The 52,077-nt window shown below is 35.6% G+C and overlaps 1 protein-coding gene across 1 annotated transcript; it reads left to right on the top strand.

The window, feature by feature from the left end:
- Positions 1-8,155: 8,155 nt before the first annotated feature.
- LOC129848847 (F-box/LRR-repeat protein 16-like) lies at positions 8,156-45,177 on the top strand. Its single transcript, XM_055915936.1, has 5 exons — positions 8,156-8,490; positions 9,825-10,554; positions 41,299-41,541; positions 43,507-43,772; positions 44,437-45,177. The coding sequence occupies exons 2-5, from the start codon at positions 9,832-9,834 to the stop codon at positions 44,597-44,599; spliced, it is 1,395 nt and encodes a 464-aa protein (XP_055771911.1). The 5' UTR covers positions 8,156-8,490; positions 9,825-9,831; the 3' UTR covers positions 44,600-45,177.
- The last annotated feature ends 6,900 nt before the right edge of the window (positions 45,178-52,077 follow it).

The following is a 52,077-nucleotide window of genomic DNA, read 5'->3' as shown; positions in this document are numbered from 1 at the left end:
TGTGTGTCCAGGGAACTTGATGACAGTAGCACTAGCCGTAGCTTTGACTATAACTGCTGTAAAGCTGTGCTGCTCTCCTTGGTGCTGAAGTTACCCTGAGAAAGGCCCTCTTTCTCTCTCTCATCCTCCCACTCTCTTTCTCCTTCTCTCTCTTCTTCCCCCTCTTCCACTCTCCCTCATTCTCTCTACCCCATTCTCTCAGTCCATCTCTACATCTATTAATCAATCACTCTCTCTCTCTCTCTCTCTCTCTCTCTCTCTCTCTCTTCCTCCCCCTCTTCCACTCTCCCTCCTTCTCTCTACCCCATTCTCTCAGTCCATCTCTCCATCTATCAATCAATCTCTCTCTCCTGATCAAAAACATATGAACACAACATGTAAAGTGTCATGTTTCATGAGCTGAAATAAAATAACCCAGAAATGTTCCATACGCATGAAAAGCTTATTTCTCTCAATTTTTGTGCACCCATGTGTTTACATCCCTGTTAGTGAGGATTTCTTCTTGCCAAGATAATCCATCCACCTGACAGGTGTGGCATATCAAGAAGCTGATTAAACAGCATGATCATTACACAGGTGCACTTTGTGCTGGGATAATAAAAGGACACTCTAGAATGTTCAGTTTTGTCACACAACACAATGCCACATAAGTTTTGAGGGAGTGTGTAATTGTCATGAGGACTGCAGTAATGACCACCAGAGTTGATGCCAGAGAATTCAATGTTCATTTCTCTACCATAAGCCACCTCCAACTTTGGTTTTAGAGAATTTGGCAGTACGTCCAACCCGGCCTCATAACCGCAGACCACGTGTACCATGTCAGCCCAGGACCTCCACATCTGTCTTCTTCTCCTGCGGGATTGTCTGAAGGGAGGTGAGGCGGGGTGATGAGGAGTATTTCTGTCTGTAATAAAGCCCTTTTTGTGGGGAAAAACTCATTCTGATTGGCTGGTCCTGGCTCCCCATTGTGTTTGTCTGGCTCCCAAGTGGGGAGGGCCTTTGCCCTCCCAGGCCCACCCATGGCTGCACCCCTTCCAAAGTCATGTAAAATCTATAGATTAGGCCCTAAGGAATTTATTTCAATTGACTGATTTCCTTATGTGACTGTAACTCAGTAAAATCTTTAATTGTTGCATGTTGCGTTTATATTTTTGTTCAGTTTATCTATCTATCGATCGTTTCGATCTCTCGATCGTTCAGTCGGTTGAATAATCAGTGATCTGTAGGAGGGACTGAGACCACCCAGATCAGACCAGGAATAATCACTGATCTGTAGGAGGGACTGAGACCATCCAGATCAGACCAGGAATAATCACTGACCTGTAGGAGGGACTGAGACCATCCAGATCAGACCAGGAATAATCACTGACCTGTAGGAGGGACTGAGACCATCCAGATCAGACCAGGAATAATCACTGACCTGTAGGAGGGACTGAGACCATCCAGATCAGACCAGGAATAATCACTGATCTGTAGGAGGGACTGAGACCACCCAGATCAGACCAGGAATAATCACTGATCTGTAGGAGGGACTGAGACTACCCAGATCAGACCAGGAATAATCACTGATCTGTAGGAGGGACTGAGACCACCCAGATCAGACCAGGAATAATCACTGAACTGTAGGAGGGACTGAGACCATCCAGATCAGACCAGGAATAATCACTGATCTGTAGGAGGGACTGAGACTACCCAGATCAGACCAGGAATAATCACTGATCTGTAGGAGGGACTGAGACCACCCAGATCAGACCAGGAATAATCACTGATCTGTAGGAGGGACTGAGACTACCCAGATCAGACCAGGAATAATCACTGATCTGTAGGAGGGACTGAGACCACCCAGATCAGACCAGGAATAATCACTGAACTGTAGGAGGGACTGAGACCATCCAGATCAGACCAGGAATAATCACTGACCTGTAGGAGGGACTGAGACCACCCAGATCAGACCAGGAATAATCACTGACCTGTAGGAGGGAATATGACCCATAGGGCTCTGGTCTAAAGTAGTGCACTATATAGGGAATATGACCCATAGGGCTCTGGTCTAAAGTAGTGCACTATATAGGGAATAGGATCCATAGGGCTCTGGTATAAAGTAGTGCACTATATAGGGAATGGGACCCATAGGGCTCTGGTCTAAAGTAGTGCACTATATAGGGAATAGGGTGCAGCAAATGACATCATGACTGGAACTAGCATGTCTTGTGCAGTGAGATGGTCTGATAGGGCCTAGATATCACATCAACACTCCTTTTTCTTCTTCCTCCTCCCTCAGCCTTCCTGTGTCCCCCTTCCTCCCTCTGTCTCTATGTCTCCCTTTCTGTCTCTCTCTCTGTCTCCCCTCTCTCTCTCTCTCTCTCTCTCTCTCTCTCTCTCTCTCTCTCTCTCGCTCTCTCTCTCCAGCCTTTGGGTTCTCTGGCTGTGTGTGTGTGTGTGTGTGTGTGTGTGTGTGTGTGTGTGTGTGTGTGTGTGTGTGTGTGTGTGTGTGTGTGTGTGTGTGTGTGTGTGTGTGTGTGTGTGTGTGTGTGTGTGTGTGTGTGTGTGTGTGTGTGGGTGGGTGGTGGTAAGGACCATGTGGGCTGTTAGTCTCACGTCAAGCTCTGCAGTCAGAGAGCAGAAGGAGCTATTTTAACATCCTGGTAGCCACAAGCAGCTGAACAGGAGGAGGGGGTTAGTGCAGAGTGTGTGTGTGTGTGTGACAGATAGATCTATTTTACAGCTGAGTTGTATGTACAGTGCTACACCAGCTCAGCAGCCTTGTGGTTAGAGTGTCCACCCTGAGATTGGAAGGTTGGGAGTTAGATTCCCAGCTAAGTCATAACAAAGTCTGTACAAATGGGACCTCTCTGCTTGGCCCTCAGCATTAAGGAGATAGACTGTATTTGGGGCTTTGTGACAGACTAGCGTCCCGGTGGCTTTTACATCACGCTGCATCACGCTACAGAAACAGGAGAGGCTCCTATGAGCGCTTCTGGCTGAGACAAGGCTCCTTACTTAGACCAGTTCAAACTCCTCTCCTGTCAGGATGGAATCACCATGGACCAACAGACAGGCAGAGTGCAGACAGTTAACACAGTCTGTTGTTTAGTTCTAGACACACACACAGACACACGCACACACACGCACACACACGCACACACACACACACACAGTTTGTGTTCAGATGTTAAATCCCTGTTTCAAAGACAGGGGAAGAGAGAGAGACAGAGAGAGAGAGAAACGGACAGAGAGAGAGAGAGACAGAGAGAGACAGAGAGAGACAGAGAGAGACAGAGAGAGAGACAGAGAGAAAGGGACAGAGAGAGACTGAGAGAGAGAGAGAGAGAGAGAGAGACAGAGAGAGAGACAGAGAGAGAGACAGAGAGAGAGACAGAGAGAAAGGGACAGAGAGACACTGAGAGAAAGGGACAGAGAGACACAGAGAGAGAGACAGAGAGAGACAGAGAGAAAGGGACAGAGAGACACAGAGAGACACAGAGAGAGAGAGAGAGAGAGAGAGAGAGAGCGAGAGAGAGAGAGAGAGAGAGAGAGAGAGAGAGAGAGAGAGAGAGAGAGGGAGAGAGAGAGAGAGAGAGAGAGAGAGAGAGAGAGAGAGAGAGAGAGAGAGAGAGAGAGAGAGGCTATGTGCACACTGCCCACAAAACGAGGTGGAAACCGAGCTGCACTTCCTAACCTCCTGCCCAATGTATGACCATATTAGAGACACATATTTCCCTCAGATCACACAGATCCACAAAGAATTCGAAAACAAATCCAATTTTGATAAACTCCCATATCTACTGGGTGAAATTCCACAGTGTGCCATCACAGCAGCAAGATTTGTGACCTGTTGCCACAAGAAAAGGGCAACCAGTGAAAAACAAACACCATTGTAAATACAACCCATATTTATGCTTACTTATTTTAACTTGTGTGCTTTAGCCATTTGTACATTGTTACAACACTGTATATATTTAATATGACACTCGTAATGTCTTTATTGTTTTGAAACTTCTGTATGTGTAATGTTTACTGTTAATTCGTTTTGTTTGTTTCACTTTTGTGTATTGTCTACCTCATTTGCTTTGGCAATGTTAACACATGTTTCCCATGCCAATAAAGCCCCTTGAATTGAATTGAATTGAATTGAGAGAGAGAGAGAGAGAGAGACCCCCCTCTATTGAAAGCTGAACTGAATGTTTTGTGTGTCCATGCTTTTAGGCAACACTAATATGAAAGTAGAAGGCTTTGCTACAGGTATGTGCTTTGTTTGAGATGTGTTATGAGTTATTGATACTCAGTAATAGATCTGCTCTGTGTTTGAGATGTGTTAATAGTTTATACTCAGTAATATATCTGCTCTGTGTTTGAGATGTGTTATGAGTTGATACTCAGTAATAGATCTACTCTGTGTTTGAGATGTGTTAATAGTTGATACTCAGTAATATATCTACTCTGTGTTTGAGATGTGTTATGAGTTTTATACTCAGTAATATATCTGCTCTGTGTTTGAGATGTGTTATGAGTTTTATACTCAGTAATATATCTACTCTGTGTTTGAGATGTGTTATGAGTTTTATACTCAGTAATATATCTACTCTGTGTTTGAGATGTGTTATGAGTTGATACTCAGTAATAGATCTGCTCTGTGTTTGAGATGTGTTATGAGTTGATACTCAGTAATAGATCTACTCTGTGTTTGAGATGTGTTATGAGTTTTATACTCAGTAATATATCTACTCTGTGGTTCCAAATCGTTCACTTCCCTTGCTGGTAAACATGTAGCTGGTTGTTGCGGTGTGATACATGTTGCAGGCTATTCCGTAGCAATGCCAATGAAAATAATATTGTGTTATGCTGTATGCCTACATGTACAGGCCAGACAGGCAGCTAGACTGGCAGGCAGTCTTTTAACAGTCTGGAAAATATTCTTATTTTTGCCAGTCAAATAGGGGCAATGGCAGTCATTATTAGTGGGCTTTAGGCCTATGTGTACGTGTGTCTTTCAGAGGGAATGCTAGGCTAAAGGAAAGTCACATTTCTGTCGGACCTTGTGTGCAGTTGGACGGATGTATCTCCGTGTTAGACCATAGTGCAGTATAGGTTCGGGTTATGAGTCAGTCAGGGGGTGAATGAATGACCTTATTAACCCTTTGTTGTTGGGGTGTTTGGTGCGCCCCAGGCTCCTTAGAGAGAGAGAGAGAGAGAGAGAGAGTAACTATCACTATGGTGATTCACTAAAACAATACAGAAATACACTACGGAAAAAGAAGGAACAGCATGTCAGAAATCAGCTCAATGTAATTGAAGAATCCATAGACTCTAACCAATTCTGGGAAAATTGGAAAACACTAAACAAACAACAACACGAAGAATTATCTATCCAAAATGGAGATGTATGGGTAAACCACTTCTCCAATCTTTCTGGCTCTATAACAAAGAATAAAGAGCAAAAACATATACATGATCAAATACAAATCCTAGAATCAACTATTAAAGACTACCAGAACCCACTGGATTCTCCAATTACCTTGAATGAGTTACAGGACAAAATAAAAATAAAAACCCTCCAACCCAAAAAGGCCTGTGGTGTTGATGGTATCCTTAATGAAATGATCAAATATACAGACAACAAATTCCAATTGGCTATACTAAAACTCTTTAACATCGTCCTTAGCTCTGGCATCTTCCCCAATATTTGGAACCAAGGACTGATCACCCCAATCCACAAAAGTGGAGACAAATTTGACCCCAATAACTACCGTGGAATATGCGTCAACAGTAACCTTGGGAAAATACTCTGCATTATCATTAACAGCAGACTCGTACATTTCCTCAATGAAAACAATGTACTGAGCAAATGTCAAATTGGCTTTTTACCAAATTACCGTACAACAGACCATGTATTCACCCTACACACCCTAATTGACAACCAAACAAACCAAAACAAAGGCAAAGTCTTCTCATGCTTTGTTGATTTCAAAAAAGCCTTCGACTCAATTTGGCATGAGGGTCTGCTATACAAATTGATGGAAAGTGGTGTTGGGGGTAAAACATACGACATCATAAAATCCATGTACACAAACAACAAGTGTGCGGTTAAAATTGGCAAAAAACACACACATTTCTTCACACAGGGTCGTGGGGTGAGACAGGGATGCAGCTTAAGCCCCACCCTCTTCAACATATATATCAACGAATTGGCGCGGGCACTAGAACAGTCTGCAGCACCCGGTCTCACCCTACTAGAATCCGAAGTCAAATGTCTACTGTTTGCTGATGATCTGGTGCTTCTGTCACCAACCAAGGAGGGCCTACAGCAGCACCTAGATCTTCTGCACAGATTCTGTCAGACCTGGGCCCTGACAGTAAATCTCAGTAAGACCAAAATAATGGTGTTCCAAAAAAGGTCCAGTCGCCAGGACCACAAATTCCATCTAGACACCGTTGCCCTAGAGCACACAAAAAACTATACATACCTCGGCCTAAACATCAGCACCACAGGTAGCTTCCACAGAGCTGTGAACGATCTGAGAGACAAGGCAAGAAGGGCATTCTATGCCATCAAAAGGAACATAAATCTCAACATACCAATTAGGATCTGGCTAAAAATACTTGAATCAGTCATAGAGCCCATTGCCCTTTATGGTTGTGAGGTCTGGGGTCCGCTCACCAACCAAGATTTCACAAAATGGGACAAACACCAAATTGAGACTCTGCATGCAGAATTCTGCAAAAATATCCTCCGTGTACAACGTAGAACACCAAATAATGCATGCAGAGCAGAATTAGGCCGATACCCACTAATTATCAAAATCCAGAAAAGAGCCGTTAAATTCTACAACCACCTAAAAGGAAGCGATTCCCAAACCTTCCATAACAAAGCCATCACCTACAGAGAGATGAACCTGGAGAAGAGTCCCCTAAGCAAGCTGGTCCTAGGGCTCTGTTCACAAACACAAACACACCCCACAGAGCCCCAGGACAACAGCACAGTTAGACCCAACCAAATCATGAGAAAACAAAAAGATCATTACTTGACACATTGGAAAGAATTAACAAAAAAACAGAGCAAACTAGAATGCTATTTGGCCCTAAACAGAGAGTATACAGTGGCAGAATACCTAACCACTGTGACTGACCCAAACTTAAGGAAAGCTTTGACTATGTACAGACTCAGTGAGCATAGCCTTGCTATTGAGAAAGGCCGCCGTAGGCAGACATGGCTCTCAAGAGAAGACAGGCTATGTGCTCACTGCCCACAAAATGAGGTGGAAACTGAGCTGCACTTCCTAACCTCCTGCCCAATGTATGACCATATTAGAGAGACATATTTCCCTCAGATTACACAGATCCACAAAGAATTCGAAAACAAATCCAATTTTGATAAACTCCCATATCTACTGGGTGAAATTCCACAGTGTGCATCACAGCAGCAAGATTTGTGACTTGTTGCCACCAGAAACGGGCAACCAGTGAAGAACAAACACCATTGTAAATACAACCCATATTTATGTTTATTTACTTTAACTTGTGTGCCTTAACCATTTGTACATTGTTACAACACTGCATATATATATATAATATGACATTTGTAATGTCTTTATTGTTTTGAAACTTCTGTATGTGTAATGTTTACTGTTCATTTTTTATTGTTTATTTGACTTTTGTATATTATCTACCTCACTTGCTTTGGCAATGTTAACACATGTTTCCCATGCCAATAAAGCCCTTTGAATTGAATTGAATTGAGAGAGAGAGAAAATACCACCAATATGTATCAGTTTATTTATCTTCCTCTAGTATTTATACTACAACTATTTGCACATTGTTAAAACTTAGCTGATAATATATAACACTTGAAATGTCTTAATCTTTTTCGAACATTTGTGAGTGCAATGTTTACCGTTAATTTCTAATCAGTTTTTGTTGATATATTTTTGTGTGTTGTCATTTTTGTTCAATTAAATTGCTCTGGTAATGTAAACATGCTTTATTGGCATGGGAAACATGTTGAACTGAAATTTAATTGAGGGAGAACGAAAGAGAGAGAGAGAGTACCGCCTCAGCCTCCGCTGTTGAGTTCCGCTGATGTCAGTGAGCCAGGCGATGTCATGTTGGTTTCTATTTACAGGGTTCTCGTTCTCTCTCTCTCTCTCTCTCTCTGTCTCTCTCCGACACTGATTCTAACGCACCACACATTTATATCCGCTGACACGGTGGAATGATGCGCCGATGAAACAAACAACACAGGACAATCGTCCCGATTTCACGCATATTCCCTCATTTTCTGTCCTCGTCGCTTCCGATGCCAAATGATGCACCTTTCAAGCGATTCGCATCGCGTCGTAGCTACAACAATTCAATAACATCCCCCGCTCTCCGCCATTCCCTGTGGATGCTGCTGGTAGTATGGTGATGCTGGCGATAAAATACAGCTCCGTTTGGTGAAAGACTTGGGAGGCTTCGGGTCAATCGGGGGAAGTGACGGGGTTCAGTCTAAAGGTAAGACCAGTGCGATGCAGATTCATGCTGGCCGGAGCACTGCAATGCTATTTTTTTGTTTAGCGGTGCGAGAGAGCGGGAGGGAGGGAGGGAGGACGAGAAGGGACGGGAGAATAGCCATCCCTTCCTTCGGTTAGCTTTTCTGCTGCAGCATCGCTTATAGCCGTTTCAGCTCTATTACACCGATATGTGTTACGTGCAGCACAAACCGAGTATTGGACCGATCACAAGCAGAGTGAACTGGGTTTAATATTCGATCCGTTTGTAATAGCCCAAGGCTAACGTCTGATGGTGTAGCCTATAGCCTAGGTTACTGTCGGCAGTCATAGACACGATTTGATGACGGGCATGCTATTCATTGTATAGTCGTCGATATCCTATGAATAATGATACCGACTGCATGTGAAGGTTTTGACACTGAAGGATGTATAGAGTTTATTTTATCTGCGATGATTGTTGATCAGGCGCTAACGTTACACCTCTCAGCATCAGCCATCGATTTCAACTGGTTATGTTTGGCCTTGGTATCTTTATTCAAAGTAAACACGTCCTATTGTAACTCACTGCTGTGCTACTGTGCCATCGGCATGACGTAATACTGTAGGCTAGCCTAGTAGGGATGCTTGCTTAGATATAGGCCCTGCCACTATAAACAACCGCTCTGTTCTATTTCTAATGCAAGCCTGCCAAGGGAGTGTCGCCAAGTGTTCTGTGAATTATTCAAACGAAAAAAAGGCTTTGTTTGCCCAGAAATCGTGTCTGTTTCTGTGCAGGCTATATTGTACATAACAGTGAGGCTCTCCAACATCAAGCACACGGGTTTTGGGAAACACAGCAGTCTGCAGCTCAGCTATCTACATAAGAAGTGCCTAGTGATGTTTATCTACTCAGGCCCTTGAGTGACAGACAGGCAGGTCCATAGACAATGTTTTACATGTATTTTTATTTAACCAGGTAAGTTGACTGAGAACACATTCCCATTCACAGCAACAACCTGGTGAATAGTGGAAGGGGTGATGAATGAGATGAATGAGCCAATTGGAAGCTGGGTATGATTAGGTAGCCATGATGGTATGAGGGTCAGATCACTACCTCGCTCTCGCTCTCTCTCTCTCTCTCTCTCTCTCTCTCTCTCTCTCTCTACATTTCTCCCTCTCGCTCTCTCTCTCTCTCTCTCTCTACATTTCTCTCTCTCTCTCTCTCTCTCTCTCTCTCTCTCTCTCTCTCTCTCTCTCTCTCTCTCTCTCTCTCTCTCTCTCTCTCTCTCTACCTTTCTCTCTCTCTCTCTCTGATCCAATGTTTACCATGTATTAATTCTCTCTCCCTCCTCCTAGGTTCCCAATGTTGAACATGTCGACCCCCAGCGAGCTCAAGTCTCCGTGTGTCCCGAGGAACGGCATGGTCAAGCTCCCCCCTCAGCCCAACGGTCTGGGCAGCGCCAGCATCACCAAGGGCACGCCCGCCGCCAAGAACCGTCTGTGCCAGTCCTCCTCCGTGCCCGGCATCCTACCCCCGCTTTCCCTGCCCTACCACCTGGATCCCCTCAACCCCCTGGGCTCTTTACCCACCGCAGCTTCTCTCCTGGGTCCAGACCTGGACCACAGCCCCCTGACGGCCCTCAAACCCCCGCTGCGCCAGGTCCCCCTCACCTTACCCAAGCCTCACCTTCCCCTCACCCTGCCTCTGGCCCTTCTGCTGCCCCTGGAGCGCCAGCTGGCCCTGGATGAGAAGCTGCTCAACAGGCTGCTGTGGTACTTCACCACGGCTGAGAAGTGTGTCCTGGCCCAGGTGTGTAGGACCTGGAGGAAGGTGCTGTACCAGCCTAAGTTCTGGGAGGGTGTCACGCCCATCCTCCATGCCAAGGAGCTGTACGCCCTGCTCCCCAGCGGAGAGAAGGAGTTTGTCAGCCTGCAGGCCTTCGCTCTCAGGGGGTTCCAGGCGTTCTGTCTGGTGGGAGTTTCGGACCTGGACATTTGTGAGTTCATTGATAACTACCCCCTGTCCAAGAAGGGGGTGAAGTCGGTCAGTCTGAAGAGGTCCACCATCACAGACGCAGGCCTGGAGGTGAGTCATTGTCATATATATATATAAATATATATATAAATATATATATATATATATATATATATATAAATATATATATATATATATATATATATATATAGTTACAGTCATGTGAGCACAAACATGTCATTTAGCACAGCCTTTCTCCATCCTCTCCTTGGGGACCAGCCTGTCCATGGATATGATCTATTCCCCAGCTAGGCATCTGATTCAACTGGTCAACTAATCATCAACTAATCATTATTAATCATCAACTAATCATTATTAATCATCAACTAATCATTATTAATCATCATTAATCATCAACTAATCATCATTAATCATCAACTAATCATCAAGCCCTTGACTACTTGAATCAGGTGAGCTGGTTAATTAATCATCAACTAATCATCATTAATCATCAACTAATCATCAAGCCCTTGACTACTTGAATCAGGTGAGCTGGTTAATTAATCATCAACTAATCATCAAGCCCTTGACTACTTGAATCAGGTGAGCTGGTTAATTAATCATCAACTAATCATCATTAATCATCAACTAATTATCAAGCCCTTGACTACTTGAATCAGGTGAGCTGGTTAATTAATCATCAAATAATCATCATTAATCATCAACTTATCATCAAGCCCTTGACTACTTGAATCAGGTGAGCTGGTTAATTAATCATCAACTAATCATTATTAATCATCAACTAATCATCAAGCCCTTGACTACTTGAATCAGGTGAGCTGGTTAATTAATCATCAACTAATCATCATTAATCATCAACTAATCATCAAGCCCTTGACTACTTGAATCAGGTGAGCTGGTTAATTAATCATCAACTAATCATCATTAATCATCAACTAATCATCAGTTCAGGGCTACAGTAAAACTGTGAAACGTCCGAGACTCCCTGAGGAAAAAAAGCATGTAGTGTGTGCATGCAATGGGAATCAACAATGTGTCCTACAGTACATGTAGCTTCCATTAGTCCTACAGTACATGTAGCTTCCATTAGTCCTACAGTACATGTAGCTTCCATTAGTCCTACAGTACATGTAGCTTCCATTAGTCCTACAGTACATGTAGCTTCCATTAGTCCAGTATATGTATCTTCCATTAGTCCTACAGTACATGTAACTTCCATTAGTCCTACAGTACATGTAACTTCCATTAGTCCTACAGTAGATGTAACTTCCATTAGTCCTACAGTATATGTATCTTCCATTAGTCCTACAGTAGATGTAACTTCCATTAGTCCTACAGTAGATGTAACTTCCATTAGTCCTACAGTAGATGTAGCTTCCATTAGTCCTACAGTACATGTAGCTTCCATTAGTCCAGTAGATGTAGCTTCCATTAGTCCTACAGTAGATGTAACTTCCATTAGTCCTACAGTACATGTAACTTCCATTAGTCCTACAGTACATGTAACTTCCATTAGTCCAGTAGATGTAGCTTCCATTAGTCCAGTAGATGTAACTTCCATTAGTCCAGTAGATGTAGCTTCCATTAGTCCTACAGTAGATGTAGCTTCCATTAGTCCTACAGTAGATGTAGCTTCCATTAGTCCTACAGTAGATGTAACTTCCATTAGTCCTACAGTAGATGTAACTTCCATTAGTCCTTCAGTAGATGTAGCTTCCATTAGTCCTACAGTAGATGTAACTTCCATTAGTCCTACAGTAGATGTAACTTCCATTAGTCCTACAGTACATGTAACTTCCATTAGTCCAGTAGATGTAACTTCCATTAGTCCAGTAGATGTAGCTTCCATTAGTCCTACAGTAGATGTAGCTTCCATTAGTCCTACAGTAGATGTAGTTTCCATTAGTCCTACAGTAGATGTAGCTTCCATTAGTCCTACAGTAGATGTAACTTCCATTAGTCCTTCAGTAGATGTAGCTTCCATTAGTCCTACAGTAGATGTAACTTCCATTAGTCCAGTAGATGTAGCTTCCATTAGTCCTACAGTAGATGTAACTTCCATTAGTCCTACAGTACATGTAGCTTCCATTAGTCCTACAGTACATGTAGCTTCCATTACTCCTACAGTAGATGTAGCTTACATTAGTCCTACAGTACATGTAGCTTCCATTACTCCTACAGTACATGTAGCTTCCATTAGTCCTACAGTACATGTAACTTCCATTAGTCCAGTAGATGTAGCTTCCATTAGTCCTACAGTAGATGTAGCTTCCATTAGTCCTTCAGTACATGTAGCTTCCATTAGTCCTACAGTACATGTAGCTTCCATTAGTCCTACAGTAGATGTAGCTTCCATTAGTCCTACAGTAGATGTAGCTTCCATTAGTCCTACAGTAGATGTAGCTTCCATTAGTCCTACAGTACATGTAGCTTCCATTAGTCCTACAGTACATGTAGCTTCCATTACTCCTACAGTAGATGTAGCTTCCATTAGTCCTACAGTACATGTAGCTTCCATTACTCCTACAGTACATGTAGCTTCCATTAGTCCTACAGTAGATGTAGCTTCCATTAGTTCTACAGTAGATGTAGCTTCCATTAGTCCTACAGTAGATGTAGCTTCCATTAGTCCTACAGTACATGTAGCTTCCATTAGTCCTACAGTACATGTAGCTTCCATTACTCCTACAGTAGATGTAGCTTCCATTAGTCCTACAGTACATGTAGCTTCCATTACTCCTACAGTACATGTAGCTTCCATTAGTCCTACAGTACATGTAACTTCCATTAGTCCAGTAGATGTAGCTTCCATTAGTCCTACAGTAGATGTAGCTTCCATTAGTCCTTCAGTACATGTAGCTTCCATTAGTCTTACAGTACATGTAGCTTCCATTAGTCCTACAGTACATGTAGCTTCCATTAGTCCTACAGTACATGTAGCTTCCATTAGTCCTACAGTAGATGTAACTGCCATTAGTCCTACAGTACATGTAGTTTCCATTAGTCCAGTAGATGTAGCTTCCATTACTCCTACAGTAGATGTAGCTTCCATTAGTCCTACAGTAGATGTAACTTCCATTAGTCCTACAGTACATGTAGCTTCCATTAGTCCTACAGTAGATGTAGCTTCCATTAGTCCTTCAGTACATGTAGCTTCCATTAGTCCTACAGTACATGTAGCTTCCATTAGTCCAGTAGATGTAGCTTCCATTACTCCTACAGTAGATGTAGCTTCCATTAGTCCTACAGTAGATGTAGCTTCCATTAATCCTACAGTCAAGGGTGTAAACAGGCTTACTGTACAGATGGGATCAATCCTCATTGCTGTCCTACAGTGATGCTGTGAAGCTCTACGGGCCCTGGACAGAAGTAGTGTCGTATAGGAATATGGTGTCTTTATAGTAATATAACACCTTACTTTATAGTAATATAATGCAATACACTTTATAGTAATATAATGCAGTACTTTATAGTAATATAACACAATACTTTATAGTAATATAACACAATACTTTATAGTAATATAACACACTACTTCATAGTAATATAACACCTTACTGTATAGCAATATAATGCAATACTTCATAGTAATATAACACAATATTTTAAAGTAATATAACACCTTACTTTATAGTAATGTAATGCAATACTTTATAGTAATTTAACACCTTACCTTATAGTAATATAATGCAATACTTTTTAGTAATATAACGCAAATCTTTATAGTAATATAACGTGTTACCTTATAGTAATTTAATGCAATACACTTTATAGTAATATAATGCAATACTTTATAGTAATATAACACACTACTTCATAGTAATGTAACACAGTACTGTATAGTAATATAACACAATACTTTATAGTAATATAACACAATGCTTCATAGTAATATAACACCTTACTGTATAGTAATATAGTGCAATACTTCATAGTAATATAACACAATATTTTATAGTAATATAACACCTTACTTTATAGTAATGTAATGCAATACTTTATAGTAATATAACGCAATACTTTATAGTAATATAACGTGTTACCTTATAGTAATTTAATGCAATACACTTTATAGTAATATAATGCAATACTTTATAGTAATATAACACCTTACTTTATAGTAATATAACATGTTACTTTATAGTAATATAATGCAATACTTTATAGTAATATAACACACTACTTCATAGTAATATAACACAATACTTTATAGTAATATAACACCTTACTTTATAGTAATGTAATGCAATACTTTATAGTAATATAACACAATACTTTATAGTAATATAACGTGTTACTTTATAGTAATATAATGCAATACACTTTATAGTAATATAATGCAATACTTTATAATAATATAACACCTTACTTTATAGTAATATAACGTGTTACTTTATAGTAATATAATGCAATACTTTATAGTAATATAACACCTTACTTTATAGTAATATAACACAATACTTTATAGTAATGTAACACAGTACTGTATAGTAATATAACACAATACTTTATAGTAATATAACACAATACTTCATAGTAATATAACGCAATACTTTATAGTAAAATCTCGCATTACTTTATAGTAATATAACGGGTTACTTTATAGTAATATAACACAATACTTTATAGTAATATAATGCAATACTTTATAGTAATATAACGGGTTACTTTAAAGTAATATAACGTGTTACTTTTGTTAATCCTCGGCATCAATATCAACACAATGCACTCCCTGAACTCGGAAAGCCTGCCACCCCACCGCTGCGTAACCTAGTAACAGTCACTGGGCGAGCTGGATTCCGCTGTAGCTGGGCACCATGTCAACTAGGTCACCAGGGATCACATGGAATGTGGAATGTCACATCACATGACCTTGCTCACTGGTCACATGATCATGGGACAGAGAGAGGAGAGATGTTTTATTAGAATGGTTAATGGTTAAGGTTAGTGTTTGAGGCTGGTGAGCTGGTCCTAGATCTGTGGAACGTTTATCCCCAGCAGGTAAACAATCGATAGAGTGAGTAGAATGAACATGAGTCTCTATGAAACGTGAGATGTCACAGGTGTGACTGTAAATGCAACCATTGTCTATTATAATAACAATAGCATAGCTGAGTTTCTGATTGTCTATGTAAACACAGCATCACCGAAGGAGAAAATGTTTGGTAAAGTGACTTGGCATTCCATTCCAAAACACCCCTCATACATGGAATCAGAATAGTCAACGATCCACACTGCTTGTCTGTGGTGGTGGTGGTGGTGTGAGTATGGACTACTGTGGTGGTGTTGTGAGTGTGGACTACTGTGGTGGTGTTAATATGGACTACTGTGGTGGTGTTAGTATGGACTACTGTGGTGGTGTTGTGAGTATGGACTACTGTGGTGGTGTTAGTATGGACTACTGTGGTGTTGTGAGTATGGACTACTGGGGTGGTGTTAGTATGGACTACTGTGGTGGTGTTAGTATGGACTACTGTGGTGGTGTTAGTATGGACTACTGTGGTGGTGTTAGTATGGACTACTGTGGTGGTGTTAGTATGGACTACTGTGATGTTGTGAGTATGGACTACTGTGGTGGTGTTGTTATTATGGACTACTGTGGTGGTGTTGTGTGTATGGACTACTGTGGTGTTGTTAGTATGGACTACTGTGGTAGCGTTGTGTGTATGGACTACTGTGGTGGTGTTGTGAGTATGGACTACTGTGGTGGTGTTAGTGTGGACTACTGTGGTGGTGTTGTGAGTATGGACTACTGTGGTGGTGTTAGTATGGACTACTGTGGTGGTGTTAGTATGGACTACTGTGGTGGTGTTAGTATGGACTACTGTGGTGGTGTTGTGTGTATGGACTACTGTGGTGGTGTGAGTATGGACTACTGTGGTGTTGTTAGTATGGACTACTGTGGTGGCGTTGTGTGTATGGACTACTGTGGTGTTGTTAGTATGGACTACTGTGGTGGTGTTGTGTGTATGGACTACTGTGGTGGTGTTAGTATGGACTACTGTGGTGGTGTTGTGAGTATGGACTACTGTGGTGGTGTTAGTGTGGACTACTGTGGTGTTGTGAGTATGGACTACTGTGGTGGTGTTAGTATGGACTACTGTGGTGGTGTTAGTATGGACCACTGTGGTGGTGTTAGTATGGACTACTGTGGTGGTGTTAGTATGGACTACTGTGGTGGTGTTAGTATGGACTACTGTGGTGGTGTTAGTATGGACTACTGTGGTGGTGTTAGTATGGACTACTGTGGTGGTGTTAGTATGGACTACTGTGGTGGTGTTAGTATGGACTACTGTGGTGGTGTTAGTATGGACTACTGTGGTGGTGTTAGTATGGACTACTGTGGTGGTGTTAGTATGGACCACTGTGGTGGTGTTGTGATTGTGGACTACTGTGGTGGTGTTGTGAGTATGGACTACTGTGGTGGTGTTAGTATGGACTACTGTGGTGGTGTTAGTATGGACTACTGTGGTGGTGTTGTGATTGTGGACTACTGTGGTGGTGTTGTTAGTATGGACTACTGTGGTGGTGTTAGTATGGACTACTGTGGTGGTGTTAGTATGGACTACTGTGGTGGTGTTGTTAGTATGGACTTCTGTGGTGGTGTTGTGAATATGGACTACTGTGGTGGTGTTGTTAGTATGGACTACTGTGGTGGTGTTGTGAGTATGGACTACTGTGGTGTTGTTAGTATGGACTACTGTGGTGGTGTTGTGAGTGTGGACTACTGTGGTGTTGTTAGTATGGACTACTGTGGTGTTGTTAGTATGGACTACTGTGGTACAACTCTGATATAACTATAACTCTGATATAACTATAACTCTGATATAACTCTGAAATAACTCTGATATAACTCTGATATAACTCTGATATAACTCTGATATAACTATAAGTCTGATATAACTATAACTCTGATACAACTCTGATATAACTCTGATATAACTATAACTCTGATATAACTCTGATATAACTATAACTCTGATACAACTCTGATATAACTATAACTCTGATATAACTCTGATATAACTCTGATATAACTCTGATATAACTCTGATATAACTCTGATATAACTATAACTCTGATATAGCTCTGATATAACTATAACTCTGATACAACTCTGATATAACTCTGATACAACTCTGATATAACTCTGATATAACTCTGATATAACTATAACTCTGATATAACTCTGATATAACTACAACTCTGATATAACTATAACTCTGATATAACTATAACTCTGATATAACTATAACTCTGATATAACTATAACTCTGATATAACTATAACTCTGATATAACTATAACTCTGATATAACTCTGATATAACTATAACTCTGATATAACTCTGATATAACTATAACTCTGATATAACTATAACTCTGATATAACTCTGATAGAACTCTGATATAACTCTGATATAACTCTGATATAACTCTGATATAACTATAACTCTGATATAACTCTGATATAACTATAACTCTGATATAACTATAACTCTGATATAACTCTGATATAACTCTGATATAACTCTGATATAACTATAACTCTGATATAACTCTGATATAACTATAACTCTGATATTACTCTGATATAACTATAACTCTGATACAACTCTGATATAACTCTGATATAACTCTGATATAACTCTGATATAACTCTGATATAACTCTGATATAACTCTGATATAACTATAACTCTGATACATTCTGATATAACTCTGATATAACTATAACTCTGATACAACTCTGATATAACTCTGATATAACTATAACTCTGATATAACTATAACTCTGATACAACTCTGATAACTCTGATATAACTCTGATAAAACTCTGATACAACTCTGATATAACTCTGATATAACTATTACTCTGATATAACTATAACTCTGATATAACTATAACTCTGATATAACTCTGATAACTCTGATATAACTCTGATAAAACTCTGATACAACTCTGATATAACTCTGATATAACTCTAACTCTGATACAACTCTGATACAACTCTGATATAACTCTGATACAACTCTGATATAACTCTGATATAACTCTGATATAACTCTGATATAACTATAACTCTGATACAACTCTGATACAACTCTGATATAACTCTGATATAACTATAACTCTGATACAACTCTGATACAACTCTGATATAACTCTGATATAACTATAACTCTGATATAACTCTGATATAACTCTGATATAACTATAACTCTGATATAACTATAACTCTGATATAACTCTGATATAACTCTGATATAACTATAACTCTGATATTACTATAACTCTGATATAACTCTGATATAACTATAACTCTGATATAACTATAACTCTGATACAACTCTGATATAATTCTGATACAACTCTGATATAACTATAACTCTGATATAACTCTGATATAACTATAACTCTGATATAACTCTGATACAACTCTGATATAACTATAACTCTGATATAACTCTGATATAACTCTGATATAACTCTGAAATAACTCTGATATAACTCTGATATAACTATAACTCTGATACAACTCTGATACAACTCTGATATAACTCTGATATAACTATAACTCTGATATAACTCTGATATAACTATAACTCTGATACAACTCTGATATAACTATAACTCTGATACAACTCTGATATAACTATAACTCTGATATAACTCTGATATAACTATAACTCTGATACAACTCTGATATAACTCTGATATAACTATAACTCTGATATAACTCTAACTCTGATACAACTATAACTCTGATATAACTATAACTCTGATATAACTATAACTCTGATATAACTATAACTCTGATATAACTCTGATATAACTATAACTCTGATATAACTCTAACTCTGATACAACTATAACTCTGATATAACTATAACTCTGATATAACTATAACTCTGATATAACTATAACTCTGATATAACTCTGATATAACTATAACTCTGATATAACTCTGATATAACTATAACTCTGATATAACTATAACTCTGATATAACTATAACTCTGATATAACTATAACTCTGATACAACTCTGAAATAACTATAACTCTGATACAACTCTGATATAACTCTGATATAACTATAACTCTGATATAACTCTGATATACCTATAACTCTGATATAACTATAACTCTGAAATAACTATAACTCTGATACAACTCTGATATAACTATAACTCTGATATAACTCTGATATAACTAGAACTCTGTTACAACTCTGATATAACTATAACTCTGATATAACTCTGATATAACTATAACTCTGATATAACTATAACTCTGATATTACTATAACTCTGATATAACTCTGATATAACTATAACTCTGATATAACTCTGATACAACTCTGATATAACTATAACTCTGATACAACTCTGATATCACTATAACTCTGATATAACTATAACTCTGATATTACTATAACTCTGATATAACTCTGATATAACTATAACTCTGATATTACTATAACTCTGAGATAACTCTGATATAACTATAACTCTGATATAACTATAACTCTGATACAACTCTGATATAACTCTGATATAACTATAACTCTGATATAACTCTGATATAACTATAACTCTGATATAACTCTGATACAACTCTGATATAACTCTGATATAACTCTGATACAACTCTGATATAACTCTGATATAACTCTGATACATTCTGATATAACTCTGATATAACTCTGATATAACTATAACTCTGATACAACTCTGATATAACTCTGATACAACTCTGATATAACTCTGATATAACTATAACTCTGATATAACTCTGATATAACTATAACTCTGATATAACTCTGATACAACTCTGATATAACTCTGATATAACTCTGATACATTCTGATATAACTCTGATATAACTCTGATATAACTATAACTCTGATATAACTCTGATATAACTATAACTCTGATATAACTCTGATATTACTCTGATATAACTATAACTCTGATATAACTCTGATATTACTCTGATATAACTCTGATATTACTCTGATACAACTCTGTTACAACTCTGATATAACTCTGATACAACTCTGATATAACTCTGATATAACTCTGATACATTCTGATATAACTCTGATATAACTATAACTCTGATATAACTATAACTCTGATACAACTCTGATATAACTCTGATATAACTATAACTCTGATACAACTCTGATATAACTCTGATATAACTATAACTCTGATACAACTCTGATATAACTCTGATACATTCTGATATAACTCTGATATAACTATAACTCTGATATAACTATATATTCTGATATAACTATAACTCTGATACAACTCTGATATAACTCTGATATAACTATAACTCTGATACAACTCTGATATAACTATAACTCTGTTACAACTCTGATATAACTCTGATACAACTCTGATATAACTCTGATATAACTCTGATACATTCTGATATAACTCTGATATAACTATAACTCTGATATAACTCTGATATAACTCTGATATAACTATAACTCTGATACATTCTGATATAACTCTGATATAACTATAACTCTGATACAACTCTGATATAACTATAACTCTGATACAACTCTGATACAACTCTGATATAACTATAACTCTGATACAACTCTGATATAACTATAACTCTGATACAACTCTGATATAACTCTGATATAACTATAACTCTGATATAACTATAACTCTGATATAACTATAACTCCGATATTACTATAACTCTGATATAACTATAACTCTGATACAACTCTGATATAACTCTGATATAACTATAACTCTGATATAACTATAACTCTGATACAACTCTGATATAACTCTGATATAACTATAACTCTGATACAACTCTGATATAACTCTGATACAACTCTGATATAACTCTGATATGACTATAACTCTGATATAACTCTGATATAACTATAACTCTGATATAACTCTGATACAACTCTGATATAACTATAACTCTGATATAACTCTGATATAACTCTGATATAACTCTGATATAACTCTGATACAACTCTGATATAACTATAACTCTGAAATAACTATAACTCTGATATAACTCTGATATAACTCTGATATAACTATAACTCTGATACAACTCTGATATAACTCTGATATAACTCTGATATAACTATAACTCTGATATAACTCTGATACAACTCTGATATAACTATAACTCTGATATAACTCTGATATAACTCTGATATAACTCTGATATAACTATAACTCTGATATAACTCTGATACAACTCTGATATAACTATAACTCTGAAATAACTATAACTCTGATATAACTCTGATATAACTCTGATATAACTATAACTCTGATACAACTCTGATATAACTCTGATATAACTATAACTCTGATATAACTCTGATACAACTCTGATATAACTATAACTCTGATATAACTCTGATATAACTATAACTCTGATACAACTCTGATATAACTCTGATATAACTCTGATATAACTATAACTCTGTTACAACTCTGATATAACTATAACTCTGATATAACTCTGATATAACTATAACTCTGATATAACTCTGATATTACTCTGATATAACTATAACTCTGATATTACTCTGATATAACTATAACTCTGATATTACTCTGATATAACTCTGATATAACTATAACTCTGTTACAACTCTGATATAACTATAACTCTGATATAACTATAACTCTGATATAACTATAACTCTGATATAACTATAACTCTGATACAACTATAACTCTGATATAACTCTGATATAACTCTGATATAACTATAACTCTGATATAACTATAACTCTGATATAACTCTGATATTACTCTGATATTGTCACGATCGTCAAAGGGAGAGAGAGAGGACCAAGGTGCAGCGCGTGAAAAATACATCTTCTTTTTATTATAAGAAGGAAAAAACAACTCTGATACAACTCTGATATAACTCTGATATAACTCTAACTCTGATACAACTCTGATATAACTCTGATATAACTCTGATATAACTATAACTCTGATATAACTCTGATATAACTATAACTCTGATATAACTCTGATATAACTCTGATATAACTATAACTCTGATACAACTCTGATACAACTCTGATATAACTCTGATATAACTATAACTCTGATATAACTCTGATATAACTCTGATATAACTATAACTCTGATACAACTCTGATATAACTCTGATATAACTCTGATATAACTATAACTCTGATACAACTCTGATACAACTCTGATATAACTATAACTCTGATATAACTCTGATACAACTCTGATATTACTCTGATATAACTCTGATATAACTATAACTCTGATATAACTCTGATATAACTATAACTCTGATACAACTCTGATACAACTCTGATATAACTATAACTCTGATACAACTCTGATACAACTCTGATATAACTCTGATATAACTATAACTCTGATATAACTCTGATATAACTCTGATATAACTATAACTCTGATATAACTATAACTCTGATACAACTCTGATATAACTCTTATACAACTCTGATATAACTCTGATATAACTATAACTGATATAACTATAACTCTGATATAACTCTGAAATAACTATAACTCTGATACAACTCTGATATAACTCTGATATAACTCTGATATAACTATAACTCTGATATAACTATAACTCTGATACAACTCTGATATAACTATAACTCTGATACAACTCTGATATAACTAGAACTCTGATATAACTCTGATATAACTCTGATATAACTATAACTCTGATATAACTCTGATATAACTATAACTCTGATATAACTCTGATATAACTATAACTCTGATATTACTCTGATATAACTATAACTCTGATATAACTATAACTCTGATATAACTCTGATATAACTCTGATATAACTATAACTCTGATATAACTCTGATATAACTATAACTCTGATATAACTCTGATATAACTATAACTCTGATATAACTCTGATATAACTATAACTCTGATATTACTCTGATATAACTATAACTCTGATATAACTATAACTCTGATATAACTATAACTCTGATATAACTCTGATATAACTCTGATATAACTATAACTCTGATATAACTCTGATATAACTCTGATATTACTCTGATATAACTATAACTCTGATATTACTCTGATATAACTGATATAACTATAACTCTGATATAACTCTGATATTACTCTGATACAACTCTGATATAACTCTGATATAACTCTGATATAACTCTGATATAACTCTGATATAACTCTGATATAACTCTGATATAACTCTGATACAACTCTGATATAACTCTGATATAACTATAACTCTGATATTACTCTGATATAACTCTGATATAACTATAACTCTGATATAACTCTGATATAACTCTGATACAACTCTGATATAACTCTGATATAACTCTGATATAACTCTGATACAACTCTGATATAACTCTGATATAACTATAACTCTGATATTACTCTGATATAACTCTGATATAACTATAACTCTGTTACAACTCTGATATAACTATAACTCTGATATAACTCTGATATTACTCTGATATAACTATAACTCTGATATAACTCTGATATAACTATAACTCTGATACAACTCTGATATAACTCTGATATAACTCTGATATAACTATAACTCTGATACAACTCTGATATAACTCTGTTACAACTCTGATATAACTATAACTCTGATATAACTCTGATATTACTCTGATATAACTACAACTCTGATATAACTCTGATATAACTATAACTCTGATATTACTCTGATATAACTATAACTCTGATATTACTCTGATATAACTATAACTCTGATATAACTCTGATACAACTCTGATATAACTCTGATATAACTATAACTCTGTTACAACTCTGATATAACTATAACTCTGATATAACTCTGATATTACTCTGATATAACTATAACTCTGATATAACTCTGATATAACTAGAACTCTGTTACAACTCTGATATAACTATAACTCTGATATAACTATAACTCTGATATAACTATAACTCTGATATAACTATAACTCTGATATAACTATAACTCTGATATAACTATAACTCTGATATAACTATAACTCTGATATAACTATAACTCTGATATAACTCTGATATAACTATAACTCTGATATAACTATAACTCTGATATAACTCTGATATTACTCTGATATAACTATAACTCTGATATTACTCTGATATAACATAACTCTGATATTACTCTGATATAACTCTGATATAACTATAACTCTGTTATAACTCTGATATAACTACAACTCTGATATAACTATAACTCTGATATAACTATAACTCTGATATAACTCTGATATAACTCTGATATAACTATAACTCTGATATAACTATAACTCTGATATAACTCTGATATAACTATAACTCTGATATAACTCTGATATAACTATAACTCTGATACAACTCTGATATCACTATAACTCTGATATAACTATAACTCTGATATTACTATAACTCTGATATAACTCTGATATAACTATAACTCTGATATTACTATAACTCTGAGATAACTCTGATATAACTATAACTCTGATATAACTATAACTCTGATACAACTCTGATATAACTCTGATATAACTATAACTCTGATATAACTCTGATATAACTATAACTCTGATATAACTCTGATACAACTCTGATATAACTCTGATATAACTCTGATACAACTCTGATATAACTCTGATATAACTCTGATACATTCTGATATAACTCTGATATAACTCTGATATAACTATAACTCTGATACAACTCTGATATAACTCTGATACAACTCTGATATAACTCTGATATAACTATAACTCTGATATAACTCTGATATAACTATAACTCTGATATAACTCTGATACAACTCTGATATAACTCTGATATAACTCTGATACATTCTGATATAACTCTGATATAACTCTGATATAACTATAACTCTGATATAACTCTGATATAACTATAACTCTGATATAACTCTGATATTACTCTGATATAACTATAACTCTGATATAACTCTGATATTACTCTGATATAACTCTGATATTACTCTGATACAACTCTGTTACAACTCTGATATAACTCTGATACAACTCTGATATAACTCTGATATAACTCTGATACATTCTGATATAACTCTGATATAACTATAACTCTGATATAACTATAACTCTGATACAACTCTGATATAACTCTGATATAACTATAACTCTGATACAACTCTGATATAACTCTGATATAACTATAACTCTGATACAACTCTGATATAACTCTGATACATTCTGATATAACTCTGATATAACTATAACTCTGATATAACTATATATTCTGATATAACTATAACTCTGATACAACTCTGATATAACTCTGATATAACTATAACTCTGATACAACTCTGATATAACTATAACTCTGTTACAACTCTGATATAACTCTGATACAACTCTGATATAACTCTGATATAACTCTGATACATTCTGATATAACTCTGATATAACTATAACTCTGATATAACTCTGATATAACTCTGATATAACTATAACTCTGATACATTCTGATATAACTCTGATATAACTATAACTCTGATACAACTCTGATATAACTATAACTCTGATACAACTCTGATACAACTCTGATATAACTATAACTCTGATACAACTCTGATATAACTATAACTCTGATACAACTCTGATATAACTCTGATATAACTATAACTCTGATATAACTATAACTCTGATATAACTATAACTCCGATATTACTATAACTCTGATATAACTATAACTCTGATACAACTCTGATATAACTCTGATATAACTATAACTCTGATATAACTATAACTCTGATACAACTCTGATATAACTCTGATATAACTATAACTCTGATACAACTCTGATATAACTCTGATACAACTCTGATATAACTCTGATATGACTATAACTCTGATATAACTCTGATATAACTATAACTCTGATATAACTCTGATACAACTCTGATATAACTATAACTCTGATATAACTCTGATATAACTCTGATATAACTCTGATATAACTCTGATACAACTCTGATATAACTATAACTCTGAAATAACTATAACTCTGATATAACTCTGATATAACTCTGATATAACTATAACTCTGATACAACTCTGATATAACTCTGATATAACTCTGATATAACTATAACTCTGATATAACTCTGATACAACTCTGATATAACTATAACTCTGATATAACTCTGATATAACTCTGATATAACTCTGATATAACTAAAACTCTGATATAACTCTGATACAACTCTGATATAACTATAACTCTGAAATAACTATAACTCTGATATAACTCTGATATAACTCTGATATAACTATAACTCTGATACAACTCTGATATAACTCTGATATAACTATAACTCTGATATAACTCTGATACAACTCTGATATAACTATAACTCTGATATAACTCTGATATAACTATAACTCTGATACAACTCTGATATTACTCTGATATAACTATAACTCTGTTACAACTCTGATATAACTATAACTCTGATATAACTCTGATATAACTATAACTCTGATATAACTATAACTCTGATATAACTATAACTCTGATATAACTATAACTCTGATATAACTCTGATATTACTCTGATATAACTATAACTCTGATATTACTCTGATATAACTATAACTCTGATATTACTCTGATATAACTCTGATATAACTATAACTCTGTTACAACTCTGATATAACTATAACTCTGATATAACTATAACTCTGATATAACTATAACTCTGATATAACTATAACTCTGATACAACTATAACTCTGATATAACTCTGATATAACTCTGATATAACTATAACTCTGATATAACTATAACTCTGATATAACTCTGATATTACTCTGATATTGTCACGATCGTCAAAGGGAGAGAGAGAGGACCAAGGTGCAGCGCGTGAAAAATACATCTTCTTTTTATTATAAGAAGGAAAAAACAACTCTGATACAACTCTGATATAACTCTGATATAACTCTAACTCTGATACAACTCTGATATAACTCTGATATAACTCTGATATAACTATAACTCTGATATAACTCTGATATAACTATAACTCTGATATAACTCTGATATAACTCTGATATAACTATAACTCTGATACAACTCTGATACAACTCTGATATAACTCTGATATAACTATAACTCTGATATAACTCTGATATAACTCTGATATAACTATAACTCTGATACAACTCTGATATAACTCTGATATAACTCTGATATAACTATAACTCTGATACAACTCTGATACAACTCTGATATAACTATAACTCTGATATAACTCTGATACAACTCTGATATTACTCTGATATAACTCTGATATAACTATAACTCTGATATAACTCTGATATAACTATAACTCTGATACAACTCTGATACAACTCTGATATAACTATAACTCTGATACAACTCTGATACAACTCTGATATAACTCTGATATAACTATAACTCTGATATAACTCTGATATAACTCTGATATAACTATAACTCTGATATAACTATAACTCTGATACAACTCTGATATAACTCTTATACAACTCTGATATAACTCTGATATAACTATAACTGATATAACTATAACTCTGATATAACTCTGAAATAACTATAACTCTGATACAACTCTGATATAACTCTGATATAACTCTGATATAACTATAACTCTGATATAACTATAACTCTGATACAACTCTGATATAACTATAACTCTGATACAACTCTGATATAACTAGAACTCTGATATAACTCTGATATAACTCTGATATAACTATAACTCTGATATAACTCTGATATAACTATAACTCTGATATAACTCTGATATAACTATAACTCTGATATTACTCTGATATAACTATAACTCTGATATAACTATAACTCTGATATAACTATAACTCTGATATAACTCTGATATAACTCTGATATAACTATAACTCTGATATAACTCTGATATAACTCTGATATTACTCTGATATAACTATAACTCTGATATTACTCTGATATAACTGATATAACTATAACTCTGATATAACTCTGATATTACTCTGATATAACTCTGATACAACTCTGATATAACTCTGATATAACTATAACTCTGATATAACTCTGATATAACTCTGATATAACTATAACTCTGATACAACTCTGATATAACTCTGATATAACTCTGATATAACTATAACTCTGATACAACTCTGATATAACTCTGTTACAACTCTGATATAACTATAACTCTGATATAACTCTGATATTACTCTGATATAACTACAACTCTGATATAACTCTGATATAACTATAACTCTGATATTACTCTGATATAACTATAACTCTGATATTACTCTGATATAACTATAACTCTGATATAACTCTGATACAACTCTGATATAACTCTGATATAACTATAACTCTGTTACAACTCTGATATAACTCTGATATAACTATAACTCTGTTACAACTCTGATATAACTATAACTCTGATATAACTCTGATATTACTCTGATATAACTATAACTCTGATATAACTCTGATATAACTAGAACTCTGTTACAACTCTGATATAACTCTGATATAACTATAACTCTGATATAACTATAACTCTGATATAACTATAACTCTGATATAACTCTGATATTACTCTGATATAACTATAACTCTGATATTACTCTGATATAACATAACTCTGATATTACTCTGATATAACTCTGATATAACTATAACTCTGTTATAACTCTGATATAACTACAACTCTGATATAACTATAACTCTGATATAACTATAACTCTGATATAACTCTGATATAACTCTGATATAACTATAACACTGATATAACTATAACTCTGATATAACTCTGATATAACTATAACTCTGATATAACTCTGATATAACTATAACTCTGATATAACTCTGATATTACTCTGATATAACTCTGATATAACTATAACTCTGATAGAACTCTGATATAACTATAACTCTGATATAACTCTGATATAACTCTGATATAACTCTGATATAACTATAACTCTGATAGAACTCTGATATAACTCTGATATAACTCTGATATAACTCTGATATAACTATAACTCTGATATAACTCTGATAGAACTCTGATATAACTCTGATATAACTATAACTCTGATATAACTCTGATATAACTATAACTCTGATATTACTCTGATATAACTATAACTCTGATACAACTCTGATATAACTCTGATATAACTCTGATATAACTCTGATATAACTCTGATATAACTCTGATATAACTATAACTCTGATACATTCTGATATAACTCTGATATAACTATAACTCTGATATAACTATAACTCTGATATAACTATAACTCTGATACAACTCTGATATAACTATAACTCTGATACAACTCTGATATAACTCAGATATAACTATAACTCTGATATAACTCTGATAACTCTGATATAACTCTGATAAAACTCTGATACAACTCTGATATAACTCTGATATAACTCTAACTCTGATATAACTCTGATACGACTCTGATACAACTCTGATACAACTCTGATATAACTCTGATACAACTCTGATATAACTCTGATATAACTCTGATATAACTCTGATATAACTATAACTCTGATACAACTCTGATACAACTCTGATATAACTCTGATATAACTATAACTCTGATACAACTCTGATATAACTATAACTCTGATATAACTCTGAAATAACTATAACTCTGATACAACTCTGATATAACTCTGATATAACTATAACTCTGATATAACTATAACTCTGATATAACTCTGAAATAACTATAACTCTGATACAACTCTGATATAACTCTGAAATAACTATAACTCTGATACAACTCTGATATAACTCTGATATAACTATAACTCTGATACAACTCTGATATAACTCTGATATAACTATAACTCTGATATAACTCTGATATAACTATAACTCTGATACAACTCTGATATAACTCTGATATAACTCTGATATAACTATAACTCTGATATAACTCTGATATAACTATAACTCTGATATAACTCTGATATAACTATAACTCTGATACAACTCTGATATAACTCTGATATAACTCTGATATAACTATAACTCTGATACAACTCTGATATAACTATAACTCTGATACAACTCTGATATAACTCTGATATAACTATAACTCTGATATAACTCTGAAATAACTATAACTCTGATACAACTCTGATATAACTCTGATATAACTATAACTCTGATATAACTCTGATACAACTCTGATATAACTATAACTCTGAAATAACTATAACTCTGATACAACTCTGATATAACTATAACTCTGATATAACTATAACTCTGATATAACTCTGATATAACTATAACTCTGATACAACTCTGATATAACTCTGATATAACTCTGATATAACTATAACTCTGATATAACTCTGATATAACTATAACTCTGATATAACTATAACTCTGATATAACTATAACTCTGATATAACTATAACTCTGATATAACTCTGATATAACTCTAACTCTGATATAACTATAACTCTGATATAACTATAACTCTGATACAACTCTGATATAACTATAACTCTGATATAACTATAACTCTGATATAACTATAACTCTGATACAACTCTGATATAACTATAACTCTGATACAACTCTGATATAACTCTGATATAACTATAACTCTGATACAACTCTGATATAACTCTGATATAACTATAACTCTGATATAACTCTGATATAACTATAACTCTGATATAACTATAACTCTGATATAACTCTGATATAACTATAACTCTGATATAACTCTGATATAACTATAACTCTGATATAACTCTGATATAACTATAACTCTGATATAACTCTGATATAACTATAACTCTGATATAACTATAACTCTGATATAACTATAACTCTGATATAACTCTGATATGACTATAACTCTGATATTACTCTGATATAACTATAACTCTGATATAACTCTGATACAACTCTGATACAACTCTGATATAACTCTGATACAACTCTGATACAACTATAACTCTGATACAACTCTGATATAACTATAACTCTGATATAACTCTGATATAACTATAACTCTGATATAACTCTGATATAACTATAACTCTGATATAACTATAACTCTGATACAACTCTGATATAACTATAACTCTGTTACAACTCTGATATAACTATAACTCTGATACAACTCTGATATAACTCTGATATAACTATAACTCTGATATAACTCTGATACAACTAGAACTCTGTTACAACTCTGATATAACTATAACTCTGATACAACTCTGATATAACTATAACTCTGATATAACTCTGATATAACTCTGATATAACTCTGATATAACTATAACTCTGATATAACTCTGATATAACTCTGAAATAACTATAACTCTGATATAACTCTGATATAACTCTGATATAACTATAACTCTGATACAACTCTGATATAACTCTGATATAACTATAACTCTGATATAACTATAACTCTGATATAACTCTGATATAACTATAACTCTGATATAACTCTGATATAACTATAACTCTGATATAACTATAACTCTGATATAACTATAACTCTGATATAACTCTGATATGACTATAACTCTGATATTACTCTGATATAACTATAACTCTGATATAACTCTGATACAACTCTGATATAACTCTGATATAACTCTGATATAACTCTGATATGACTATAACTCTGATATAACTAGAACTCTGTTACAACTCTGATATAACTATAACTCTGATATAACTATAACTCTGATATAACTATAACTCTGATATAACTCTGATATAACTATAACTCTGATATAACTCTGATATAACTATAACTCTGATATAACTCTGATATAACTATAACTCTGATATAACTATAACTCTGATATAACTCTGATATAACTCTGATATAACTATAACTCTGATATAACTATAACTCTGATATAACTATAACTCTGATATAACTATAACTCTGATATAACTATAACTCTGATATAACTATAACTCTGATATAACTATAACTCTGATATAACTATAACTCTGATATAACTCTGATATAACTATAACTCTGATATAACTATAACTCTGATATAACTCTGATATAACTATAACTCTGATATAACTATAACTCTGATATAACTATAACTCTGATATAACTCTGATATAACTATAACTCTGATATAACTATAACTCTGATATAACTATAACTCTGATATAACTCTGATATAACTATAACTCTGATATAACTATAACTCTGATATAACTATAACTCTGTTACAACTCTGATATAACTCTGATATAACTCTGATATAACTCTGATATAACTATAACTCTGATATAACTCTGATATAACTATAACTCTGATATAACTATAACTCTGATATAACTATAACTCTGATATAACTATAACTCTGATATAACTATAACTCTGATATAACTATAACTCTGATATAACTCTGATATAACTATAACTCTGAAATAACTATAACTCTGATATAACTATAACTCTGATACAACTCTGATATAACTATAACTCTGAAATAACTATAACTCTGATATAACTATAACTCTGATATAACTATAACTCTGATATAACTATAACTCTGATATAACTATAACTCTGATATAACTATAACTCTGATATAACTATAACTCTGATATAACTATAACTCTGATATAACTATAACTCTGATATAACTAGAACTCTGATATAACTCTGATATAACTATAACTCTGATACAACTCTGATATAACTATAACTCTGTTACAACTCTGATACAACTCTGATATAACTCTGATATAACTATAACTCTGATATAACTCTGATACAACTCTGATATAACTATAACTCTGATACAACTCTGATATAACTATAACTCTGATATAACTATAACTCTGATACAACTCTGATATAACTATAACTCTGTTACAACTCTGATACAACTCTGATATAACTCTGATATAACTATAACTCTGATATAACTCTGATACAACTCTGATATAACTATAACTCTGATACAACTCTGATATAACTATAACTCTGATATAACTCTGATATAACTATAACTCTGATACAACTCTGATATAACTATAACTCTGATATAACTATAACTCTGATATAACTCTGATATAACTATAACTCTGATACAACTCTGATATAACTATAACTCTGATATAACTACAACTCTGATATAACTATAACTCTGATATAACTATAACTCTGATATAACTATAACTCTGATATAACTATAACTCTGATATAACTATAACTCTGATATAACTATAACTCTGATATAACTATAACTCTGATATAACTACAACTCTGATATAACTATAACTCTGATATAACTATAACTCTGATATAACTATAACTCTGATATAACTATAACTCTGATATAACTATAACTCTGATATAACTATAACTCTGATATAACTATAACTCTGATATAACTCTGATATAACTCTGATATAACTATAACTCTGATATAACTCTGATATAACTATAACTCTGATATAACTATAACTCTGATATAACTATAACTCTGATATAACTATAACTCTGATATAACTCTGATATAACTATAACTCTGATATAACTCTGATATAACTATAACTCTGATATAACTCTGATATAACTATAACTCTGATATAACTCTGATATAACTATAACTCTGATATAACTCTGATATAACTATAACTCTGATATAACTATAACTCTGATATAACTCTGATATAACTATAACTCTGATATAACTCTGATATAACTATAACTCTGATATAACTCTGATATAACTATAACTCTGATATAACTCTGATATAACTATAACTCTGATATAACTCTGATATAACTATAACTCTGATATAACTATAACTCTGATATAACTCTGATATAACTATAACTCTGATATAACTCTGATATAACTATAACTCTGATATAACTATAACTCTGATATAACTATAACTCTGATATAACTATAACTCTGATATAACTCTGATATAACTATAACTCTGATATAACTCTGATATAACTCTGATATAACTCTGATATAACTATAACTCTGATATAACTCTGATATAACTCTGAAATAACTATAACTCTGATATAACTCTGATATAACTCTGATATAACTATAACTCTGATATAACTCTGATATAACTCTGAAATAACTATAACTCTGATATAACTCTGATATAACTCTGATATAACTATAACTCTGATATAACTCTGATATAACTATAACTCTGATATAACTCTGATATAACTATAACTCTGATACAACTCTGATATAACTATAACTCTGATACAACTCTGATATAACTATAACTCTGATATAACTCTGATATAACTATAACTCTGATACAACTCTGATATAACTCTGATATAACTCTGATATAACTATAACTCTGTTACAACTCTGATATAACTATAACTCTGATATAACTCTGATATAACTATAACTCTGATATAACTCTGATATAACTCTGATATTACTATAACTCTGATATTACTCTGATATAACTCTGATATAACTATAACTCTGTTACAACTCTGATATAACTATAACTCTGATATAACTATAACTCTGATATAACTATAACTCTGATATAACTCTGATATAACTCTGATATAACTATAACTCTGATATAACTATAACTCTGATATAACTCTGATATTACTCTGATATTGTCACGATCGTCAAAGGGAGAGAGAGAGGACCAAGGTGCAGCGCGTGAAAAATACATCTTCTTTTTATTATAAGAAGGAAAAAACAAAACTAACCAGACGACCGTGAAGCTATACAAACAAAAGTGCTGACACAAAACACTTCGACATAGACAATTCCCCACAAACAGCTAAAGCCTATGGTTGCCTTAAATATGGCTCCCAATCAGAGACAACAATAACCAGCTGTCTCTAATTGAGACCCAATTCAGGCGACCATAGACTTTCCTAGATACCTACACTCAACCATAGACACAGGTAGACTTCTATACTAAACATAAACCCAACTACTCTAATAAACCCCCTAAACCTTACAACCACCCTAGACACTACAAAAACACATACATTCCCCATGTCACACCCTGACCTAACTAAAATAATTAAGAAAACAAAGAATACTAAGGCCAGGGCGTGACAGATATAACTATAACTCTGATATAACTCTGAAATAACTATAACTCTGAGACAACTCTGATATAATTCTGATACAACTCTGATATAACTATAACTCTGATATAACTATAACTCTGATATAACTATAACTCTGATATAACTATAACTCTGATATAACTCTGATATAACTATAACTCTGATATTACTCTGATATAACTCTGATATTACTCTGATATAACTCTGATATAACTCTGATATTACTCTGATATAACTCTGATATTACTCTGATATTACTATAACTCTGATATAACTATAACTCTGATATTACTCTGATAGAACTCTGATATAACTATAACTCTGATATAATTATAACTCTGATATAACTCTGATATAACTATAACTCTGATATAACTCTGATATAACTATAACTCTGATATAACTCTGATATAACTATAACTCTGATATAACTCTGATATTACTCTGATATAACTATAACTCTGATATAACTATAACTCTGATATAACTCTGATATAACTATTACTCTGATATAACTCTGATATAACTATAACTCTGATATAACTCTGATATAACTCTGATATAACTATAACTCTGATATAACTCTGATATAACTATAACTCTGATATTACTCTGATATAACTATAACTCTGATATTACTCTGATATAACTATAACTCTGATATAACTCTGATATTACTCTGATATAACTATAACTCTGATATAACTATAACTCTGATATAACTCTGATATAACTATAACTCTGATATAACTCTGATATACAGTGATCCCTCGCCACTTCGCGGTTCACTTATCGCGGATTCGCTATTTCGCGGATTTTCATAATGCATTTTTTTTTTTTTTTTGGTGCATTGTGCTCTGCATTCTGATTCGCTAAAAACTCACTCCCGCTTCTTGTATCAAAACATGCTACGAATTGTGCTATCATTTTGTCGTCTCGTGCAGTTATGTGTACGTACATGAAACAGCTTGGCAAATTTACATTAAGTTGGCCAAATTATCTTGTAATTTCGAACATCTCCTAAACCCATAATGTCGACGAAACGCTCTGAAGAGCAGTGAAACGGCCTACACGTGAGTCACTGTATTTGTATACATGTAATAGTTGCTAATTGTAAAAAAAAAAAAAGTTTTCTATTTCGCGGATTTCACTTATCGCGGGTCATTTTCGGAACGTAACCCCCGCGATAAACGAGGGATTACTGTAACTATAACTCTGATATTACTCTGATATAACTATAACTCTGATATAACTCTGATATAACTCTGATATAACTCTGATACAACTCTGATACAACTCTGATATAACTATAACTCTGATATAACTCTGATACAACTCTGATATAACTCTGATATAACTATAACTCTGATATAACTCTGATATAACTATAACTCTGATACAACTCTGATATAACTATAACTCTGATATAACTATAACTCTGATATAACTATAACTCTGATATAACTATAACTCTGATATAACTCTGATATAACTCTGATATAACTATAACTCTGATATAACTCTGATATAACTATAACTCTGATATAACTCTGATATAACTATAACTCTGATATAACTCTGATATAACTATAACTCTGATATAACTCTGATATAACTATAACTCTGATATAACTCTGATATAACTATAACTCTGATATAACTCTGATATAACTATAACTCTGATATAACTCTGATATAACTATAACTCTGATATAACTCTGATATAACTATAACTCTGATATAACTCTGATATAACTATAACTCTGATATAACTATAACTCTGATATAACTATAACTCTGATATAACTCTGATATAACTATAACTCTGATATAACTCTGATATAACTATAACTCTGATATAACTCTGATATTACTCTGATATAACTATAACTCTGATATAACTATAACTCTGATATAACTCTGATATAACTATAACTCTGATATAACTCTGAAATAACTATAACTCTGATATAACTATAACTCTGATATAACTCTGATATAACTATAACTCTGATATTACTCTGATATAACTATAACTCTGATATTACTCTGATATAACTATAACTCTGATATAACTCTGATATTACTCTGATATAACTATAACTCTGATATAACTATAACTCTGATATAACTCTGATATAACTATAACTCTGATATAACTCTGATATACAGTGATCCCTCGCCACTTCGCGGTTCACTTATCGCGGATTCGCTATTTCGCGGATTTTCATAATGCATTTTTTTTTTTTTTTTTGGTGCATTGTGCTCTGCATTCTGATTCGCTAAAAACTCACTCCCGCTTCTTGTATCAAAACATGCTACGAATTGTGCTATCATTTTGTCGTCTCGTGCAGTTATGTGTACGTACATGAAACAGCTTGGCAAATTTACATTAAGTTGGCCAAATTATCTTGTAATTTCGAACATCTCCTAAACCCATAATGTCGACGAAACGCTCTGAAGAGCAGTGAAACGGCCTACACGTGAGTCACTGTATTTGTATACATGTAATAGTTGCTAATTGTAAAAAAAAAAAAAAGTTTTCTATTTCGCGGATTTCACTTATCGCGGGTCATTTTCGGAACGTAACCCCCGCGATAAACGAGGGATTACTGTAACTATAACTCTGATATTACTCTGATATAACTATAACTCTGATATAACTCTGATATAACTCTGATATAACTCTGATACAACTCTGATACAACTCTGATATAACTATAACTCTGATATAACTCTGATATAACTCTGAAATAACTATAACTCTGATATAACTCTGATATAACTCTGATATAACTCTGATATAACTATAACTCTGATATAACTCTGATATAACTATAACTCTGATACAACTCTGATATAACTATAACTCTGATATAACTATAACTCTGATATAACTATAACTCTGATATAACTATAACTCTGATATAACTCTGATATAACTATAACTCTGATATAACTCTGATATAACTATAACTCTGATATAACTCTGATATAACTATAACTCTGATATAACTCTGATATAACTATAACTCTGATATAACTCTGATATAACTATAACTCTGATATAACTCTGATATAACTATAACTCTGATATAACTCTGATATAACTATAACTCTGATATAACTCTGATATAACTATAACTCTGATATAACTCTGATATAACTATAACTCTGATATAACTCTGATATAACTATAACTCTGATATAACTCTGATATAACTATAACTCTGATATAACTCTGATATAACTATAACTCTGATATAACTCTGATATAACTATAACTCTGATATAACTCTGATATAACTATAACTCTGATATAACTCTGATATAACTATAACTCTGATATTACTCTGATATAACTATAACTCTGATATAACTATATAACTGATATAACTCTGATACTAAAGTGTATTCAGACCCCTTGACTTTTTCCACATTTTGTTACGTTACAGTTGTATCAGAGTTATATCAGAGTTATATCAGAGTTATATCAGAGTTATATCAGAGTTATATCAGAGTTGTATCAGAGTTATATCAGAGTTATAGTTATATCAGAGTTATATCAGAGTTATATAAGAGTTATAGTTATATCAGAGTTATATCAGAGTTATATCAGAGTTGTATCAGAGTTATATCAGAGTTATAGTTATATCAGAGTTATATCAGAGTTATATAAGAGTTATAGTTATATCAGAGTTATATCAGAGTTGTATCAGAGTTATATCAGAGTTATAGTTGTATCAGAGTTATATCAGAGTTATAGTTATATCAGAGTTATATCAGAGTTATAGTTATATCAGAGTTATATCAGAGTTATAGTTATATCAGAGTTGTATCAGAGTTGTATCAGAGTTATAGTTATATCAGAGTTGTATCAGAGTTATATCAGAGTTATAGTTATATCAGAGTTATATCAGAGTTGTATCAGAGTTATATCAGAGTTGTATCAGAGTTGTATCAGAGTTATAGTTATATCAGAGTTGTATCAGAGTTGTATCAGAGTTATAGTTATATCAGAGTTGTATCAGAGTTGTATCAGAGTTGTATCAGAGTTATAGTTATATCAGAGTTATATCAGAGTTGTATCAGAGTTGTATCAGAGTTATATCAGAGTTATATCAGAGTTATATCAGAGTTGTATCAGAGTTATATCAGAGTTGTATCAGAGTTATAGTTATATCAGAGTTATATCAGAGTTATAGTTATATCAGAGTTATATCAGAATTATAGTTATATCAGAGTTGTATCAGAGTTATAGTTATATCAGAGTTATATCAGAGTTATATCAGAGTTGTATCAGAGTTATAGTTATATCAGAGTTATATCAGAGTTATAGGTATATCAGAGTTATATCAGAGTTGTATCAGAGTTATATCAGAGTTGTATCAGAGTTATAGTTATATCAGAGTTATATCAGAGTTATAGTTATATCAGAGTTATATCAGAGTTATAGTTATATCAGAGTTGTATCAGAGTTATAGTTATATCAGAGTTGTATCAGAGTTATAGTTATATCAGAGTTATATCAGAGTTATAGTTATATCAGAGTTATATCAGAGTTATATCAGAGTTATATCAGAGTTATAGTTATATCAGAGTTGTATCAGAGTTATAGTTATATCAGAGTTGTATCAGAGTTATAGTTATATCAGAGTTATATCAGAGTTATATCAGAGTTATATCAGAGTTATAGTTATATCAGAGTTATATCAGAGTTATAGTTATATCAGAGTTATATCAGAGTTATATCAGAGTTGTATCAGAGTTATAGTTATATCAGAGTTATATCAGAGTTATAGTTATATCAGAGTTATATCAGAGTAATATCAGAGTTATAGTTATATCAGAGTTATATCAGAGTAATATCAGAGTTATAGTTATATCAGAGTTATAGTTATATCAGAGTTATATCAGAGTTATAGTTATATCAGAGTTATAGTTATATCAGAGTTATATCAGAGTTATAGTTATATCAGAGTTATATCAGAGTAATATCAGAGTTATAGTTATATCAGAGTTATAGTTATATCAGAGTTATATCAGAGTTATAGTTATATCAGAGTTATATCAGAGTAATATCAGAGTTATAGTTATATCAGAGTTATATCAGAGTTATAGTTATATCAGAGTTATATCAGAGTTATAGTTATATCAGAGTAATATCAGAGTTATATCAGAGTTGTATCAGAGTTATATCAGAGTTATAGTTATATCAGAGTTATATCAGAGTTATATCAGAGTTGTATCAGAGTTGTATCAGAGTTATATCAGAGTTGTATCAGAGTTATATCGTTGTAAAGTCAGTGTGTGTTCTCTGTGGTGTGTGTAGGTGATGCTGGACAGGTGTGTGTGTATTGTGTAAACTCAGTGTGTGTTCTCTGTGGTGTGTGTAGGTGATGCTGGACAGGTGTGTGTGTATTGTGTAAACTCAGTGTGTGTTCTCTGTGGTGTGTGTAGGTGATGCTGGACAGGTGTGTGTGTATTGTGTAAACTCAGTGTGTGTTCTCTGTGGTGTGTGTAGGTGATGTTGGACAGGTGTGTGTGTATTGTGTAAACTCAGTGTGTGTTCTCTGTGGTGTGTGTGTAGGTGATGCTGGAACAGATGCAGGGTCTAATGCACCTGGAGTTGGCCGGTTGTAATGACTTCACGGAGGCCGGTCTGTGGTCCAGCCTGAACGCACGGCTCACCTCGCTCAGCGTCAGCGACTGTATCAACGTAGCAGACGACGCCATCGCTGCCATCTCACAGCTACTGCCCAACCTGTCAGAGCTCAGCCTGCAGGCCTACCACGTAACCGACACAGCCATGGCTTACTTCACAGCCAAACAGGTAGGTTTCAATCCTACACTGTTATAGAGAGCACACAGGTAGTGGTACACACACACACTTCTTCCCTTCCCCCTCTCTCCGTCCTCTCTGTAGGCCCGCAGATCAGTTCCCCTACCGGCCGGAGGGGCACCCATTCGTCATCAAATGTCATGTAAAAAAAACCCGAGTAGAATTGCGTGAAATGAGTTATAAAATTGGAAAGTCTTCTCTCCGCTCCATGGCAACATGGGTAGAAATACAGGAAATTAACCTGTTTTTCCTTCACTGTCCTTCATGATGAGTTCAGATTACTGTGGTCTCATGATGAGTTCAGATTACTGTGGTCTCTCATGATGAGTTCAGATTACTGTGGTCTCTCATGATGAGTTCAGATTACTGTGGTCTCTCATGATGAGTTCAGATTACTGTGGGTCTCTCATGATGAGTTCAGATTACTGTGGTCTCTCATGATGAGTTCAGATTACTGTGGTCTCTCATGATGAGTTCAGATTACTGTGGTCTCTCATGATGAGTTCAGATTACTGTGGTCTCATGATGAGTTCAGATTACTGTGGGTCTCTCATGATGAGTTCAGATTACTGTGGTCTCTCATGATGAGTTCAGATTACTGTGGTCCTCTCATGATGAGTTCATATTAGTGGGGTCTCTCATGATGAGTTCAGATTACTGTGGTCCTCTCATGATGAGTTCAGATTACTGTGGTCCTCTCATGATGAGTTCAGATTACTGTGGGTCTCTCATGATGAGTTCAGATTGCTGTGGGTCTCTCATGATGAGTTCAGATTGCTGTGTGGTGTCATGATGAATTCAGATTACTGTGGTCCTCTCATGATGAGTTCAGATTACTGTGGGTCTCTCATGATGAGTTCAGATTACTGTGGTCTCATGATGAGTTCAGATTACTGTGGATGTCATGATGAGTTCAGATTACTGTGGGTGTCATGATGAATTCAGATTACTGTGGTCCTCTCATGATGAGTTCAGATTACTGTGGTCCTCTCATGATGAGTTCAGATTACTGTGGTCTCATGATGAGTTCAGATTGCTGTGTGGTGTCATGATGAGTTCAGATTACTGTGGTCTCTCATGATGAGTTCAGATTACTGTGGTCTCTCATGATGAGTTCAGATTATTGTGGGTCTCTCATGATGAGTTCAGATTACTGTGGTCTCTCATAATGAATTCAGATTACTGTGGGTCTCTCATGATGAGTTCAGATTACTGTGGGTCTCTCATGATGAGTTCAGATTACTGTGGGTGTAATGATGAATTCAGATTACTGTGGTCTCTCATGATGAGTTCAGATTACTGTGGTCTCTCATGATGAGTTCAGATTACTGTGGTCTCTCATGATGAGTTCAGATTACTGTGGTCTCATGATGAGTTCAGATTACTGTGGTCTCATGATGAGTTCAGATTACTGTGGTCCTCTCATGATGAGTTCAGATTACTGTGGGTCTCTCATGATGAGTTCAGATTACTGTGGTCTCTCATGATGAGTTCAGATTACTGTGGTCTCATGATGAGTTCAGATTACTGTGGTCCTCTCATGATGAGTTCAGATTACTGTGGGTCTCTCATGATGAGTTCAGATTACTGTGGTCTCTCATGATGAGTTCAGATTGCTGTGGGTCTCTCATGATGAGTTCAGATTGCTGTGTGGTGTCATGATGAATTCAGATTACTGTGGGTCTCTCATGATGAGTTCAGATTACTGTGGTCTCTCATGATGAGTTCAGATTACTGTGGTCTCTCATGATGAGTTCAGATTACTGTGGTCTCATGATGAGTTCAGATTACTGTGGGTGTCATGATGAATTCAGATTACTGTGGTCCTCTCATGATGAGTTCAGATTACTGTGGGTGTCATGATGAGTTCAGATTACTGTGGTCCCTCATGATGAATTCAGAGATATAATCCTAAACCTCTCTCTCTCTTTCTCTCCCTCCCTCCCTCCCCCTCAGGGCTACACCACTCACACGCTACGTCTCCACTCGTGTTGGGAGATCACCAACCACGGTGTGGTTAACATGGTCCACAGCTTGCCCAACCTCACGGCTCTGAGCCTGTCAGGCTGCTCTAAAATCACTGATGACGGGGTGGAGCTGGTAGCAGAGAACCTGAGGAAGCTGCGGAGCCTGGACCTCTCCTGGTGCCCACGCATCACTGACATGGCCCTGGAGTACATCGCCTGTGACCTCCACAAACTAGAGGAGCTGGTACTGGACAGGTGAGAGTGGAGTAGAGTATAGTATAGTAGAGTGTAGTATACTATAGTAGTGTTTAGTATAGTAGTGTGTATTATAGTAGGGTATAGGGTGTAGTATAGTAGTGTGGAGTATAGTAGTGTGTATTATAGTAGGGTATAGGGTGTAGTATAGTAGTGTGGAGTATAGTAGTGTGTATTATAGTAGGCTATAGGGTGTAGTATAGTGGTGTGGAGTATAGTAGGTAGTAGTACAGTCGTGTGTAGTATAGTGTGTGGTGGGGGGGTCCGGGATCTGCTGAGTAAAGGCCTATACTACCTTATTTCAGAAAGAAAACCAGTATAGCATGAAAAGTATCATTATGGTCTCTCTCTCTCTCCCCTCTCTCTCTGTCTCTCTCTCTGTCTCTGTCTCTGTCTCTGTCTCTGTCTCTCTCTCTCTCTCTCTCTCTCTATCTCTCTCTCTATCTCTCTCTCTGTCTCTCTCTCTCTCTCTCCCCTCTCTCTCTGTCTCTCTGTCTCTCTCTCTCTCTCTCTCTCTCTCTCTCTCTCTCTGTCTCTCTCTCTCTCTCTCCCCTCTCTCTCTGTCTCTCTGTCTCTCTCTCTCTCTCTCTCTCTCTCTCTCTCTCTCTCTCTCTCTCTCTCTCTCTCTCTCTCTCTCTCTCTATCTCTATCTCTCTCTCTCCAGATGTGTGAGGGTAACAGATACAGGTCTCGGGTACCTGTCCACCATGTCTTCTTTGAGGAGTCTCTACCTGCGCTGGTGCTGTCAGGTACAGTACCCACTAGACCCTTACACCAGGGATCATCAACTACATTCAGCCAGGAACATAATTACAAATCATTTGTAGACTGAAAATGGACCTCAAGAAGCCCAAACAGATATAATATTGGACTAAAACACAATAATTTCAAACTTTTGTAAGAATCATATACACTTAGTGGCCAGTTTATTAGTACCTGGTCGGACGATTTGCTTCCAGAACAGCCTGAATTCTCTGGGGCATGGAAATGTTGCTCAATTGGTATCATTTCAAACCTTTGTAAAAAAATCACATACACTTAGTTGTCAGTTTATTAGGTACACCCATCTAGTACCTAGTCGGACCCTTTGCTTTCAGAACAACCTGAATTCTTCGGGGCATGGAAAAGTTGCTCAATTGGTATCAAGGGACCTAACGTGTGCCAGTAAAACATTCCCCACACCAGTACACCACCACCACCACCAGCCTGTACCGTTGACACCAGGCAGGATGGGTCCATGGACTCATTCTGCTTACGCCAAATCCTGACTCGGCCATCAGCATGATGCAACAGGAACTGGAAGTCATCAGACCAGGCAATATTTTTTCTCTCTTCAGTTGTCCAGTGTTGGTGATCGTGTGTCCACTGGAGCCGCTTCTTCTTGTTTGTAGCTGATAGGAGTTGAACCCGGTGTGGTCGTCTGCTGCAATAGCCAATCCGTGACAAGGACCGAGGAGTTGTCTGTTCTGAGCTGCTCTGTTATTTGTCTGTTCGTGGTCCGCCTGTCAGCTTGCACCATTCTTGCCGTTCTCCTTCATCAACGAGCTGTTTTCTCCCAAAGGACTGCCACTGACTGGCTGTTTTCGCCCAAAGGACTGCCGCTGACTGGCTGTTTTCGCCCAAAGGACTGCCGCTGACTGGCTGTTTTCGCCCAAAGGACTGCCGCTGACTGGCTGGTTTCTCCCAAAGGACTGCCGCTGACTGGCTGTTTTCTCCCAAAGGACTGCCGCTGACTGGCTGTTTTCGCCCAAAGGACTGCCGCTGACTGGCTGTTTTCGCCCAAAGGACTGCTGCTGACTGGCTGTTTTCGCCCAAAGGACTGCTGCTGACTGGCTGTTTTCGCCCAAAGGACTGCTGCTGACTGGCTGTTCTCGCCCAAAGGACTGCTGCTGACTGGCTGTTTTCGCCCAAAGGACTGCCGCTGACTGGCTGTTTTCGCCCAAAGGACTGCCGCTGACTGGTTGTTCTCGCCCAAAGGACTGCTGCTGACTGGCTGTTTTCGCCCAAAGGACTGCCGCTGACTGGTTGTTCTCGCCCAAAGGACTGCTGCTGACTGGCTGTTCTCGCCCAAAGGACTGCTGCTGACTGGCTGTTCTCGCCCAAAGGACTGCCGCTGACTGGTTGTTCTCGCCCAAAGGACTGCCGCTGACTGGCTGTTCTCGCCCAAAGGACTGCCGCTGACTGGCTGTTTTCTCCCAAAGGACTGCTGCTGACTGGCTGTTCTCGCCCAAAGGACTGCTGCTGACTGGCTGTTCTCGCCCAAAGGACTGCTGCTGACTGGCTGTTCTCGCCCAAAGGACTGCCGCTGACAGTTTGTTTTACTTTTTGTTGCACCATTCTCGGTAAACCCGGGACACTGTCGTGCGTGAAAATCCCAGGAAGCCGGATGTTTCTGAGATACTGGAACCGACGATCGTACCGCGTTCGAAATCGCTTAAATCACATGTTTTAGGTCATTATCATTTTCAATCAAACAGTAACTGAATGCCTTGATGCCTGTCTGCCTGCTTCATATAGCCACGACCACGGGACTCACTGTCTGTAGGAGCCAACCATTTTCCTGGGAGGTGTACCTAATAAACTGGACCTAATACACTGGGAATAAGTTGATTTACTAAATTGAAATCAATTGGAGATGCTTTGCTGGTGTTTTTACAGTCTTTTATGTCAAACAATAAAAAATAAAATGAAAAGGTTTTTGTTATGTTGGGGAACTGCCCTAGACCCTACACCCTTTATACTAATATACTACACCCTAGACCATACACCCTTTATCCTAATACACTACACCCTTTATACTAATACACTACACCCTTTATACTAATACACTACACCCTAGACCATACACCCTTTATACTAATACACTACACCCTAGACCATACACCCTTTATACTAATACACTACACCCTAGACACTACACCCTTTATACTAATACACTACACCCTAGACACTACACCCTTTATACTAATACACTACACCCTTTATACTAATATACTACACCCTAGACACTACACCCTTTATACTAATACACTACACCCTAGACACTACACCCTTTATACTAATACACTACACCCTAGACACTACACCCTTTATACTAATACACTACACCCTTTATACTAATACACTACACCCTAGACACTACACCCTTTATACTAATACACTACACCCTTTATACTAATACACTACACCCTAGACCATACACCCTTTATCCTAATACACTACACCCTAGACCCTACACCCTTCATCCTAATACACTACACACTACACCCTACACCCTTTATACTAATACACTACACCCTAGACACTACACCCTTTATCCTAATACACTACACCCTAGACCCTTTATACTAATACACTACACCCTAGACCCTACACCCTTTATCCTAATACACTACACCCTAGACCCTACACCCTTTATCCTAATACACTACACCCTAGACCCTACACCCTTTATCCTAATACACTACACCCTAGACCCTACACCCTTTATACTAATACACTACACCCTTTATACTAATACACTACACCCTAGACCCTACACCCTTTATACTAATACACTACACCCTAGACCCTACACCCTTTATCCTAATACACTACACCCTAGACCCTACACCCTTTATACTAATACACTACACCCTTTATACTAATACACTACACCCTAGACCCTACACCCTTTATACTAATACACTACACCCTAGACCCTACACCCTTTATCCTAATACACTACACCCTAGACCCTTTATACTAATACACTACACCCTTTATACTAATACACTACACCCTTTATACTAATACACTACACCCTAGACCCTACACCCTTTATACTAATACACTACACCCTAGACCCTACACCCTTTATACTAATACACTACACCCTTTATACTAATACACTACACCCTAGACACTACACCCTTTATACTAATACACTACACCCTAGACCCTTTATACTAATACACTACACCCTAGACCCTACACCCTTTATACTAATACACTACACCCTAGACACTACACCCTTTATACTAATACACTACACCCTAGACCCTACACCCTTTATCCTAATACACTACACCCTAGACCCTTTATACTAATACACTACACCCTTTATACTAATACACTACACCCTTTATACTAATACACTACACCCTAGACCCTACACCCTTTATACTAATACACTACACCCTAGACCCTACACCCTTTATACTAATACACTACACCCTTTATACTAATACACTACACCCTAGACACTACACCCTTTATACTAATACACTACACCCTAGACCCTTTATACTAATACACTACACCCTAGACCCTACACCCTTTATACTAATACACTACACCCTAGACACTACACCCTTTATACTAATACACTACACCCTAGACCCTACACCCTTTATACTAATACACTACACCCTAGACCCTACACCCTTTATACTAATACACTACACCCTTTATACTAATACACTACACCCTAGACACTACACCCTTTATACTAATACACTACACCCTAGACCCTTTATACTAATACACTACACCCTAGACCCTACACCCTTTATACTAATACACTACACCCTAGACACTACACCCTTTATACTAATACACTACACCCTTTATACTAATACACTACACCCTAGACACTACACCCTTTATACTAATACACTACACCCTAGACCCTTTATACTAATACACTACACCCTAGACCATACACCCTTTATCCTAATACACTACACCCTAGACCCTACACCCTTTATCCTAATACACTACACCCTTTATACTAATACACTACACCCTAGACACTACACCCTTTATCCTAATACACTACACCCTTTATACTAATACACTACACCCTAGACACTCCACCCTTTATCCTAATACACTACACCCTTTATACTAATACACTACACCCTAGACCCTACACCCTTTATCCTAATACACTACACCCTAGACACTACACCCTTTATACTAATACATACACCCTAGACCCTACACCCTTTATACTAATACACTACACCCTTTATACTAATACACTACACCCTAGACACTACACCCTTTATACTAATACACTACACCCTTTATACTAATACACTACACCCTAGACACTACACCCTTTATCCTAATACACTACACCCTTTATACTAATACACTACACCCTAGACACTCCACCCTTTATCCTAATACACTACACCCTTTATACTAATACACTACACCCTAGACACTCCACCCTTTATCCTAATACACTACACCCTTTATACTAATACACTACACCCTAGACCCTACACCCTTTATCCTAATACACTACACCCTAGACACTACACCCTTTATACTAATACACTACACCCTTTATACTAATACACTACACCCTAGACACTACACCCTTTATCCTAATACACTACACCCTAGACACTACACCCTTTATCCTAATACACTACACCCTAGACACTACACCCTTTATCCTAATACACTACACCCTTTATCCTAATACACTACACCCTAGACCCTACACCCTTTATACTAATACACTACACCCTAGACCATACACCCTTTATACTAATACACTACACCCTAGACCCTACACCCTTTATACTAATACACTACACCCTTTATCCTAATACACTACACCCTTTATACTAATACACTACACCCTAGACCCTACACCCTTTATACTAATACACTACACCCTTTATACTAATACACTACACCCTAGACCCTACACCCTTTATACTAATACACTACACCCTAGACACTACACCCTTTATACTAATACACTACACCCTTTATCCTAATACACTACACCCTTTATACTAATACACTACACCCTAGACCATACACCCTTTATACTAATACACTACACCCTTTATACTAATACACTACACCCTTTATACTAATACACTACACCCTAGACCCTACACCCTTCATCCTAATACACTACACCCTAGACCCTACACCCTTTATCCTAATACACTACACCCTAGACCATACACCCTTTATACTAATACACTACACCCTTTATACTAATACACTACACCCTTTATACTAATACACTACACCCTAGACCCTACACCCTTTATACTAATACACTGCACCCTAGACCCTACACCCTTTATACTAATACACTACACCCTAGACACTACACCCTTTATCCTAATACACTACACCCTAGACCCTACACCCTTTATACTAATACACTACACCCTTTATCCTAATACACTACACCCTTTATACTAATACACTACACCCTAGACCATACACCCTTTATACTAATACACTACACCCTTTATACTAATACACTACACCCTTTATACTAATACACTACACCCTAGACCCTACACCCTTTATACTAATACACTACACCCTAGACACTACACCCTTTATCCTAATACACTACACCCTAGACCCTACACCCTTTATACTAATACACTACACCCTAGACACTACACCCTTTATACTAATACACTACACCCTTTATCCTAATACACTACACCCTTTATACTAATACACTACACCCTAGACCCTACACCCTTTATACTAATACACTACACCCTTTATACTAATACACTACACCCTAGACCCTACACCCTTTATACTAATACACTACACCCTTTATACTAATACACTACACCCTAGACCCTACACCCTTTATACTAATACACTACACCCTTTATACTAATACACTACACCCTAGACCCTACACCCTTTATACTAATACACTACACCCTAGACCATACACCCTTTATACTAATACACTACACCCTAGACCCTACACCCTTTATACTAATACACTACACCCTTTATACTAATACACTACACCCTAGACCCTACACCCTTTATACTAATACACTACACCCTTTATACTAATACACTACACCCTAGACCCTACACCCTTTATACTAATACACTACACCCTAGACCCTACACCCTTTATACTAATACACTACACCCTTTATACTAATACACTACACCCTAGACCCTACACCCTTTATACTAATACACTACACCCTTTATACTAATACACTACACCCTAGACACTACACCCTTTATACTAATACACTACACCCTTTATCCTAATACACTACACCCTTTATACTAATGCACTACACCCTAGACCATACACCCTTTATACTAATACATACACCCTAGACACTACACCCTTTATACTAATACACTACACCCTAGACCCTACACCCTTTATACTAATACACTACACCCTAGACCATACACCCTTTATACTAATACACTACACCCTTTATCCTAATACACTACACCCTAGACCCTACACCCTTTATCCTAATACACTACACCCTAGACCATACACCCTTTATACTAATACACTACACCCTTTATACTAATACACTACACCCTTTATACTAATACACTACACCCTTTATACTAATACACTACACCCTAGACCATACACCCTTTATACTAATACACTACACCCTTTATACTAATACACTACACCCTAGACCCTACACCCTTTATACTAATACACTACACCCTACACCCTTTATACTAATACACTACACCCTAGACCATACACCCTTTATACTAATACACTACACCCTAGACCATACACCCTTTATACTAATACACTACACCCTTTATACTAATACACTACACCCTAGACCCTACACCCTTTATACTAATACACTACACCCTAGACCCTTTATACTAATACACTACACCCTAGACCATACACCCTTTATACTAATACACTACACCCTACACCCTTTATACTAATACACTACACCCTAGACCCTACACCCTTTATACTAATACACTACACCCTAGACCCTACACCCTTTATACTAATACACTACACCCTAGACCATACACCCTTTATACTAATACCCTACACCCTTTATACTAATACACTACACCCTACACCCTTTATACTAATACACTACACCCTAGACCATACACCCTTTATCCTAATACACTACACCCTAGACCCTACACCCTTTATACTAATACACTACACCCTAGACCCTACACCCTTTATCCTAATACACTACACCCTAGACCCTACACCCTTTATACTAATACACTACACCCTAGACCATACACCCTTTATCCTAATACACTACACCCTAGACCCTACACCCTTCATCCTAATACACTACACACTACACCCTACACCCTTTATACTAATACACTACACCCTAGACACTACACCCTTTATACTAATACACTACACCCTAGACACTACACCCTTTATCCTAATACACTACACCCTAGACCCTACACCCTTCATCCTAATACACTACACACTACACCATACACCCTTTATACTAATATACTACACCCTAGA

This window comes from Salvelinus fontinalis, unplaced genomic scaffold (assembly GCF_029448725.1).
Source record: "Salvelinus fontinalis isolate EN_2023a unplaced genomic scaffold, ASM2944872v1 scaffold_1222, whole genome shotgun sequence".
NCBI classification, from domain to species: domain Eukaryota; kingdom Metazoa; phylum Chordata; class Actinopteri; order Salmoniformes; family Salmonidae; genus Salvelinus; species Salvelinus fontinalis.
Note: the sequence above shows the minus strand (reverse complement) of the source record. Positions and strands in the feature narration are given on the sequence as shown.

Coding starts and splice junctions, on each gene's coding strand:
- LOC129848847 (XM_055915936.1), top strand. CDS start 9,832: ATGTTGAACATGTCGACCCCCAGCGAGCTCAAGTCTCCGTGTGTCCCG. Junction 10,555..41,298: donor TCACAGACGCAGGCCTGGAG/GTGAGTCATTGT, acceptor GTGTGTGTGTAG/GTGATGCTGGAACAGATGCA. Junction 43,773..44,436: donor GAGGAGCTGGTACTGGACAG/GTGAGAGTGGAG, acceptor CTCTCTCTCCAG/ATGTGTGAGGGTAACAGATA.